Genomic DNA, 72,089 nt, shown 5'->3' with positions numbered 1-72,089 from the left:
GTTAATTTTTAAAAATCATCAAAGTTTTATATTTTTGAAAAATCGAACCCGATTTCTAAAATCCAAAAAATTTCAAATAATTTTCCAAAATTTAAATAAAATAAAGTATTAATATTTACCCATAAAATAATAAATTCAAAAATTAGGAGTGTTACATTCTTCCCCCCTTACAGAAAATTCGTCTTCGAATTTTACACAAGGCAGAATAAAGTACATAATTACAAATTGAATAGATAAGGGTGCATGCTACGCATGTCCCACTCTGACTCCCATGTGCACTCTTCCACTGACTGGCTCCTCCACAAAACCTTAACTATAGGGATCTGTTTTGATCTTAGCTGCCTCACTTGGTAGTCCACTATGGCTACAGGTTGCTCCTCAAATGTCAGGTTTTCTTTCAGCTCTACCACATCGGGCTATAATACATGAGAAGGATCAGGTATGTATTTCCTGAGCATGAAGATGTGAAATATGGGATGAACATGAGAAAGGTTGGGTGATAACTCCAACCAGTAGGCAACTGCTCCAACTCTATCAGTAACCTCAAAAAGTCCAATATACCGAGGTACCAACTTGCCCTTATTCCCAAATCTCATGACTCCTTTCATTGGAAAAACCTTCAGGAATACGTAATTGCCTACTGCAAACTCTACATCCCTCCGTCTAGGATCTGCATAACTCTTCTGCCTACTGAAAGCTGTTTTCAATCATTCCCTGATTAAAGGAACTATCTCTAAAGTGTACTGCACTAGGTCTACATCATGCACTTTTGCTTCTCCCATTTCCGTCCAACACAGAGGAGACCTACACTTTCTGCCATAAAGTGCCTCATAGGGTGCTATCCCTATGCTGGAATGATAACTATTGTTATAGGCGAACTCCACCAAGGATAGCTGATCATCCCATTGACCTCCAAAATCCAAAACACATATGCAAAGCATTTCTTCCAGTGTTTGGATTGTCCTTTCGGACTGCCCATCTGTCTGAGGGTGGAAAGCGGTACTAAAGTTCAACTGTGTGCCAAGTGCCTCCTGCAACTTCCGCCAAAATCGAGAAGTGAACTGGGGCTCTCTGTCAGATATTATGGAAGCAGGAACTCCATGCAATCTGACTTTTTCTCGAATATAGAGTCGAGCGTACTATGCAACAGAATATGTGTTCTTCACAGGCAAGAAATGAGCTGATTTAGTCAGACGGTCTACAATTACCCATATCGAATCATATCCCCGCGTGGTACGAGGCAACCCAGTCACAAAATCCATAGTAATCATTTCCCACTTCCATTTAGGGATAGGGAGCTCTTGCAGCTTCCCTGACGGCCTCTGGTGTTTAAATTTCACCTTCTGACAAGTCAAGCACTTGGACACAAAGTCTGCTATTTCTCTCTTCATACCATTCCACCAATAGATATCTTTCACTTCATGGTACATCTTGGTGGAGCCTAGGTGGACATTGTACAGTGCATAGTGTGTCTCTCGCATGATTTCATTTCTGAGATTGTCCACGTTGAGCACACATATCCTGGAACCTTACATAAGGGCTCCATCATTGGCAAATCCAAACTCACCACCTTCACCCTGCTGTACTCTTTCTATGATCTTCATTAATTGCTAGTCTCTGTTCTGGGAAACTCTGACTCTATCTCGTAGGTCTGGTCTTACCAAAAAAATGGGCCAACAATACCCCCTCATCTGAAAGATCTAAGATCAGACCTTGATCTATCAACTCATAATGACCATATCTTGTCTTGAATGCTTTTTTGGACACATCCTCATTCCTGATTCTCAATTGATGGTAGCCTGATCGTAGGTCTATCTTGGAAAAGAATCTAGCCCCTTGGAGCTGATCAAACAGATCATCGATCCGAGGAAGTGGATACTTATTCTTCACAGTTACCTTGTTCAGCTGTCTATGATCAATACACAACCTTAAGGACCCATCTTTCTTTCTCACAAATAGAACAAGAGCGCCCCAAGGTGAAGTTCTCGGACGTATGAAACCTTTGTCCAAAAGCTCCTATAGTTGCTCCTTTAACTCTTTCAATTCTGCTGGTGCCATCCTATATGGCGACATTGATATAGGGTGTGTACCCGGCACAACATCAATGCAGAACTCTATTTCTCTTCCTGGTGGCAACTCTGGAAGCTCCTCAGGAAAGACATCCATGAATTCTCTGACAATGGGAACATTTTCCATGTTAACACCTTCTACAGATGTATCTCTCACCAATGCCAAAAACCCTTGGCATCCACGCCTCAATATTTTTCTAGCACTAATTGCTGACAATAAATTATATGGAGCCATGCTCCTATCACCATCAAAGCTAAACTCTTCCACACCAGGTATGTGGAAATATACCTTTTTGTTCCTGCAGTCTAAAGTGGCATAATGAGTTGCCAACCAATCCATTCCCAAAATTACATCAAAATCCATTACTGGTAGAGGAACCAAGTCTGCTGAGAGGATCTTTCCATCCACTACTACTGAGCTACCTGAAAAAACCATGTTTATATCTATGTTGTCACTAAGCAGGGTAGCTACAGACAAAGGGCATTCTAAAGTTATAGGGTTCCTACCCAATCTCATGGCAAATACTAGGGAGACATAGCACTTGGATCTATCAAAACACGAGCCTCATAGGAACATACTAGAAGAATACCTGCCACAACTGCATTGGAAGCCTGAGCATCCTGGCAGGTCAGGGTGAAAACAGAGCTTGACCCCTACCCTAGGTTGCAGAACCCTGATATTAACTCCTACCTCCTGATCTGCCTCCAAATCCATGTCCTCTTTGTCCTCGGCCTTGTTAACCACTGAACTGATAGCCTGCCATGCTGGAAGCACCAAGATACAACTGATGAGGAACATTTACAACAGAACCCTGTGATCCCATCTATGGCTCGCTAAACACTAGACATTCTCTAGCAAAGTGACCCTACTGGCCACATCGGAAACATACTCCTGAACCCATCATACAAGGTCCTGAATGTCCTCTTCCACACTGTGCGCAAGGTGCAAAGGAGGATCCTGAACCAGATCCTGAACTGCTATATCCCAAACTGTAACCACTGCTGGATCCGTGCCTTGGTCTGAATCCCTGAGATTTGTGTCTAAAATCACTCTTCTTATTCCTACTTCTTCCTCTGTAATTACTTTGGCTTCCGTTATCTGTAGTACTCATGTGGGGAACACCTGAAGAACCCTCTGCTCTATTTTTATTTGCCCTTCCACTGTTATCCCCTGTATAGCTAATCTCAATCTGTTGGGCTCGATCTACTACCATATTAAAAGACTGATCCGACATCATGGCTAGGTTTGCATACCTCCTGTCCAGCCCCTTTAGGAACCTTTTTACCTTCATACTTTCCGTAGCCACCGCTGTAGGGGCATACTTGCTCAGTTCTAGAAATTCTATAGCATACTCATCTACAGATCTGCCATTCTGTCTTAAGGCCTCAAAGGCCCACTGCTTTTGATCTCTGAAACTTTCTGGCACAAACCTATTGATGAACAGTTCCACAAACTGGGTTAATGATAAACCTTTCATCCGAGGTAATATATAGTCATTCATCCATTGTCTAGGCATAGGCCTCATGACATGCTACACATACTCTATAAGTCTCCGATCAGTCAACTGTAACTCCATCCCTGCCTGCCTGCAGGAATCCAAAAACCGATAAGCATCATCTAACACATCATAAGTACCAGGCACTAACTTCTTGAAATTTATTATTTGTTTGTAAGGTTCCCCTCTTAGTGCAGTGGACTGCTGCTGTTGGGGAAGATGGACCATATACTGTGCCATCATATCGATGGTTCTCTACAAATCAGCTAGAGTAGCTGCCATTGGGTCCATAGGACCCAGGGCCACAAAAGACTAATCCTGAATTGGTGGCAGTTGCTCTTCTACTTGAGCAGCTCTAGGCCTCCTACCTTGCCTCCTTGGGGCAGGCGCCTCATCATGTGCCAACACCTCGTCAGGCACATTTGGTTCTGGTGCAGTGGCAACTCTCCTGCTTCTACGCATTTTCCAAAAATTCAGCAGCATTAGCCCACAAAATTTCGAAACAGCATATTACACAACTCTATGGACTCATATTTACACACAATTATACAAAGCAGAAACTAGAAGCAAAGATGACAATGCAAGATGAATGTGGACCTTATTTTTCGCATGTGACTCCTATTAGACTCTTTCCAACACATTAGACAATTTTTTCCTATGAATCTGGAGTCTAAGCTCTAATACCACATTTGTCACGAACCAACCTATGGGCCGGACCGGCACTAGAACCTAGGCCAGCCTAAAGCCCCCAAGGCCCGTAGTAAGCCTAACTATTTCTCAACCCAACTCTAAGGCCCATTTGGGCCCAATTTCAAGAATTTAACCGGACAGAGTCCAGCCATAAAATGGACCATTTAACGAGAAGTTTCTGACTCGCTCGACCTGCAAACATAATATATAATCAATTGGGGAGCTCAGCTCACCCTCCACATACTCATAATAACATAAAGTCCAATGGGAGCTCAGCTCTCTCATCCAGTCCAACATACATGCTTTTAATAAGTTTATAGGTCCAACATGGCAATTATATTATAGACCCAAATCAAATAAATATTTCTAACACATGCGAAAATTCTAGGAGTTAACAGAATTATACAAACATTAATAAACGACTTGCGAAGAAGAAAAGCAGGTTAACCACAATAATAATCCTCCTGTAGCTTGGAAAAAAATAATAAACAGGAGTGAGCATTCGACTTAGAGAGTAAAATATCAATTTTAACCATAATCTCTATAACTATCTAAAGCTAATGCACCTTGTAGAGTGAAATGCAGCACCGTCATAAATTTCATACAAATCATATCAAAAAGGCAATTTGGAGCACTCACACACTCGATAATGTCAAACAATACGTATACGGGAGTTGATCCCCTATACAACCCTCTTAATCCAACCTCTACCAGCGAAGATCTCAAGTCGGATTTTCGCTTAATAAACCAAATACGGGGTCCCGGAGAAGAACTCAAGCCGTGTCTACCCCGAAGGACCGGGTCCCAGCGAAGATCTCAAGCCGTGTCTACCCGTCCTGTCCATATCCAACACCATACCACACGCACACCAACGCACGCACACTGCTCCAAATTACCACAAACAACATTCATGGCACTTTAACAGCTGTGAATGTAATATAAAACATGCCTAGAGTTTAACTACATAGATACATATTTATAAGTGATGCATATTTATAAGTGATGCATGGGCATGCTTGAACATATAATAATATCGAAATTACAATTAAAATTAATATTTTACTCACAGACTCAATCAAAGTCACTGTGGCGGCTGGGCGAAGGAGGAAGGTTGTCCCGGCTCACCTGAAAATTTTATTATAATTATTTAATACATTTGACTGAATACAAATTAAGAAAAAAAAGACCAAATATGTCCTAAGTCGTGTCGAAAATCCGGCAGAGTCTCCCCTATACCTAGGACCTACCCAACCTGCAAAATGGCTTAAAACACACTTCTATATCCACAAACCATACACCCACAACTCCATCACATCACACAACCCCTCCTGGGCCCATCTAAACAGTCATCAATCACAACATGTAAAATTACAGTTTAGTCCTCATAATTGACCCTTTTGCAAAAACTACCCAAATGAGCTCTAAAAATTCTAAAATTTTGCCCCGCGGTCCTTAGCAATATTACTAAGCTAATGCAAAAGGAATCATAATTTTATAGATTTCTAATCCAATTCAAGCACTAGACAATTAAGAAAAAGTAAGGTTCGGGTTTACCTATGCCGATTCCGACCTTTGGAACGCGCTCGGGATGTCTGACAACGATGGGGTAGCCAAAATCTCGACCCAATTCCCAGACTTTTTCGGTAGCATGTTTGTCTAGCCAAAAATTCACAGACCCGGGCAGCTGTCGAATTTCCGTGAATTGAAAGTACCTACACGAAGCCAACAACACGGAGGTTAATATATAATTTTTATGGAATTTTTTAAGCTCATTTAATACTTAGAAAAACACTATAAAGTTTCATGGGACCCACCGAAAAACAGTGTTAGAAAATTTTGAAATTTATATTACCGCGAAGCTCTCGACTAGTGGAGCGCTCTGGTACTCTCGGTTTTCTCGTGGGTTCACGGTTTGCGAGAAATCTAGCCAAAAAGTCAAAATGGGCTAAAATTTCCTGGATAAAAATTAGGCAAATCGCTCAATGGATTTTGGTGTTCTTGGTATCTATGGAAAGCTCTCGAGGTGTAGAAGAGGTTTGACACAAGATCCGGTCCAATTCGTGGCCGGATCGGCCCGATTTTAGCCGGAAAGGTGAGGCGTCGCGCGCGCAGGGGAGGACTTCACGCGCGTTTTTCGGCCGTTTGAAGGGCCAGCCGGCGGTGGGAAAAGGCTGGGGCGGCGTGCCGGCGAGGTGGAGAGGCGACGACGCGGCGTGGGGAGGAGGGAGGAGAGAGAAAACGGGAGAGAGAGGAAGAGGGACAGGAACGCACGGGGAAGGGAAGAAGAAGAAAAGAAAAGGCCGGTCCGATTTGATCGGTCCGATCTAGTCTGGTTCGATTCGTTCGGTCCGATTCAAAATATAAAATTTTAAATTTTTACACTGCCTTGGGATCGAAAATGAGGCCCAAAAATTTCGAAAAAATTTCTGGAAAACTCAGAAAAATTTATAGAGTTCAAATATATTTTTAGTTTTGCCACTTGGTCTTTAAATTAATTTTTAAAAATTATCAAAGTTTTATATTTTCAAAAAATCGAACCCGATTTCTAAAATTCAAATAATTTCAAATAATTTTTCAAAATTTAAATAAAATGAAATATTAATATTTACTCATAAAATAATAAATTTAAAAATTAATGGTGTTACAAAAGACTTTTCAATCTACAATTAGATATACTATCAACCTTATTGAATGGATTACAACAAAATTTATAAATCATCCATTAAAAGAGATGACTAATAAAATTTAAACTCTGAACTTAATAAAAGTTATCAATAAATTTTATCAATTGAAATATTATAGGTTTCACTTTTAAATTTATTAATAAAAAATTTATTTATAATATTAAAAATTAAATATTTTATCTATAATTTAATATAAAAAAATATGCATATGCATTTTTTATTAATATAATTATTTCCCACAAAACCTCCACCTTCATCCAATCCCAACCTGTCATGAAGCGATAATCATTGGCTGATGAACAGACAAAAAAAATTTAAATAACAGATAGGGTAAGCTATTGATGTCATTCTATTTTCTTTCTCTATACTTTATTGCTAATTGCTGTACGAAGAAAGCTCTTAACATAAGAATTAAGAAAAATGTAAATACAAAAAATACAAGGGATTAATAATAAATTAACTTTGATTTCCAGTTGGGAAAAAAAACTTTGTATTACATTTATGCAAATTATAATGTTATAATTAATTCATTAATTAATTAAGTATAACATAATTTTGAGTGTATATAATATAAATTCAAATTTATATGAGAATGAATGTAATATTTACTAAATTAAATATTTATATTAAAAAGTATTTTATATAAAATATATAAATCTCTATAATAAGTCAAAACTTGTAGCCTAATTTCATGGCTCCAGATACTTCACCTTGAGAGAACAAGATTTGCAATTAATAATTAATATTTTTTTATTTATTATAATAATATATTAATTCTCTTTTTAAAACGTTAAAAAAGAATGAAATAATATAATAAAAAAAATGTGATTACAAATAGTTCAAACTCATATGAAAATAAGCTCATTAATCGTTAAATCAAATATTTGTATATAAATTTATGTACTCCATATATAAGTTTTAATTAATTTTATAAATATTTAATCTAATAATTATTAAAGTGGTTTTCATATGAATTAAAACTTTTATTATAATTTGAAATGAATTCTAAACTGGCTACACTAATCGTAAACTTAATTTTATATAAACCATTTTAGTATTTATTAAATTAAAAATTTATAATAAAATTTTTATATTTATTTATTTCAATTATATATTTTATTAATAAATATAAATTTATAATTTAAAAAATAATTATTTAATTTTATAACTATTAAAATTTCTTTCTTAATTAGAAATAATTATATAATATACCAGTGATTTCATATAAGATATTTTACTTAAAATAACAAACAAATAAAGATTAGTCATATGTAAATAAATAGACCTTATAAAATTATAACTACTTGAAAACTATCAAATAGTTTTTACTTTTTTAAATTTAATAAATAAAATTAATTACGTATTTAATTTTTATTGATTTATCATTTTATATAATAAGTTTGTATGAAATTACAATTTCATAATATAATTTTTCATTAATTAGGCAAATGTCACTTGTAAAAGTTATATCTCACCTTGGACTGTCTGCACTGATTTTATTTGATTTTCTAGTTGTTGACTTCATGAGCTCAAAGGAACATGAATTTTGATAATAGTAAAACTCAATTAGAATCAAACTAATATTGCTTTAAGTGTTGTATTTTTCTAAGAATAAAGTAAAAGATTCATGAAGTTGATGGACAAAGACAACTAATATTGCTTTGTCTTTGTCTTTAAGTGTTGTATTTTAAGATCATATTTTAAGATAACACAAGAAGAATCAAAGACAAAGAAGACAAAGAGAGAAAAAGCTACATTCCAAGCTACATTGAAGATCAAATTAAAGGTACATATAGTTTGAGTATAGCTTAAAGATTTTAGGAATATTTGTAAAAAGAAATGAGGAGTAGAGTCAATAAAACCATTTTTTATTTTCTCAATTTTTTATCCTAAGTTTTTAGAACTTGTTTTTAATCATTGAATGACCTAAAAGTATTTTATTTTAGCTTGGTGCAAAGTTTTAATTTTTCAAAGTTAAGCAGAAAAGTTTTTCTAGTATACTAACTAGTTTGCTACTTCTCCTGGTGTCGCAAGGAGTTTTGCGGTCGCCTGAACGAACCCTCACCGAAGTGGGAAAAAGTGAGGAGTCGCCACCTTAGTTTTGAGGTAAACTAAAGAAAACCATTTGTGAAAATAGATTGAAATGAAAGCACTTCAAGACAGAGATTCTAGGTTCGGGGTCCGTAAATGGGTGGGGAAGGTGTTAGGCACCCCACCTCGTCCCTCAATAAGGGCAAGTAGATTTAACTTCGCGTTTTTCATAAATTAGTTAGGAGGGCTCGGATGGAGATGTTAATCCTTTTGTCAAAAGGAAATTTTAATTTTTCACTAAATTCGGATCACCCAGATACATAAGTAAATGAGACAACCTTAGTGAGTTACTGTTGTATGTTAATTTTATTTGAAAGGAATATTTTATTAAAATTTAATTTAAGAATTGGATAAGAACTCTTCTCCGAACTCTTTAATATTTATTAAAATTTTGAGTTGAGACCGGATAAGAACTCTCCCCGGATCTCTATTAAATATTTATTAAAATTCTGAGTTGAGACCGGATAAGAACTCTCCCCCGATCTCTATTTAATATTTATTAAAATTTTGAGTTGAGACCGGATAAGAACTCTCCTCCGATCTCTATTTAATATTTATTAAAATTTTGAGTTGAGACCGGATAAGAATTCTCCTCCGATACTCGTTAGATTAAAATTGAATTGAGACAGGATAAGAACTCTCCTCCGATCTCTATTAAGTATTTATTAAAATTTTGAATTGAGACCGGATAAGAACTCTCCTCCGATCTCTTCGAAATTTGATCACAGCTATATATCTTAAGAGCCTAAGTTTAAGAGTTCTAGTATTTAAAGATGCCAAGGATCGTAATAAGGCTTCCTTTAACTTATTGGTATTTTGTGACTAAATAAGGGATGCCGGACTGAATTTTACCGACCTCCCATGTGGTCGCCTTACCAGTATTCCCTCTGTTCCATTTTACTCATCTGAGATTTGATCTTTATTCCGTCTTATGGTGTTATGCCGGCCTATCTTCTACGTTAGCCTAGCGATTCAATTTAGCTATTTCCCCTGACGTGTTATTTAGACCCTCTTTTTTCATAGAGACCCCTAAAATACAATTACCTATTTTTATCCTAACCACTTATATATTATTCAGGACTAGATGACTTGCGTTCCAAAATAATAAAGATCAACAAAAATATGATTTGGCCGACGTAGAAGCCAACTGAAGCACGACCTACCTTTGCATTTTCAAGTGTGATATGACCTTAAAGAAAATAACATGCATGAAAAAGAAAAAAGGAAATACGCAAAACAAGAACTAAATAAAATAGCAATATGAACACTGACCTGTAAGAAGTCGGATTTAGTGAGCTAACTACAGAATCACAGAACGTAATAAAATCGCAAGTTGGTAGCCAGGAGACTAAGGTCCGCCTTGGAACAAAGAGTACTTCACTAAATGCAATCGAGTCAGAATTATACCCGAGTTTAAATGAGATTGAACATGGACGACGGAAATAAAAATACAGATAACCAGGAACTGAAAAATGGGAATGCTACTGGATAATGAACGAGCTGAAAATGAAAAGTTCCAGTGTTCAAAATCTTTTAAGAAAACACTTCAGGAAACTGGTTCCAAAAGCTCTTCTTATGAAAGCAGAGTAATAATCTGAATTAAATTTCAGAGTTCTTCCACTATAGTAACAACCTTCTTTCTTTTTTTCGTCCCCCTTGAACAGTTTTCATGCAGGTATTTATAGGAACCGGGTGCTCCCCATGAAGGGTCAGGATCTATTTTGAGGGAGATGGAGGGTCAGGATTTCGAAGGACATGATCTGAGGCTCAGGAATTAAAGAGGATCAGAACGGACGGCTGAGATCCTCTTTAGAAAATTTGTCATTTTCTTCTTCTAATCTGACGGTCCCAAATTCTCTTGTCCGGGGGGATCTGAGGGCTAGGAGTGAAAGGCGCTGGTTTTGTCGTCTTCTTCTTTGATCCAAGGGCTCTGAGCTCGTCCTTACAAGTTGGATCAACGGTGGAGATTAGGATGTACAGCGCATGTCAGAAACGTGGGCGATTCTGGGGCGTGCGGTTGAGATTTTACCTGGCAATGCTTTAACTACCTCGGCTCTGATTATGGTGACGGCAGTAGGCGCCCTTTCGTTTTCTGTTCTCTCTTCCTTTCTGATCTTCTTAACATAGTCCTTCTCCGATCTTTCATGCCGATCTTCCCTCTTCCGATCTCTATTATTCCAATACTTCCCTTAACCAGGCCCGGTCCGGTTCCCTTTGGATGACTTCTTTAAGGAGGTCCTAAAATATCACCGATTGCTCAAGTTCACCCTAACTCATGGCGGATCTTAGTAGCCTTCCGAGGCCTGTGCAGAGCTAAGGGAATCAGTCCTACGGCTAAGGTGTTCGCCGAACTGCACAGGCTAACTAGCCGAAAGGACGATGAGCACTGGTTTTTTCAAGCGAAGCCTCATTGTGGGCTCTTTACCGATCTGCCCTCCTCCCTTAAGAATTGGAAGAACCGCTTCTTCATTCTGAGGAGCAAAAATCCGACCTGCTTTGAGGACTTCCCCAAAGAAAGAGCGGTTTCCAAACCTAAGAAAGTTGAAATTACAGCCAAGGTGTGATGGTCCATTCAAAGTGCTAGAAAGGATCAACAACAATGCATACAAGATTGATTTACCTGGTGAGTATGGTGTTAGCAATTCTTTTAACATTACTGATCTTTCCCCTTGCATTGATGCAGGACCAAATTCGAGGACGAATTCTTTCAAAGGAGGAGGGGATGATGAAGAAGCACCAGTGCCTATGCCATTATTTAGAGGACCCATCACCAGAGCCAGAGCTAGAGAGCTGCAAGCATTGGTGTTGGAGCATTGTGAGCACAAGGGGGATCAAAATTGCCATGATGGACTTTCTTGCATATTGTTGGAATCTAGGTGGATCGTTCTCACACAAGTTGGCATGGGAGAGTTGACAAGTGGCGCCACATCAGCATGACTTTGCCACATCAGCATGACTTGGCACAAGACCATTCGGCCAAGTGGATTGGAGGAGCTTTTTATGCTTATTTGGATTTGCCATGTGCTGACACCTTTTATTGGTCCCCACTACATTAAAAAGAGGCTGCTACCACCTAAAGTATTGCTGCCACCTTATGGTCCCCACTATATAAAGGGCTGCCATAAAGCAAGTGGTCCCAAATGGTCCCCCCCCCTATGGAAACGCCCCATCTGATTGAGGAGCCTTGTATTTTTGTCTTTTTAGCCATGTTGGCACACTTTTAGGGTTTTGGCACACTTTTAGGGTTTTAGAGATGCTATATATAACCCAAGATATTTAGATTGTATTGGTAGCCTTCATTTTTTCTAGTTTAAGTGTGAGCATTAGGGAGAGAACTCCATTGCTGGAGCTTGAGTTTCTTCTATGTTTCTTCCATGTTTCTTGAAAGAACTTGGATTCTAGCAGCATGAACCCCCTTGCTAGTCTTATTTTGATGATCAATATGCTTTAGCTTGTTACTATTTGTGTATTGACACTTGGGTTTTCAATATGAAATTCTGCCTTGTTTGGATGATTAAAGATCTTGGTTCCAATATTTAGATGTTGTGTTTCTTGGCATCCTAGGAGTGCTCATCATTTTGGTATCAGAGCCTTGGCATCTAACAAGGTATTTATCCATTAAAACTACTTTTCTTTTCTGTTTGGTTAACTATAATAGTTAGCCATTGTAGGACCTTTAGATATCTATTAGTTTCTTCATCTAGTACCTTGTTCTTGGTAGCCAAATCAAATTTGCATTGTAGGGTACTGATTTTTCTTCTTTTTTTTTTTTTTTTGTTTGAACTCTTGCTGGCTGAAACTTGGCAGTGTTATTTTTAGTGTAGGATTTTGCTTAATCTTAGATTAAATCTCTTGTTCATCTTGTTTTCCTTGAGTTTGTCTGTAGGATTAGAGTTAATCAAGCTGAAACCTATCTTTGACACTAGCTATTTGCCTCTTGAGTTATATGATATCAAGTCTGAGTATGTTAAATTGGGTAGACCTTGATTTGGATTGCCAAAGTACTTGAGTGGTATCGGTAGTTGATTATGCAATTTTTATCCTTTGCATCAGTATAAAAGGAAAAAAAAAAAAAAAGGGAGATTGGATTGTAAGTCGAGTTGTGTTGTCTTTGAAAAATTGGCAAGCTGACATAAGCGATGAAATTGTGAATTGTGAAGTTAAACATTGAATTTAAGCCTGATAATCTACCAATATCTTTGGGTATTACTAGACACCTCACATGCCATATTTGATGTGAAAATTTCACTATTTGCATATCGAACCAAATTTTGTGGCAAACCCGATCAACTTTAGTTAACATACAAAACCAACCTAAAACTCCCAAACTTTACAGGTGACTATACTCCATTTCAGAGCTTTCGTGTCAATTTTCGTGGTGTTGTGACATTGTTTGCCTACCAACCAAAAATTTTCATGCAGACTAGTCAAATTTTGTTCACCTTGTAAACCCATCCAAACTCCTGAAATTTGACCAGAGTTAGTCAAGATTGGGATGCCTATGTCTACCAAATTTCAGATTAAAATATATTCGTTTGTGTGGTGAACCAAAATTGTTGCATATTTTTGGTTAATTGTGTGAATCCGTATTTGTGCAAAGTTGGCTACGAAATTGGAAGTTTGAGTTTGATATCATTCTGTTGGGTTGTCTCTCATACAGTTTTCAAAAAAATCATACCATTTCGTTCACATTTGCTTCTACTTTGACGTCTTCCATTTCTTTGGCTCTAGTGTCACACTCTCTGGTTATTGCAATTTCGTTTCTTCCAGTTTCGTTTGTTGATTATTTTGACAAAATTAGCAAGTATTTGTGCTTGTTTGTGAATTTTAGTTCCCAAAGGAACAAGGGAAGCAAACTCCTGAGTGGTAAAAGGCAAGAGTGTGTGAGTGCCAAAAGAGGGTAAGAGCTTGAAATTTGTGCGAAAACACTTGAGCTAAACACTTGAGAGGGTGAGCCATTTCTACTAACTTCGTTTTCTTGCAGCCAAATCATGTCTCAATTACAAGAGACAAGTGGTAGTAGTGGAGGTAATGAAGAAAAAAGGGAGTTTCCTGATGATCGAATTTTTAAAGAATCAGAGCACAAAGCTTTGAAAGGATGAATGTGCAAATGAATGACTTTAGAGATGAATTGGATGTATTGAGGGGAATGAGAAATGAAATGACCAGGTTTATGGAAGAGATGAGAAGGGACAGAGAAGATAGAAATAGGAGGAATGATGGGGGCGCAAATGTGGGAAATCAGAATAGAAATGAAGGTAGATTTCAAGTAACATAGGAATGAAGGGTATGAAGAAGTGAATGGAATGATGATGAGTATGATGAAGCTTATGACTATGGCAACTACCATTATGGTGGAAGAGGGTATAGACCACCTAGGGGTAGAGGCCTAGGGAAGAAGGGGTGGCAGAAATTTTAGGTTTGGTGATCATTGGGATAGAGATGGGAATGAGGAGAGAGTTGATGGGAATTTAGCTAGTATAAAAATGCAAATTCCACCTTTTCATGGGAAGGATAATCCAGATGTTTATTTGGAGTGGGAAAGACAGGTGGAGTTGATTTTTGAGTGCCACCATTATTCTGAAGAGAAGAAAGTAAAGTTAGCAACAGTAGAATTCAAAGAGTATGCAATTGTATGGGGATCGGTTGTTGAGTAGGGGAGGAGAAATGGGCAACGAACCGTGGAGACATGGGACTAAATGAAGGGAATCTTAAGAAACAGGTTTGTGCCACCTTACTACCACAGAGAGTCGCTCAAAGGTTACAAAACTCACTCAAGGTACTAAAAGTGTCGAAGAATACTACAAGGCCATGGAGATAGCTTTGATTAGAGCCGATGTTGAGGAGGATCGGGAAGCTACAATGGTTCGCTTTTGAATGGGTTAAATCTGAAATTGCTAATATTGTGGAGCTGCAACCTTGTGTGGAGGTGGAGGATATGCTACAAATGGCACTTAAAGTGGAGAAGCAACTAAAAAGGAAGAATGTGGCTAGATATGCACCAGCCAACCATTCGGCTCCTAGGAGTAATTGGAAGTCGAATTGGTCTGCTCCTTCAAGGGTGGAGAAAGAAGTTCCCAAATTCAAGAAAGAAGAATGGAAAGGAAAGGAGAAAGTAAAGGAGAAGAACAAGGGAGTTCCTACTAGGACTAGAGAATTGAAGTGTTTTAAGTGCTTGGGAAATGGACATTATGCCTCACAATGTCCAAATAAAAGAGTGATGGTTGTTAGGGAAAATGGAGAGTTAGAAAGTGAAGAGGAAAGGGAGGAAGAATCTCATAATGTTGATGAGCATGAGGATGATTGCTACGATGAGGGAGATCAGCCACCTATGGATGGCAATATCCTTGTCACCATGCGCACACTTAGTGCACAAGTGAGTATGGAGTGTGGTGATGAAATGCAAAGGGAGAACATCTTCCATACTAGGTGCTTGGTGAATGACAAGTTGTGTAGTGTGATTGTAGATGATGGGAGTTGCTGTAATGTGGCTAGTTCACTCTTGGTGGACAAGTTGGGTTTGCCTACTACTACACATCCAAAACCATATGGCTTGCAATGGTTGAATGATTGTGGGAAGTTGAGGGTTACAAAACAGGTGGTTGTGCCATTCATCATTGGCAAGTATAATGATGAGGTACTTTGTGATGTTGTGCCTATGGTTGCTACGCATCTTTTGTTGGGCCGTCCATGGCAGTATGATAGAAGTGTTGTGCATGATGGTAGGAAGAACAGGTACACGGTCACTAAGGAAGGTCGAACATACTCATTGCTTCCTATGACACTGTGTCAAGTGCATTTAGATCAAATGAGTTTTCTTAGATCCATTGAAGAAAAGAAAGAAACTTGGAGAGAAAAACTTAGAGAGGCCGAGCTGGATGAGAGTGAAAAGAAAGAGAAGAGAGAAGAAAAAGAGAGAAAAAGAGAAACAAAAGAAAAGAGAATGAGAACAAATAAGAAAAAGGAAAGCTCGGGGCAAAAGGAGAGTGGAGAGAAAAGAATGAGTTTGTATGTGAAGGAAAGAGAAGTTAGAGAGGCTTTACATTCAGGAAGACCTCTTTGTGTACTTATGTACAAGGAGGTTAATTTATGTGTTATGACCTTGATTCACATTTGCCTAGTGATGCTTTGTCTCTTATACAGGAATATGAGGCTGTCTTCCCGGATGAGTTGCCACCAGGATTGCCACCTATCAGAGGGATTGAGCACCAGATTGACTTAATACCTGGAGCACAAATACCGAATAAACCAGCATACAGAACAAATCCTAAAGAAACAAAGGAGTTACAAAGGCAAGTGGAGGAGCTTATGGAGAAGGGCTATGTTAGGGAGAGCATGAGCCCATGTGTTGTACCTGTGTTGCTAGTGCCTAAGAAGGATGGGAGTTATCGCATGTGTGTGGATTGCAGAGCCATCAATAAAATCATCAGAAAGTATAGACACCCAATCCCTCGCCTTGATGATATGCTTGATGAGTTGCATGGTGCAAGTGTGTTTTCTAAGATAGATTTGAAAAGTGGTTACCACCAAATAAGAATGAAAATTGGTGATGAGTGGAAAACTGCTTTCAAAACTAAATATGGGTTGTATGAATGGATGGTGATGCCATTTGGGCTCACAAATGCTCCTAGCACTTTTATGCGTTTGATGAATCATGTGTTGAGGAATTTCATTGGAAAATTTGTTGTTGTGTATTTTGATGACATTTTGATTTACAAAGAAGTAACATAGACGAGCATTTGCATCACTTGAGACTTGTTTTTGATGTGTTGAGAAATGAGAGATTGTATGTGAATGCGAAAAAGTATTCATTTTGCTTGGATAAGGTTGTTTTTCTTGGTTTTGTTGTAAGTAGTAAAGGTGTACAGGTTGATGAAGAGAAAATCAAAGCCATTAGAGATTGGCCAAATCCTAAGAATGTGTCTGAGGTTAGGAGTTTCCATGGATTGGCTAGTTTCTATAGGCGATTTGTGCCTAATTTTAGTACAATTGCTGCTCCTTTGAATGAATTAGTGAAAAAGAATGTTGCATTTGAGTGGAAAAAGAAACAAGAACATGCATTTTCCAAACTTAAAGATAGATTGTGTTCTGCACCCTTGTTGAGTTTGCCAGATGTTGATAAGACTTTTGAGATTGAATGTGAAGCAAGTGGTGTAGGAATTGGTGCGGTTCTCATGCAAGAGAAACAACCAATAGCATATTTTAGTGAGAAATTGCATGGAGCTGCCTTGAATTACTCTACTTATGATAAGGAGATGTATGCATTAGTTAGGGCCTTGGAAACTTGGCAACATTATTTGTGGCCTAAAGAGTTTGTCATACATTCAGATCATGAATCATTGAAGCATATTAAGAGTCAAAATAAGTTGAGTAGAAGGCATGCTAAATGGATTGAATTTTTGGAGTCATTTCCATATGTGATTAAATACAAGCAAGGAAAAGAGAATGTTGTAGCTGACGCACTTTCTAGGAGACATGCACTTTTGTCTACACTTGATGCTAAATTGCTTGGTTTTGAGTTCATGAAAGAATTGTATGTTGATGATGCTGATTTTTGTAATGTATATGCTGCTTGTGAGAAAAGTGCATTTCAGAAATTTTATAGGCATGATGGATACTTGTTTAAGGAGAATAAATTATGTGTGCCTAAATGCTCTATGCGAGACTTGCTTGTTTTGGAGTCACATAGTGGTGGTTTGATGGGACATTTTGGTGTTGCTAAGACTTTAAACATATTGCAAAAACACTTCTTTTGGCCACATATGAGGAAAGATGTTGATCGAATGTGTTCTAGGTGTGTTGAATGTAAGAAAGCAAAGTCTAGAGTAATGCCAAATGGTCTTTACACACCCTTGCCTGTTCCTAAGGAACCTTGGACTGATATTTCTATGGATTTTATTTTGGATTTGCCTAGGTCTAGGAGAGGTCATGATTCTATATTTGTGGTTGTTGATAGATTTTCTAAGATGGCACACTTCATACCGTGTCACAAAACAGATGATGCCACATACATAGCCAATTTGTTCTTTAAGGAGATAGTCAAAGTTACATGGTATACCTAGGACTATAGTGAGTGATAGAGATGTTAAGTTCCTAAGTCACTTTTGGAGGGTGTTGTGGGGTAAGTTAGGTACTAAATCGTTGTTCTCAACTACTTGTCATCCCTGCATCGATGGACAAACAAAAGTAGTGAATAGAAGCTTAACTACTTTATTGCGTGTGATGGTTAAACAAAATTTGAAATCTTGGGAAGATTGCATTCCTTTTGTTGAGTTTGCTTATAAGAGTAGTGCATTCTTCTCTGGATTTTCACCATTTCAGATTGTGTATGGATTTAATCCATTGACACCATTAGACTTGTTGCCTTTACCTGTTGATCATATTAATAGTCTTGATGGTGAAAAGAAAGCAGATTTGGTTAGGAAATTGCATGAGCAAGCTAGGTTACAAATTGAAAAGAAAAATGCACAATATGCTACTCATGCTAATAAAGGCCGAAAGCCTCTTGTGTTTGAACCAGGTGACTTTGTTTGGGTGCATTTAAGGAAAGAGCGGTTTCCAAACCTAAGAAAGTCGAAATTACAGCCAAGGTGTGATGGTCCATTCAAAGTGCTAGAAAGGATCAACAACAATGCATACAAGATTGATTTACCTGGTGAGTATGGTGTTAGCAATTCTTTTAACATTACTGATCTTTCCCCTTGCATTGATGCAGGACCAAATTCGAGGACGAATTCTTTCAAAGGAGGAGGGGATGATGAAGAAGCACCAGTGCCTATGCCATTATTTAGAGGACCCATCACCAGAGCCAGAGCTAGAGAGCTGCAAGCATTGGTGTTGGAGCATTGTGAGCATAAGGGGGATCAAAATTGCCATGATGGACTTTCTTGCATATTGTTGGAATCTAGGTGGATCGTTCTCACACAAGTTGGCGTGGGAGAGTTGACAAGTGGAGCCACATCAGCATGACTTTGCCACATCAGCATGACTTGGCACAAGACCATTCGGCCAAGTGGATTGGAGTAGCTTTTTATGCTTATTTGGATTTGCCATGTGCTGACACCTTTTATTGGTCCCCACTACATTAAAAAGAGGCTGCTACCACCTAAAGTATTGCTGCCACCTTATGGTCCCCACTATATAAAGGGCTGCCATAAAGCAAGTGGTCCCAAATGGTCCTCCCCCCCCTATGGAAACGCCCCATCTGATTGAGGAGCCTTGTATTTTTGTCTTTTTAGCCATGTTGGCACACTTTTAGGGTTTTGGCACACTTTTAGGGTTTTAGAGATGCTATATATAACCCAAGATATTCAGATTGTATTGGTAGCCTTCATTTTTTCTAGTTTAAGTGTGAGCATTAGGGAGAGAACTCCATTGCTGGAGCTTGAGTTTCTTCTATGTTTCTTCCATGTTTCTTGAAAGAACTTGGATTCTAGCAGCATGAACCCCCTTGCTAGTCTTATTTTGATGATCAATATGCTTTAGCTTGTTACTATTTGTGTATTGACACTTGGGTTTTCAATATGAAATTCTGCCTTGTTTGGATGATTAAAGATCTTGGTTCCAATATTTAGATGTTGTGTTTCTTGGCATCCTAGGAGTGCTCATCATGTCCAATTAGTTAAGTATAAACAAGAAAAACAGAACATAAGAAGTTAAACGAGCCGAGAGTCACAGCGATGGGTGACCTTCTCGGGAACGACTGTGAAGTCATTTTAAACTCAAATTTCGAACTGTAAAAAGTGACGTTGCGGTCCTTAGGACCCTTATAAACACAGTGGAAAAGAGAAAATCATGAAAAATAACTGTTAAGCCAGTCAAATAATTAGGTCAGGAAGCAGGAAGAAATATGGAATTAATTGCAAACCGGGATGAACCGGCAAGGGGCAATTTGGTCAATTAACCCCGAGAGCTGACTCCTGACCTAACTGTCAAATAAAATCGGAGAAAAGAAAATTTCGGAATCGAGAATTAAATTAAAGAACTAATAGAAAAATAAATAAAAAAAGGAAAATAAAAAAGTAAAAAGATAGTGACATCATCATGTGTGACATCAAGGATGATGTCATAATAAAAAAATTCTTTTCCTACCAAATTTGACTAAGTTAAATATCTTTTAAATAAGATAAAAACAACATAAAAAAAAAAAGAAATTATTCTCATCTTCTTCCCCAAAACCAACCGTCCACTTTCCCTCTCCCAAAGCTCACTCTCAAACCTCCATTAGAGCTCTTAGCTCAAGCTTTATACACTCTAAATTAACCATAAGTTCCCCTAAAATTCTTCACTAAACCTCATCCTTGTATCTTGAAAAGTATAGAAGAGCAAGAAAAAGAAAGAAAATTGGAGAAAAGGGGAGTTAGAAGTTGCTACACAAAGGTGAGTGATTTAAGGTGCAAGATTAGTTTACTTGTTGTGTTTTTAGCTTGAATTAGCCTGTAATATGCTTAAAATGAAAAAAAAATATGTATGAGGGACTAAACTAAAATTCGTCCAGCAGGGAGGGGAGAGTGATTTGCATGAGTTTGAGTGAGTAAAACATGTTAAAATGCTTGAATGAGTTGAAAGATTGTATTTATATGCTTTAAATTAGTTAATTACAATGAATTAGTGTGGTTAGGGTTTGAAACCTAGGGTTTTGAGGCAAAAATTTGGAGAAATTGGTAAATGATATATTTTGCCTAATGTGAAGTGAAAAATGGTCATTTGTGACCAAATGAGGTGTGTTAGAAGTGTTGGAATTAAAAGCCAATTCGGATTGGATAAAGTCATGTGCTGGCAACATGACCAAAACCTCCTTTGAGGGACCAAAAATGAAAATTTACAAGTCCAATGGATATGGGACCAATTGGGGATGAAAATTGGTACTAAATGACATAATTTTCATTTAGGAAGCCTGCCCAAAAAGTGACTAAAACCTAGTGAACAAAGTAGCCGAAGTCGAAAAATCGCAGGCTGCCTCTGCACAAACTAACCAAATGAACAGTGTTTGTTCATTTGGTCATAACTCAAGCTAGGCAGGTTAAAATGACCTGAAATTTTACCAGGGGTTAGATAAGATATAGATCTAAAACTTTTATGAAGAACACCAACCCAAATTATGCCATTAACCCAATCAAAATACTGAGCAAAGTTGGTGACCTGAATCTGCAGAACTGCAGATTGCCATATGAACAGTAAAGTTTCAATGGCTATAACTCTCTCTAGAAAACTCTGATTTAGGCGATTCTTGAACCGATGGAAACCTAAGACATAGTAGAACATTTCATATGAAGAAAATTAGACCAAATTATGGACCTAACTTGATCAAATTGCTGAATGAAGTTGGAATCAATAATCTGCCAGAATAAAATTCTGTAGCATAAACAGTAAATATTATTTGCTTATAACTTGAGCTACAAAACTCCAATTGGGGTGATTAAAAAAGAAGAATAAACTTAAGACAATAAGGAACATTTTCTATGAAGAAAGTTTTGCCAAATTCCAACAGTAAACTGACCAATGAAACAGTACAATTAGGGACACCAAAATTGAAAATTGGCAATTTTGCCTAAAAGACCTAAGTTTTGAGAAAATAACCAAAACCAACAAGTTTAGTGACCAAAATGTGGTATGTGGGTGAAGTTGGAATTCTCATACCTATTAAGCCTTAGAAAGTCAATAATTTGACTTGAATAGTGCAGTGAATAGTAACCCGAAACACAAAATTTCAAAAACGTCGAATTTAGCACGTTAGAGCTAGGTAAAAGTGAAGTTACATTTATTATTGGATTTATGCTAAGTTATGGTACTAAAACACTGTGAAATTGTGTGTTTCAGTGAAAAAAAATACCGGGACAGAACCCGAGGAGTCGAGTCAAGGCCAACAGGCGACTCGTTTGAGGTTTGTGCACAACGTATACTTTTTATAATCATCTTTTTCATACTGTTTTGAATAATGTGAAATATTGAATTATGGCATTCTTGTGATGTTTTGATTTAAATTGTTGAAAGTTATTATGTATATTGAAATGACAATGTTTAGCAAATTGTTAAGATAAGTTTTGAAACCACAGTGTCATGACCATATATTTGAACACCTCACTAGCACGACTAGTGGAGGTAATTAGTTTCGAATTTTGATTCCTTCTCTGGAGAAGTGTTGAGGTGTACCAGTAGAAGAGGATGTGAATGGATATCCATATATTTGAGCTAGCTAGCCTTGTGATGTGATTTCTCTTTAGCCTCTGGCTATTGAGATTCTATTTGTTTCGAATGGCATGATCTAACTGTAGATTTTATGAAATGTGTTTTAATTCTTCGAAATGAACTTGGTTTGCATTAAAATTTCATAATTCGTGTTTTGTGTTTAATGCTCATATTTAGTTAAATTTTTGAATAAATGTGATTTATATTCTGCATAAAGATTATTTTAGTATGATGTGCACCACTGAGTCCTAGTACTCAGCGATAGCTTTTATTGCTGTCGCAGATTTAGAGACTAGAGGAGTAGCAGACTGAGCTGCTGAAGATTGAGGATCATTCAGCTTGAAGTCTTCGGGTATAATTTATACCCTTACTGTAAATATTTCTTTTGATGTATATATATTGCACATAAATGTATGGACATGTAAAAATGGGTCTTGAGCAGTTTGTATAAAATTTGTATAAAGTTGTAATATATATTGTAGTTTGAAACTCTCTTAATGTAAATTTTGTAAGAATGTATATAAATTGTTTTGTCTCTAATGAAATATGAGTACAACTATTTTATTTAATTTAAATGAAATGTGTTGCTAGTATGCTAAGGATTATTGAATTTTGAACTTGAGAAATTTATTGAAATGATTGTGAAATTGATTGAGTTTGATTGTGAAATTGAAGTAGTAGTTGAGAAAAATTTTTAGAAGTGCTTTTTACAGGTATTTGAAGAACTGGTTTCTCAAAATACAGATAGAACTCTATCAAAATTTTTATAAAATTTGCGGAAAAATAAAATGGGCCAAAATTTCCAATTAACCTTCCACTTAATTACATGTTTTAAGTACTTATTAGAAAATGCTCACCACTTATCAAAAGTAAGAAATTTGTTTTAAAATCTCTTGTAGGGTGCTTAATGAGTTATCGGTAGGTGAAGTTCGGTAGTTCATTAAGTATTCTACGGGATCATGTTATGCCTTACAGAGGGGTAAGGTGTGACATTTTTTAATGGTATCAGAGCAAGTTTTTGAAGTATGTTTTAAATTGTGAATTTGTGTCTTTTCTTTGTTAAGTATAACTGCTCAATGTCCATAATTGTTACATACAGTGCATTACATCATGAATATGAACTAACGGAGGGAAATCTCCATGTGTTACTTGTTCAGGAGATACCCTAACTTCAGCCTGAAATGGAAGAAGGATCGCTCGATTGAGCAAATTGCTGAAGCCGAGGCACAAGGAAGCCCCACTTTCATCAATGTCGATGGGTCAAGAGCACCACCCGCAAATGCAAAGAGTTTCTGCCATTTGCAGTACAGATGACGGCAATGTTTCAACAAATGGCTGGGGGTTTGCCTGTTCAAGCTCCACCCCAACCACCTGTGACACAACCACGCCTCGGCCCAGCATAAAGATGATAAGTTATTGAAGTATGGGTCATAGAATTTAAGGGTACAGTGGACCCTTTGGAGGCAGAGCAATGGCTTAAAAGAATGGACAGAGTATTTAAGAAGTCAGACCGCCAAGATGAATGTAAGTTTGAATACTCGTGTCGCTCTGCAAGGGGATGCATATGATTGGTGGAAGACCATCCCCACGGCTTGGTTGAACCACCGGTCTTGACAGGATGACTTCATCGAGAGTTCGCATAAATACATCCCGGATGCATATGTTGATCGAAGCGCAAGAATTTTTGAGTTTGAAACAAGGAAATCGATCGGTGGCGAGTATGAGAGGAGTTCTCACTTTGAGTCACTATGCGGGGAGTCTCCTTACTACCAGCAAGGCAAGGTGTAAGAGATTTGAGACGGGTTTGAAGCCCAGCATAAGGATGCAAGTTGTGGGATTTTGACACAGCAACTTCTCAGAGCTTATGTCTCAAGCACTTGAACTGGAGAGAATTGAATCAGAAGCAACCCCAGTGAAAGAAAAATCAGAAAAAGCTGAGAAATCAGAAAAAGACAAGGGGGAAAAATCAATTGAACAGAGTTATGGTGCTACCTCTGGAAAGAGAAAGAAGTTTAGTGGACCCAGCAGGGGTCAAGGTGGAAGATTTGGTAGGGGCCGATTCTCCGAACAGAGACCCCCTAGGTCTGGTCAGCAGTCGAGTAGGGGTTCACATTCTGCTCGCCCCTGTGAGACTTGTGCCAAGATTCATGGGAGGGAGTGTTATTGGGCCACTGGAGCCTGCTTTAACTGTGGAGGCAAGGGTCATTTAGTAAGAGACTGCACTAGTGCTCCGTCTTTGAGATTTGGTCCAGCTCCTACTACTGCCGAGAGATCTATTCAAAGTCCTGCTCCCAGAGGTTCACAGTCAGTTGGCAGAGAAAGAGGCAGAGGTAAAGCCACTGCTTCAGGCAGTCAGGGCACAGTTGGTCAGTCAGGACAAGGAAGTGCTTAAACTAGAATCTACACAATGAGACAGCGAGAAGAGGCTAAGACTTCTGATGTGGTAGCTGGAACATTTTCTATCTCTGATCAAGAAGTATTTGTATTGTTTGATCCGGGTTCAACCCATTCATATGTTAGTGCTAGCATAGTCAGTTCACTTGCTGTTCCATGTGTGCAAATGGGTTTTGAAGTGCTAGTAACTAGTCCGTTAGGACAGGAGGTCCGGGTCAACAGAATTTATAGAGACTGTCCTTTGGTGATCCAAGGACATGTTTTCCTGTCAGACTTGATTAAATGCCCTTCAGAGAGTATGATATCATCTTGGGCATGGATTGGTTAGCCAGGCATCATGCCATGATTGACTGTAGATTGAAGACAGTCACTTTTGGTCTCCCTTTGTACGGTGATGTGGTAATACATGGGGAGAGGCATTTACTGCCATCAAACATCATTTCAGCTGCACTGGCCAGAAAAATGATTAGGAAAGGGTGTGAGACGTACTTGGCACATGTGATAGACACCCAAGTGGGTAGTCTAGCATTGAGGGACATCCCTACTGTATGTGACTTTCCGGATGTGTTTCCTGATGAATTGCTAGGATTACCTCCAGAAAGAGAGGTGCAGTTTGAGATTAATGTTATGCCTGGTGTGGACCCAATCTCCATAACGCCATATAGAATAGCACCTGCAGAATTAAAAGAGTTGAAAGTACAATTGCAAGAGTTACTTGACAAGGGCTTTATCCACCCTAGTGTGTCACCTTGGGGAGCGCCAGTGTTGTTTGTAAAGAAGAAAGATGGCACTCTCCATTTGTGCATTGATTATCGGCAGTTGAATAATGTGACAATAAAGAATAGATATCCATTACCCCGCATTGATGACTTGTTTGATCAGTTGAGGGGTGCAGCTGTGTTCTCCAAAATTGACTTGAGATCAGGTTATTATCAGTTGAAAGTACAAGAGCAGAGTATTGCTAAAACTGCCTTCAGAACCCGTTATGGCCATTATGAGTTTTTGATTATGCCATTCGGGTTAACTAATGCTCCGGCTGCTTTTATGGATCTGATGAACACTATCTTCAGACCATACATCGACCAATTTTTGTGGTATTCATAGATGATATATTGGTCTATTCGAGGAATGCAGAAGAGCATGATAGACATCTGCGGATTGTACTGCAGACTTTGAGGGAGAAACAGCTATATGCCAAATTGTCGAAGTGTGAATTTTGGCTGAAGGAAATATCTTTCTTGGGGCATGTAGTATCAGAAGAGGGCATTAAGGTAGATCCAAGTAAGATAAAAGCTGTCCTTAATTGGAGGCCACCCAGAAATGTCACAGAAATTCGCAGTTTTCTGGGTTTAGCTGGATACTACCGTAGATTTGTAAAGGGATTCTCCATGTTGGCATCTCCATTGACCAAGCTGCTTAGAAAAGATGTAAAATTTCAGTGGACGGATAAATGCCAACAGAGTTTTGATGAATTGAAGAGATATTTGACTGAAGCTCCAGTCCTGACTTTACCTACTCCGACTAAAGAATATATAGTATATAGTGATGCTTCTCACAGTGGTTTAGGCTGTGTATTGATGCAAGATCAAAATGTCATTGCCTATGCATCACGCCAGATAAAACCGCATGAGAGGAATTATCCAACACATGATTTGGAGCTTGCAGCTATTGTGTTTGCTCTTAAGATCTGGAGGCACTATTTGTATGGGGAAAAGTGTTACATCTACACAGATCATAAGAGTTTAAAGTATTTGGGCACCCAGAAAGAGCTGAATTTGAGACAGAGGAGATGGTTAGAGTTGATAAAAGACTATGATTTTTTGATAGACTATCAGCCAGGGAAAGCTAATGTTGTGGCTGACACTTTAAGTCGCAAGACTATGGCAAGTCTACGGGTTACTCCTTTGTCTTTGGTACATGAGTTGAGATCATTAAATGCCAGCTTAGAGATTAATGATGATGGGCAGACAGCAGTTGCATGGCATGTATAGCCAGTGTTGATTGATCAGATTAGAATAGCCGCTCAGAATGATCAGAAGTATCAGAAGCTATTGGAAGAAGTTCGGCAGGGTAAGAAACCAGAATTCTCAATCAGAGATGATGGTTTCTTTGCTACACGAGCGTAATGTGTGTTCCTAATGATGTTGATTTGAGGCAGATCATTTTGAAGGAAGCACATGAGTCTCCTTTTGCCATGCATCCTGGTGGCACAAAAATGTATAGAGGGCTAAAGGAGCATTACTGGTGGATGGATATGAAAAGAGATGTGGCAGAGTTTGTATCCAAATGCCTAACTTGTCAGCAAGTAAAGGCAGAGCATCAAGTACCCACTGGGTTGTTACATCCACTACCAGTACCAGAATGGAAATGGAAGAGAATAACAATGGATTTTGTGATGGGACTTCCGAGGACACGGAAGAGTCATGATGCAGTTTGGGTCATTATTGACAGACTGACTAAATCTGCTCATTTTACGCCGGATTTGGATGGACTCTGACGCTTTAGAAAGATTGGCCAAGTTATACATCGATGAGATTGTGAGACTGCATGGAGTGCAAGTATCCATCGTGTCAGACAGAGATCCTAGGTTCACTTCTAGATTCTGGGATAGTCTTTAGAGAGCCCTAGAAACTAGATTGAACTTCAGTACTACATTCCACCCACAGACAGATGGTCAGTCTGAGAGGGTAATTCAAATCTTGGAGGACATGCTACGGGCTTGTGTGATTGAATTTGAGGGCAGTTGGGACACACACTTGCCTTTGATTGAGTTTGCTTACAACAACAGCTACCAATCAAGCATTGGGATGCCTCCATATGAAGTTTTGTATGGCAGAAAATGTAGAACCCCATTGTGTTGGGATGACATGGGTGAAAGAAAGATGATTGGACCCGAAATTGTTGACAAACTGAAGAGAAAATGAGGGTGATTCGAGATCGACTTAAGACTGCATCAGACTGTCAGAAGTCCTACATTGATATGAAAAGAATGGATATTGAGTATGCAGTGGGTGAAAAAGTTTTCCTCAAGGTTTCTCCTTGGAAGAGAATTATGAGATTCGACAGAAAGGGGAAACTAAGTCCTCGTTTCATTGGGCCATATGAGGTTCTGAAAAGAGTGGGTCCTTTGGCATATCGTTTGGCACTACCTCCAGAGTTGGAGAAGATACATAATGTCTTCCATGTGTCTATGTTGAGGAGGTATCGATCAGACCCATCTCATGTACTACCAGTAGAAAAAATTGAAGTGAATCCAAACCTCACCTATGAAGAAGAACCAATAGAGATTCTGGCTTATGAGATGAAGCAGCTACGAAACAAGCAAATACCATTGGTAAAAGTACTGTGGAACCATCATTCGGGCCAGGAGGCTACTTGGGAACAAGAAGAGGACATGAGAAGACAGCACCCACAGCTGTTCAGAGATTGATACCAAGTAAAATTTCGAGACAAAATTTATTTAAGGGGGGGAGAATTGTAACACCCCTATTTGTATAGCCTGGTATATTTTACTATTCTGGTGACCGGTGTCGGTCCGGACAATTAAGGGGATTAGAATCACACTTAAGACAACAAAAGGAGCTATAAATACAAATAATTAGTAATGTCCAATTAGTTAAGTATAAACAAGAAAAACAAAACATAAGAAGTTAAATGAGCCGAGAGTCACAGCGATGGGTGACCTTCTCGGGAACGACAACGAAGTCATTTTAAACTCAAATTTCGAACCGTAAAAAATGACGTTACGGTCCTTAGGACCCTTATAAACACAGTGGAAAAGAGAAAATCACGAAAAATAACTATTAAGCCAGTCAAATAATTAGGTCAGGAAGCAGGAAGAAATATGGAATTAATTGCAAACCGGGATGAACCGGCGAGGGGCAATTTGGTCCTTTAAAAATAAAATGGGCCAAAATTTCCAACTAACCTTCCACTTAATTACATGTTTTAAGTACTTATTAGAAAATGCTCACCACTTATCAAAAGTAAGAAATTTGTTTTAAAATCCCTTGTAGGGTGCTTAATGAGTTATCGGTAGGTAAAGTTCGGTAGTTCATTAAGTATTCTACGGGATCATGTTATGCCTTACAGAGGGATAAGGTGTGACATAAAGGGACCTTTAAGGCAAAGAAAGTTTGGGTGCCTAAAGGAACCTTACCTAATATTACTAACACTCAAGGACCCAAAGTTACTTGGGTACCTAAAAACAGTTAGCTAATTAGAGGTCTGCCTAAGAAGTATGCTAGAAACAGAACTTTGGTACATACATAGTGGCTGCTCTAGGCATATAACTGGAAACAAAAGCAAATTCTCCTCACTCATCTTAAAAGAAGAAGGATATGTCAAATTTGCTAACAAAAGTAAAGATAAAATCATTGGATGTAGAACTAATAGTAAGAATCCTTGTATTGAGAAAGTTGCATTAGTAAAAAGTTTGAAATATAATCTTTTGAGTGTTAGTCAACTTTGTGACAATTGTTTTAAAGTTATCTTTTCTCCTACACATTGTGAAATTCATGGAAATAATATTATGTTTATTGGTGTTAGAGTAAATAACATTTACCTACTTGATTTAAAGAGTCTTGAAGAAAATTGTGAAACTTATTTTATGACTTTTGATGATAGTGTATAGTTATGGCATAGAAAATTAGGACATGCTAACATGAACACACATGCTAAACTTTCTAGAAGAAATCTTGTTAAAGGGCTTCCAAAGCTAAATTTTGAAAAACAATTTCGATGCAAAGCATATGCACTTGGTAAGCATACAAAATCATCTTTTAAATCTAAGAATATTGTCACTACCACTAGACCATTGGACTTGATGGCATCTTGATCTTTTTGGTATAATCACACCTAGTAGTCTAGGAGGCAAAACATATATATTTGTGATTGTTGATAATTTTTCAAGATTTACATAGGCTTTCTTTCTTATTCATAAGATGAAACTTTTAGCGTGTTTGAATCTTTTTGTAAAAGAGTTCAAAATGAAAAATGATATTGTATTACTTTCTTGAAAAGTGACCATGGAAAGGAATTTGAAAATAATTTGTTTGAAAATTTTTGTTCTCAAAATGACATTTATCATACTTTTTCAGTTCCTAAAACTCTACAACAAAATGGAGTAGTAGAAAGAAAAAATTGATCTTTACAAGAAATGGCAAGAATAATGCTTAATGAAAACAGTTTACCTAAATACTTTTGGGTAGAAGCTGTGAATACAGAATGTTATATTTTGAATAGATTTTCCATAAGAGCAATTTTAAAAAAACTCCTTATGAGCTTTGGAAAGAAAGACAACCTAACACTGCATATTTTCATATTTTTTGTTGTAAATGTTACATCTTGAATAACAAAGATAGTAATCTCAAGAAATTTGATGTTAAATCTTGTGAAGGAATATTTCTTGGTTATTCTATAAATAGTAAAGCATATAGAACTTTTAATAGGAAAACATTGACCATGGAAGAATCAATGCATGTACTTTTTGATGATGCTAACTCATCCTTGCAAAGGAAAGATTCTTGTGATGATGAAAATGAGCAGATACTTAACATCAAAAATAAAAATGAAGATGAGCTTAATCCAAAATAATTAGTAGAGAATGATCAAAATGACAAAGAAAAAGAACTTTCTTATTCTACAAATGATGAAATTCAAGAAGAGTCTCTACCAAATGTGGAAGAACTACAAATTGAGGAACCTCAATAGCAAGACATTCCACAAGAATGGAGATGCCATAGGAATCATCCCAAAGATGACATCCTTGATAGTCCATCACAAAAGATGATAATAAGAGCTCAACTTAGAAGATATTTTGGTAATATTGCTTTTGTCTCTCAATTTGAACCCAAAATATATGATGATACACAAAATGATGAAAGTTGACTTCTTGCTATGCAAGAAGAACTTAATTAATTTGAGAGAAATAAAGTTTGGACACTTGTTCCTAGACCTAAAAAGCATTCTATCATTAGAACTAAATGGGTGTTTCGGAATAAAATAGATGAAAAAGGGTATATAATTAGAAATAAAGCTAGACTAGTAGCCCAATGATACAACTAAGAGGAAGGAATTGATTTTGATGAAACATTTGCTTCGGTTGCTATATTTGAAGCTATTAAAATGTTATGTGCATTTACATGTTTTAAAATTTTATGTTTTATCAGATGGATGTTAAAAGTGCATTCTTGAATGGTTATATTAATGAAAAAGCTTATATTGCACAAGCCCCTGGCTTTGAAGGTCCACATTTTTCAAATCATGTTTATAAACTTACTAAAGCTCTCTATGGTTTAAAGCAAGCTCTTAAAGCATGGTATGAGAGACTTAGTAAATTTTTGCTTAAAAATGATTTTAAAAGAGGAAAAATAGATATTACTCTTTTTATCATGAAACAAGGGAAAGACATGCTTATTGTGTAAATTTATGTAGATGACATTATTTTTGGTGCAACTAATCATTTTCTTTGTAAGAAATTTTCAAACATAATGAGAAGTGAATTTGAAATGAGCATAATGGGTGAACTCACCTTTTTCCTTGGATTGCAAATTAAACAAATGAAAGATGGAATTTTTATAAATCAATCCAAGTACATAAAAGATATGCTAAAGAAATTCAAAATGGAAGATATGAAAAGTATTGGACCCATGAGCTCAACAATCAAATTAGAGAGAGATGAAAAAGGTAAAGAGGTAAATTAAAAACTTTATAGAGGTATGATTGGTTCTTTACTCTATTAACTACATCTAAACTGAATATTCATTTTAGTGTTTGCTTATGTATAAGATTTCAATCATGTCCAAAAGAATCTCATTTTGTAGTTGTGAAAAGAATATTTAAATACCTCATTGGCGCACATAACATTGGCTTATGGTATCCAAAATGTGAATCATTTGACCTTGTTGGTTATAGTGATTTAGATTTTATTGGTAATAGATTAAATAGAAAAAGTACATCTAGAACTTGTCAATTTCTAGGGCATGCATTAGTTTATAGCATAATAAAAAGCAAACCTTTGTTGCTCTTTCTAGAGCACAAGCTGAATATATTGCAGTTAGAAGTTGTGTTGCATAGATTTTATGGATGAAACAATAGTTTGAAGATTTTGAAATCAAATTTGAACACATCCCATAAAATGTGACAACACTAGTGCTATAAATCTGACAAAAAATCCTATCCAACACTCTAGAAGCAAGCATATTGAGATAAGACATTATTTCATAAGGGATCATGTTCAAAATGGTGATATACAAATTGAATTTGTCCCTTCAGAAAAACAGCTTGGTGATATCTTTACAAAGCCACTCAATGAGGAAGCTTTTTGTAGATTAAGAAAAGAAATATGAATGGCTGATGCTTTTGCTTGATATTTAATGCTTTCATATGAGTTTAAATAATCAATTGGGTAATATGTATTGATTTGTTTTGCTGATAATGCATTTTCAAGGTTCTAGTGCAATTTGAAATTTCTGAGTCTGAACTGATGTGAACAATGTTCTGTAGAATTTAATCACAGTGGCATACTAATTTGTTTGCTAAGTGCTTTACCACTACTCCTAATTTTACGTTGGCAAACTGGTACTCAGGTCTAATTGTACTAAAATTTTGGACTTATTTTTCTTGAGCGCATCCTCTATATTTTTAAGAGTCATATTACTAAAATGCCCTTTTTGTTTAAAACTATGCTTCATTATTTGTTTAAAGGGCAAAATAGTCTTTTTGTATATTAATGAACATAATCTCTGGTGTAGGACTCAAAAAAACTTGCAGAACCATAAACCTTTTCTGCTTCTCCACTGATACACATGATCTATCTCTCTGCAAAGCCTCCATTTCTATCTTTTCAAGTTTAAATTTTAATTTTTTTAAAAACCGACGCATCTCTCTCTGAAGGTCGTTTAAAAGGATCAAAACCAAAACCCTAGTCTGTTTCTCTCTCACTTAACCCGATCCATTTACAACTCTCTCAACCATCACCACTCTTCATCTTCTTTAAAATGACTGAAATCCATTTCTTTTGCAACAAATCCATATTTTTGAATCCTACAAAAGCAAAATCCCTGAATCTCTCTAGCTTGTGTATCGATTCTTATTCTTTGGCAAACGAAACCTCTCAAGTGAAGTTTTTTTTACTCAAGATTCTTGTCGCTCTCTCTATTTTCTTCAATTCATAAGTTACAGGTATTTTGTTTTGTGAAATTGTTGTGGCTTTTATATTTTTTTTTAATTTACATGATATATTTTCAATTCTTCTTGAAATTAGTTTATGGGTTTTCTTATATTGAGTGATCTCATGACAACAATATCTGCCATATGTCAAAATTCGAATTTGTTATCAACAACTTTCAAAAACCCTAATTTTTCTTTATTGGTTGTCTTGCAAATTTGAATGATCCATGACAATATTTCAAAAAGTTTGTTAAATACATGTTGCTTTTCTGATTTCCAAATGGCTATATGATTTTTAACCTATATTATATATGATTTTCTTCATATCTTTGTTGGGTGTTCACATTGTATACTTTGTTATCCTAGAAGTATCCATCCCTGTTTCCCAACAATTCTTAGTTTGGTTGGTCATGGATAAATCAAAAGGAAAAGCAAAAATTTCTCACTATTATTCATCTTAAGATTTTGACAATAAGGATGCTCCTCCATCTCCACCTCCTGCACAGAAAGAAAAACCTCTAGTCATTGGAAAAGTACTAGAAAAAGTCCAAGAAAAGGGTCAGTGAACCTCTTCAGGAGAAGAGTGCTAAACAGATAAAAACTTCCAAAGCCCTTGTTGTGCGGACGGAAAGAGCCTTTCATGAACCGAGGTACATCCACTGACCTGCTTTCAGTGATGTTTCAATTACTTTACAGTCTTTGTTTCAATATCAAAAATGAGATAAGTTGTGTTCAAATACTGAAGAAATTTAGGTGGATTTAGTTCAAGAGTTCTATAAAAATTTAAGTGTTAAAGACACTGAAAATGATGACTCATTTAAAGTGAAGTTGAAAGGAAAGGTTTATGAAGTAACCGCGAAAATGTTAGCTAGAGCCTTAGGAATCCCAAATAGTGGTAACAGAATTTGTTCCCACAGAGAAGTGTTTGCTGTAGGAGGTTTCAATAAAAGAGACTTTGAGGATGAAGTGTTTAAAGGGGAAGTCAAAGACAAAACTAGCATCACACATGCTCACCAACACATCAAGATTCTGTACAGTTTTGTCATTTATGTGATTAAACCTATAACAGGCAGTCCCAATTATCTGAGCACACTTGATCTCTGCATAATATTGCATATTGTAAATGAAATTGAGTTTAACCTTGCCTACTTTATATTGAAACAAATCATGAAGAGAAAACCACCTTATAAACTATCCTATGCCATCTTCTCAATGGTTTGCCTAAGGATTTTGGGATACCCTTGGAAAATGAAAAACTTAGAACAAATATGATCCCTATCACAAGCTTACAAAAAGATGATGATGGTAGGAAGATGAGATTTGAGAAAGGTGTTAGTTTTAAGAAGAGTGCAAGTGTTGCCTATAATATGGAAGAAATTTTGGAAGAAGTTAATAATTTAAGGCAATTTTTTGAACTCCAATGTGAAGAACTAAGGTAATTTTGCTCATTCCAAGGTACTCTTATGAATGCACTTGATTCTAAAATAGATGGTGCTCTGATAATAATGTATAAAATTGTGGATGAGTTAACAAAAATCAAAATCCATTTGGTTCTTATAAGTACTGAAGGTTGGGAAATCAATAAGGCTGCTACTACTGGTCCTGTCCAAGAAAAAGGAGAAGAAGAAAATGAAGAAGAGGAAGAAGACAAAGAAGAGGAAGCTGATAGTGAAGAAGAGGAAGAAAAAGAAGAGGAATATGAGGAAGAAGTAAAAACAAAAGAAGAAGAAGAAGAAGAAGAAAAAGAAAAAGAAGAAAATGAGGAAGAAGAAATGGAAACAGAAACTGAAGAAGAAGAGGAAGAAGATGAATCTAAAAAAGAAGAAGAAGAATCAGCTGAAGAAAAATCCAGCAATGACAGTGATGAAAGTGGTTCTCAAGGTAGTAGCAAAGAAAAAAGTAGAGATGCCATGAGCGAATCTGGTTCTAATGGTGAAAAAGAACCAAAGACTCCAGCCCCTATTGCACCTGCTTAAGGAAAAGCAAAATCAGCTAGAAAGGAACAGAGAAATAAGGCAAAAGCAGAAACTGGTAAATCATCTAGCACTAAGGCCAAAACTAGCAAAAAGTATTCTGCAGAATCTTCTGCTGTTCCACAAGTGACTGAATTAGCTTCCAGCATCATTGTTCCTTCAACTCCTAGTGCCACTATGGCTACAGAAATTCTTCAAACTCTAAGTAATGAGCCTACTAAACCCAAAAGGAAGAAAATGGCTACCAACAAACTTAAGCCAACCAAACGAAGTTCTAGGCTGAAGGGTCAGGATTAATCTGCTGGGATATTATGCTGACTTTAGTTTATTCCATTTAACAGTCTATTTTTAGTCTGCTACTTTGTTTGCTAATTTTAGTATCTGAACCTTACTTGATTTGCTATCCTATTTATTTTTATTGCACTTGAACAACATTTTATTCTATCCTTATTTATATGTATTTTTTCTGCCATATTATTTTGATGCTGACAAAAAAGGGGAGAAGTGGATGAATTTGTCTATTTAATGGGAGAAATGGTTGATATTGACTTTTTGTGGATTATAATACTTGGATGAATATGCTTATTTGAAAATTTGATATTTTATGGATATTTGGTTGACATTATTGTGGATATTATGCACATAAGTATTGATGTTTTGTTTGAAACCCTTTGTGGCTAAAGTGCTTATGAATATTTCATTAAGGGGGATTTATAGTATATAATCTTGCATATTTGTTAATATGTGTTGATATAAGTGCACACACTTAGGGGGAGTTATTCCCATATATATACAGATATACTAACAATTTTTAATTCTTATTTGATGATTCAATTGAGTCTTGTCATCATAAAAAATGGAGAGATTATTGACCCCATGAGCTCAAAGGAGCATGAATTTTGATAATAGTAAAACTCAACTAGAATCAAACTAACCATGCTTTAAGTGTTGTATTTTTCTAAGGATAAAGTAAAAGATTCATGAAGTTGATTGTAACACCCCAAAAATTTTAAATTTTATTATTTTATGAGTATTATTGATATTTTAATTTTATTTAAATTTTAATAAATTATTTGAGATTTTTAAGATTTTAAAAATCGGGTTCGATTTTCCGAAAATATAAATTTAGATGATTTTTAAAAATTAATTTAAAAACCACGTGGCAAAACTAAAAATATATTTGGAGTCTACGAATTTTTCTGAGTTTTCTGAAATTTTTTCGAAATTTTTGGACCTCGTTTTCGGTCCCGAGGCAGAGTAAAAATTCAAAATTTTGTATCCTAAATCGAACCGGCCGAATCGAACTGGATCGGATTGGACCGATTGAATCGGACCGACCTTTTCTTTTTCTTCTTTCCCCTTCCCTGCGCGCGTCCGACCTCCCTCCCTTTCTCTCTCTTTTTCTCTCTCCTCCCTCCTTCCCTTGCCGCGCCGCCGCCTCCCCTGCCACCCCAACTCGCCGGCGCCCACCCCCAGCCGTCCCAGCCCACCAGCCTCCGCCACAAACAGTCGAAAAACTCGCGCGAACTCCCCTCCCTTGCTCGTGCGACTTTTCGACTTCCCGACCAAAATCCGGCCGATCCGGCCACCAATCGGACCGGGTCTTGTGTCTAAATTCATCTACTCGTCGAGAGCTTTCCATAGACACCAAGAACACCGAAATCCATAGAGCAGTTTGTCTAATTTTTGCCCAGGAAGTTTTAGCCCATTTTGAATTTCGAGCTAGATTTCTCGCAAACCGTGAACCCCACGAGAAAACTGAGAGTACCAAAGCGCTCCACTCGTCGAGAGCTTCGCGGGGATATAAATTTCAAAATTTTTCGACACCGTTTTTCGGTGGGTCCCACGGAACTTCGCAGTGTTTTTCCGAGCATTAAATGAGCTTAGAAAATTCTGAAAAATTTATTTACTAACCCCCGTGTTGTGGGCTTCGTGTAGGTATCCTCAATTCAATGAAATTCGACAGTTGTCCGGGTCTGTAAATTTCGGCCAGACAGACTCGTTACCGGAAAAGTCTCCGAATTGGACCGAGGTTTTGGCTACCCCCCCATTGTCAGATGTCCCGAACGCGTCCCAGGAGTTGGAATCGGCAAAGGTCAACCCGAACCTTGCTTTTTCGTAATTTTCTAGTGCTCAAATAGGATTAAAAAACCATAAAATATTTGTGATAGCCCAAAAAATTATGATTCTTTTTGCAATAGCCTAGTAATATTGCTAAGGACCGCGGGGCAAAGTTTTAGAATTTTTAGAGCTTGTTTGGGTAGTTTTTGCAAAAATGATCAATTATAAGGACTAAATTAAAATTTTACATATTGTGATGGATGATTGATTTGATGGGCCCAGGAGGGGCTGTGTGATGAGATTGAGTTGTGAATATATGGGTTGTGAATATAGAAGTGTGTTTTGAGCCCTTTTGCAGGTTGGATAGGTCCTAGGTATAGGGGAGACTCTGCCGAATTTTCGGCACGACTTAGGACGTATTTGGTCTTTTCTTGATTTGTATTGAGTCATTTGTATTAAATAATTATAATATAATTATTAGGTGAGCCGGGACAGCCTTCTTCTTCTGCCCAGCCGCCCCAGTAACCGTTGTCAAGTCTGTGAGTAAAATATTAATTTTAATTGTAATTTCACTATTATTATATGTTCAAGCATGTTCATGCATCACTTATATGTATGTATCTATGTAGATAAACTCTAGGCACATTTTATGTTGCATTTATAACTGTTAAAGTGCCATGGATGTTGTTGTGGTAATTTGGAGCAGTGTGCGTGCGTTGGTATGCGTGTGATGTGGTGTGGACTATGGATAGGATGGGTAGACACGGCTTGAAATCTTCGCTGGGACCCGGTCCTTCGGGGTAGACACGGCTTGAGTTCTTCGCTGGGACCCCGATTTGGTTTATTAAGCGAAAGTCCGGCTTGAGTTCTTCGCTGGCACCAGGTTGGATTTAAGAGAGCTGTATAAGGGATCAGCTCCCATAGATTATGATTGATACTACTGGGTGTGTGAGTGCTCTAAATTACCTTTTTGCTGTTATGATGTGAATTTATTGCTGATGTTGCATTTCACTCTACAGGGTGCATTAGTTTCAGATAGTTATAGAGATTATGGTTAAAATTGATATTTTACTCTCTGAGTCGAACGCTCACTCCTGTTCAATATTTTTCCAGGCCACAGGAGGATATTTTTGAGGTTAACCTGCTTTCTCCCTCGCAGGTTATTTATTCATGTTTGTGTAATTCTATAAATTTCTAGAATTTCAGCATGTGTTAGGAATGTTTATTTGATATGGGTCTGTAAACTAAATTATTATTTTGGACCTGTAAACTTAATATTCTATGCATGTTTGATGGATTGGATGAGGGAGCTGAGCTCCCATTTATTTTTATGCTGATGAGTATGTGGAGGGTGAGCTGAGCTCCCCAATTGAGTATTTACTGTGTTTACAAGTCGGGTGAGTCAAAAACTCCTCGTTGGTAGGTCCATTTTATGGCCGGACTCTGTCCGGTTGATTTCTTGAAATTGGGCCCAAATGGGCCTTAGAGTTGGGTTAAGTGAATAGTTAAACTTACTACGGGCCTCGGGGGCTTTAGGCTGGCTCAGGTCCTAGTACCGGTCTGGCCCATAGGTTGGGTCGTGACATTGATGTACTTGTGCTTTAAAGAAAATATGACATTCTAAGATAACACAAGATGAATTAAAGACAAAGAAGACAAGGAGAGAAAAGGCAACCTTCCAAGCTATATTGAAGATCAAATTGAAGGTACATATAGTTTGAGTATAGCTTAAGGATTTTAGGAATATTTGTGAAACCATTTTTTATTTCCTCAAATTTTTATCTTAAGTTTTTAAAACTTGTTTTTAATCATTGAATGACTTAAAAGTATTTTATTTTGGTTTGGTGCAAAGTTTTAATTTTTTAAAGTTAAGTAGAAAAGTTTTCCTAGTATGCTAATTGGTTTGCTACTTCTCCTGGTAAACAAATTAGCTTGCTAACTGGCTCAACTCAGCAACATCGCAGAAAATGATAAAATAACGACTATTTTCTTGAAATTTAAATTTGTAACATTTAAATGAGTTCTCAAACGGTCAAAAATGATTCAAGACTATAAAAACACTTACTCTTGGTTATTTTGCACTTAATGAAAGTTGCTCTATTATTCCTAATCTCTTAAAGTCATTAAGCTTTCATTCCAAGTGTTCTAATTGCTTTTATTGCTCATCATTGACTTATTTACTCATATTTTCTTTATAGATTTTGTTTTAATAAGTGAGAGTGAGTTTTTAAACATCTTGTTATCATGTATGAGAGGTCTTTTACCTATTGAAGCTTAAAGGTATTAAGTGTTTGGGATAACACTTAGTAAAAGTGTGAAGCTACTTGTAAAAATTTTGGTGTGAAGATTTGTAAAGGGCTTTTGTTTCTTGCCTTTAAAAGAGAAGAATAATGAAGTGAATACTCAAAATGGGATCTTTGAGAGAGTGGATGTAGGCTAGTTAAGCCGAATCACTATAAAAATTCAGTGTTCAATTCTCTCAACCCTTGCTCTTTAAATTCTTGTATTTTATTTTCTGGTTGAGCTGAGATTGCTGAGCTGAGAACTGATATAGTTTACTATTATATTTGCTGAAAACTAACATAATCTGTTACTGTTGTATATGTTGAAAAACTAGTATAACTTACTTGCTGCTGTATCTGTTGAGAACTGATATAACCTGTTTTCTATTCTGTTTGCTGTGCTGAGACTTAATTTAGTTTACTACTTCATTTACTGAGTACTGATATATTCTGCTATAATAGTATACTGAACTTGCTTATTTTCAATATGCATAAATTGTTTGTTTAGTTATTTACATACACACTTTGTATTATAAAACTTAAGTGAACCAAGCCATAATTTTTCAAAAAATTTTGAGCAAAAATTGAAAAATTATATTAGTATAATTCACTCCCCTCTTAGGTATTTTTGAGACATCACTAGTTAAAATTATTAATTTTTTAATCTCAGAATTTAAATTATTAATTTCGAGACAATTTTAATATAATTTAGTTTGATTTATAATAAATTTTTAAATATTGTTATTTAATTTATAATATAAAAGATTAAAATAACCTATATTTAACTCAAAGCAATTTTTTTTTTAAATAAAGAAAACAATAATTTTGAATTGGACGGATTTGGATAATTGACCTCCTTGACCGTGGTTCAAGACTTGAAACAATTAACTCGAGCCGATCTCAAATTTGATCTGGGTCGATCTCGAACTAATTTATAAACCGAATGGATCAATGGACCTTCGGCCGGGTCTAGCAAAAGTAAATCATTTTGGAAAACGTTTCAAAAAAAATTGACAAGCTCAATCTTGTCATTGTGAAGTACTAACGTGGCAGTAATGCGTGTCACCCTAAAACGCACGAGTCACTCGTGACATTATGTAGAAGATTGCCGAGACGACAAATGTCGACCATGGACTTAAGAAGTGGAAACAAGGCGTGCTCCATTATTTTCTTTTTGGAAAATTTTTTAATTAAAAAAATAAAATTACAATTTATATATATAATAAATATATATAAATTAATATTTATATATTTATATATTAAATTTATAATAAATATATTTTAATTTTTTTTTCTAAATTAAATATTTAAATAATTTTATCATTTTCACATTAAAAACTTATAAAATAAAAAGTACCAATTAATTTCTCAACGAACCACATCAAAAGAAATTGGTCTAAATTTGAGAAATTCAAGTTCACTTCACTTCACTTGATTTCTCTACCACCTTCTCCAATCTCTCTCCATTATTGAAGGATGGACGGTGGACTCTATTCATCAACATCATTATAAATACTATCATGTGGCCAACCTTATGCCAACTATGAAACACACTATATAATACCATGTCGTTTTCACCAAACATTTCCTAGGGCATTTTCGTCCTTACATAAATATTACCCACAAAAATGATTGGTCGGCAACAATTTTCAATTAAATACGATCACTAGGCCCCACCTCTTCCTCTATAAAACAATCACTGCGTACTCAACTCTCCACTGATAAAAAATCAACGGTAACTAACAAGCCTTTGATCAAGTTTCAGTATCTTGGTGTTTCTTGAGCTTAAACAGCTATGGAGGGCAAGGAAGAAGATGTTAGATTGGGAGCTAACAAATATAGGGAGACGCAGCCCATTGGTACGGCGGCTCAGAGCCAAGATGACAAGGATTATACTGAGCCGCCACCGGCGCCGCTGTTTGAGCCGACTGAGCTCACTTCTTGGTCCTTTTACAGGGCTGGTATTGCAGAGTTCATCGCCACTTTCTTGTTCTTGTACATCTCTATTTTAACTGTGATGGGTGTGGTTAAGGCACCCACGAAGTGTTCAACTGTTGGGATTCAAGGGATCGCTTGGGCCTTTGGTGGCATGATCTTCGCTCTTGTATACTGTACTGCTGGCATTTCAGGTTCGGATATTTTACTAAAACATCTCTAAAGTCGAATATATATATATTTTTTTTCTTTCATTCCTGATGCTAATAGTTAGATACTACGGTGGCTGTGGTGATGCAGGAGGTCACATAAACCCGGCGGTGACGTTTGGGCTGTTTTTGGCAAGGAAACTGTCCTTGACGAGGGCTTTGTACTACATGGTGATGCAGTGCCTTGGAGCCATATGTGGTGCTGGTGTGGTGAAAGGATTTGAAGGACGTCACCAGTATACTTTGTTGGGTGGTGGTGCCAATAGTGTGAACCCAGGTTACACCAAAGGTGATGGGCTTGGTGCTGAAATTGTTGGCACCTTTGTTCTTGTCTACACTGTCTTCTCCGCCACTGATGCCAAACGTAATGCTAGAGACTCCCATGTTCCTGTAAGCTATAGCCTATAGCCCTTCTTCTTTAATTAATGGCTCTCTCAACTAAATTGTTAAACAAGAATTATTTAATGATCATGGTGGAAATTTATGGTCAGATTTTGGCACCTTTGCCAATTGGGTTCGCTGTGTTCTTGGTGCACTTGGCTACAATCCCAATTACAGGAACTGGTATCAACCCAGCTCGCAGTCTTGGTGCAGCAATCATCTTCAACAAGGACAAGGGCTGGGATGATCATGTAAGTCTTTTAAACTACCCAACTTTCTTTCTCAAAGTCCTACTAGAATTGACTTTACTTCTACATTCGGTGTGCTGTGTGCAGTGGATTTTCTGGGTGGGTCCATTCATTGGAGCAGCACTTGCAGCTCTGTACCACCAAGTTGTGATCAGAGCCATTCCTTTCAAGAAGTGATCATATGATGCATATATGTGGATTATGTTTTCCCGATCAAGATCAAGATCAAGATCAAGATAAAGCTCAGTTTGTTTGCATTTTCTATGTTATATTACTTTGTATTTGTACCTATATGAGCACATATAATAATAGTATTATGTTTCCTACCAAGGGCCTTCTTCTACCTTCTTCCTTCTTTTTTATTTGTGGAAGGGAAGACGTGGGTGACGAGTGCTGGGCCCATGTTAAGTAGGTGGGCTGTATGTATTCATATGATAATGTTTATGTGAATAGTTCTGAATTGTGAAATGTCATTTTCTTGTCAGCCGACCGAAAACCTACTCTCTTACCTCATGCTCTAAAATTATATTAATCGACCATTGCCAATTTGTAATTTTCTTTTCTCCCTCATCTGGTATGAGTTGGGATTAGGTGGCCTTTGGTGATAAGGTCTTGCTTCCTTCCATTGTGTCCTTTTCCTACCTAATTTCTAGCCTCGAGGTAAACCTCTTTTATTCAACTAATATTAATGAAATCACTATCTTTAAGCACCAATGTAATTATAAGATTTATTATACTCGCAAAGAAAAAATAGTCACAAATTCTAAAAAAATTTATTGATAGTAAAATCGAGATAGAGGATATCCTTATCTACTGAAAAAAAAAAATCACTATCGTTTAAGTGCCAGCAATAACATAATGTAAGGCACTCATATTAATTGATAGTGCGAGTTTTGTCTCGTTGTCAAGTAAGGGTTTTCCTCTTTTCATTGCTTACAGAACCAGAGGAGCACGTAAGTGGTCGTCCTTGGCCCTCGATGATAGGGGACGACATCCTTTCCTTGTCGGATGAAAGTCCCTTTCCTTTTTTCGATTAGGATGTATATAGATTTTGTTCGGGTGTTAGTTTTTTTGTTTTAGATTTGTGTTCTTTGTCGATTTTTTGTACATTTGGTCTGTGCTTGCTTGTTTTGGTGGATTCTGTGCTTCAGTGAGAGGACTCCTGCTGATCTACTAGCTTCCTTTCTGTTTCATCCAGTTCAGCTTGAAGCCTTGGCCTAGTTTTCCTTGGCAAGGTTTATGTTTCGGTAAGGTTGCTTGGTTGTTGTTATTTGGATTGCGATCCTCCAGCGCACTTTGGAGCTATTGTGCTTTCTGGAGTCCTTGTGAATGGTGGAGCGTAGTCTCCTCCATCTTCGAGCTTTCGGTAGGAGGGTGCAAAATCCTTTAAGCCGTGAGGTCGGGCACCTCTGAGGTTGCAAAGTTGGTATCTTCACATTTGACCTTCATGACTCTCTTGCTATTTGGAGCTCTGCCAAGCAACCCTACCTACCTCTCTCCTTCGATCCGACGATGCTTCATCTTCATTAGTCCTCTATGGTCCGCTTTGGAGATGTGGTTTGGCTCTGTGTTGTTTGCAGTGTTGAGTTGAAATTGAGCCTGCTTCCTCTTTTTATTGTTCATGGTTGTTGATGAGCAGTGACTACGTAGCTCTCCTCCTTCAACTATAACGATTAGGCCTAGGGTTTGAGTTTGTATTGTGTTATTTATTAGGTTTCTCCCTGTGAGGGTTTTGTTTAATTAGACTGATGTCTAGTATGGGCCAGATTTTTTTGTACTCAATTTGCTAGTTTAATGAATTTCTTTTTTCTAATTAAAAAAAGAAGGCACCTATATTAATATACCTGGTGCAAATCTCCAGCTCAATGGGTAAGTTAAGCAACTTTGTCAACATTGTAACCATTATCATCCCAACCTTTCTCATTATAAGTTCCTTGAAGAGTTGCAAACAACTTAGATTTGAAATAGTAGATGAAAGTTAATCAAAGAATGAATTCTTTGAGTCTTGGAATACTAAGATGTGAGAGACCATGTCCAATCCACAAAGGTATTCTACCATTCAATCTGTTGTATCCGAGTGTTATATTTTCCAAACTTGACAAATTCTGGACACACATCATTAGTTCTCCTCCAACAATCATGTTGTTGCTTAGGTGCCATGATTGAAGAAATTATAGTTCAACTAGAGAACTAGGAATAAACCCAGTTAATAGGTTGTTGTTGTACATTGCGAAAGTGTGTAAACTGTAAAGAAACAAAGTAAATACACAAAATACCAATATTTACGTGGTTCACCCTCTTAACATAGGGCTACATCCACGGGCATGCCATCTTCCACTATTAATAGTAATAAATCATCATTACAAGCTCAAAACTACACTACTTATAAATCTAATTACACCCAAGAGAAATCATACAACATCAAACTGCTTATAGTAAATATATTAGTTAGTCCCTCTCAGTCTTTTCTATACATAACCCAATATATATACTATTATAATATTATACTACAAAGGGTGCCTTCAACTATATAGGCTAGAGTCCTCTCATTAATGGTCAAGAATCCCTTCCTCTTGAATTCTATGTCATTTCTCCACCTTAGGCCGAATTCTCTCTTCACTACAATGGGCAAGCGCCCCTCATCAATGGGCATAACAAAATAATGGGCGATGAAGCCAAATAACCTTTTTCACTATTCTCCTATTTATAGTGTTAATTCTCTCAGTCCTAATCTAATTAGGAGTTCCACTCAATTTAGGAATAAACACTAACAGTTGTTTTGAAGGTCTCGAACATGCAGGTAATAACAATTCCCTATGCTTGAGGGAATGCTTACTGATAAGTTGTTCTTGGAACAGTCAGTGATCAACAACGGAACTCTTCCAGCAGATCCTGGAACTTCACCTGAAATAGTAGCATTTGGGATTCAATCCAAGCTGAAATTTACCTGTAATGGAGGAATCCAATTAGAGCTAACATTTTCTCAGAATGAAAGAGTTGGAGGAAAATAAACAGCAATATAATTAGAAGAGACATGCTTTAGGCCTTGTCAGAAGGCTGATTTGGTCCAATTTCGAGTTAGAATTGTTGTGTTCAGTCCATTAAATTGAGGCTCCAAAATCAAACTGCAGAATTTCTTTGATTCTGATTCAATTCTATTTTTGTCAATCCAACTATTGAAATTTATGTTAAAGAAAAATTTCAGTTTGAATTAGAACAAATAATTCGATTATAGCATAGTTAAAAAAAAAGAGAATGTTTAGATTTCAATTCGAATCTCGCAAAGTTTCAGTGTGATTTCGGTATGAGTTAGATCGATTTACCAAAACCAGATTGAGCCGGTCTAACATACAATAATCTCATAATTTTTTTTGAAAAAAAATAATTTTTTTTAAATTAATTTTAAAATTTAGTTTCTGATTAAATTGTCAGGCAAAAGGCCAGATTTTTTTTAAAAAAAGCCCAGTTTGGGTTAATTTGGCCCACTATTCATTATTCGTAGCTAGTAACAATAAAACAAAAACAACTGAAGCTTTCCCAAAACCCTAGTGCTGTGTCTCTCTTGCGGCTCGATCGAGATCGGAGAATGGCGGCGAGCGAGCACACTGTCCTTCAATTCACGCCAACGCAATCGTCGACGAGCCTTTCGGCGAAAGTGCACCCTTTGGTGATCTTCAACATCTGCGATTGCTACGTGAGGCGGCCTGACCAAGCCGAACGTGTCATTGGCACACTTCTCGGATCCGTCCTACCCGATGGTACCGTCGACATTCGAAATTCATACGCCGTCCCTCATAATGAATCCTCCGATCAGGTTTTCGCTGTATTATTTTTGGATATTTATGGAATTATAACGAGTTAAAATGGACTTGTAACAATGATTTCCTATTGAATGAATATACTTTTTTTGGGGTTTCCGTCATTGCTAATGATTGTTGAACGCTAGTTGAGACGGTTAGATTTACGATTGAATCCACAAAGGTGTTGTATGCTTAGCACGGGAAACCAGAAGAATTGCTAGTTTAGTAAGTAATTAAAAGATTTCCCATTTAAGGAATTTTAGTTGTGTAATTGGTCACTAAAACGACATTTGGAATTTTGGATGAGACGTTCTAGAGTTTAGCGTTTGATTGTGAAAAAGAAAAGGAGAACTTTAAATTTCTGACCAATCAGTTATGGCCACTAGGCCAAAACTACCTTTACGAGTGAAAACAACATTTTAGATGTTGTCAAAAAAAAAAAAAAAAACCAGTTAGCGAAAAAGTTATTTTATTATTTTATTATCACGGCAAACTTATCAAATTTAATTTTAAATTATTTTTTAATATTCGCTCATTGCAATATTTAAAAATGTAATTTTTTCAATAGCTGGTCTAACAGCAATGCCAAACAGGCCTACATTTTAATTCCCAGTTAGAAAGGATTGGAGCTGTATGAGCTTGAGCTTCTCTTAAGCTTTTACTCTTTTACTTATCTTTCAATATGCAGTAGTTAAATTTTATGTTCCTTTTGTGCTGCAGGTTGCTCTAGATATTGATTACCATCATAATATGTTGTTGTCTCTCCAAAAAGTGAATCCAAAGGAAGTTATTGTTGGATGGTAAATTCAATCTTATTAATTTCGTTTTTGTTTGGTTTATATATTCGTTGTTAATAAACTGCAGTAGAAGGTTCTTTTTGCCTTGTTGACTGTAGTAATGAAATGTCTATTATTTTCTTCAATTTTGGCCTTGCTGTACTAGATTTTGTTTGAACATCGGCACTTGATGACGTTATAAAGCCCTCCACCAAGCTCCCAAACTATTGCTGTGCAGCTTTCATGAAATGTGATTTTTTTAATAGAATTTTATGTTTTTAGAAGTAATTTTGTAAACAGATGCTCCTTTCTCATGTTTTAATATTTGGGTTCAGGTATTCGACTGGGTTAGGGGTCACTGGCGGAAGTGCATTGATCCATGAATTCTATTCTAGGGAAGTTCCCAATCCCATTCATCTAACAGTGGATACAGGGTTCAGGAATGGAGAGGGTACCATTAAAGCTTATGTATCGGTTAATTTGTCTCTTGGAGACCGTCAGCTTGCTGCACAATTTCAAGAAATTCCTGTTGATCTTCGCATGGTTGAAGCTGAGCGAGTTGGATGTATGTATATTCTGAAAATTTCTTTGTTCTAATAAAATTTTCACTCATCAATGTTATCCTTGTTCTACTTTCACTAGGAGACATAGTCTTTCTGGTCTTGCATTGTTTTCCCCCTTACTTTCTTTTGCAGTTACTTTTTGCTTTTTGTTTCTGTTGGTGTTGGGGGAAGGGTTTGTGGTTAGGCCAGGCTGCTGATGCCAGTAGGTTTTCTTGTGGAAGCAACTGTTGCAGGAAGTAACCTTAAAATTATGAAAGCTCATATGTAGGCCTAGTTGATAATGGCTGGTGAAATTAGAATATCTGTACTATTTAAAAGAAAAAAAATCTGCGTTTCCCTGGGCTGCAGGCTTTTTTGTTGATTAAAAGACAAAAATTAATCATTGTCCCTGATTTTGTTGCTTTTCAATGAGAAACATTCGTCTTTCTTGATGTTAAGATATTATTCTAATGCAATAGTTACTGAACTCTCAATTGATTGTGATGAAGTTAGTGTTGGATAGAAAACTTGAAGCTCAATGATGTGAATTTAAGTTTTTAGTCCAATTATACAACTGTAGACTTAAAATTATACCTTGTTTATAGGTGTATGCCTCATCCACAAACAAGCTTTATCCATCTTGATTCGAGCCAAACAAACCTTTCAAGTAATTTAAAATTAAATATCAAGTTCATGTATCTCCATTTCTATTCCTTCTGTCCCAAACTTACCTGTATGTATTTTTTTTCTTGTGTGTCTAAATTAGGTTTGCCTTGCTATATATTTTTGCCATTTCATTTTCTTTCCATCAGTGTTTGTTTTCATATCCTTTATTAGATGTTTGGGGTTATGTGCACTTGAATGTTGATTAGCCAAAGATTTTATGTTCCATGTATTAGATTGCATTGAGTGTCAGATGCAATGTGATTGTAACCTCCTCCTCCTCTTTTTTTATTTTTATTTTTTTTATTTTTTATAATAACTGTAGTTGACATCCTTAAGACACCAATGGTTGACAAAATCCCGAGTGATTTGGAAGGAATGGAAGCCTCAATGCAGCGTCTACTAGCCCTAATTGATGATGTGTACAAATATGTTGACGATGTTGTGGTAAGAGGGTGCTGCTTCATTTGATTAATTCTTACCTTTTTTCCATATGGGATAATATGATTGTTTTCCACAGGAAGGGCATGTTGCATCAGATAGTAGCATAGGGCGGTTTATATCTGAAACTGTTGCCTCCCTTCCTAAACTTTCGCCATCAGCCTTTGATAAGCTAGTAAATGACAGTCTTCAGGTAATGTTTAAGTTGCTCCCAAAGCATCTGGAAATGAAGTTTATAACTATAATTATGCAATGATGGACGTAGTATTATTTAATCAACTACTTAGATCTACAGAAATTTCTTCATTGGCCAAATCTTTTGATTTTAATTGTTGAGAGCTGATTCCATCATATTCTTGAATTTCTTGTTGTAGCTTTAATGGCTTTGTATCTGACTCTTCTGGATTTTGCTTTCTCATGGTTCCTGTAGGACCATTTACTCTTGCTATATTTGTCAAGCATCACAAGGACACAGCTGAGCTTAGCAGAAAAGTTGAACACCGCAGCTCAAATCCTCTAATTTCTATCCATTGGTTGAATTTGTTGGTCAAAACATTTTTAGTTTTGACCGTTTGTAATCCATCCATCACTAAAGCTCGAGGAATTGGCCATTTATTCTTTGGGAGGGTTGTATTAATTTTGAGTGGGTAGGTTGTGCACACTTTTATTGAAGATTTGTTTTGCAATGTTTAAGTTACTGTCTGGAAACGTTACTCACTTTGGAAAGTTAAAGGTTAAATGCCCCCTTGTTTGGAATGTAGATATATATATACTATGTAAACTCAATTATTATTACTAAATATTTATGTAAATCCATTAAATTATATATACATATATTATTGATACTTTATATTTTAAAAATTTAATAATTTTATAAAATGTTTAAATTGTATTTATTTAACATATAATATTTTATATGATTTATATATATTTTCATTTAATTAATTATTTATATAAATAAACAAATTTTAATAACATACTCAAATACATAAAATGAAGCTATCAACAGTATTAGTACTAAATTTAAATAAGTTTCAAATATAATTATATATTATTTAAATTTTAATAGAATCAAATTAAATTATCTAAAATTAGTATTCATATTGATATGCTAGTAGTTATTTCACAACATTACTTCAAAGGAAAAAGTAGTCTAAAGAAAAAAGTAGTTTATTAAAAAACTGCTGTCATTCTTGAACAATTTTAGAATATAATAAATATTATATAACGTTTATATTATAAATTCTTGCTCATTTAGACCTGTAATTATTCATAAAAAATTTTAGAATATAATAATTGATAGGTTAAGAAGGTAAAACTTCCTAGAAAGTGCAGAGAATAATATTGTTTGATTTGATTATTATCAAATCAACCTTCTCAAAAAGAGAACTAAACAAAATTTAGAAAGTTGCACATTCCTAAATAAATATAATAAGTTTATTAGTTTATCTTTTAATTTATTACACTTTAAATTATTTTATAAATATTATTATCTTTTGTAATTTAAAAATAAATTATTTTTTGAGAAATTAATTTATATAATAAATATATTTATATTATACTTATTAAATAAGTTCTTTAGAAGTGTAATTAAAATAAAAAATAGAGTATTTTGATCGATCATAAACAATTATGATGGGGCAAGTGTCCCTCAATAACCTCCACTACCACAACTACACGAGCAGCAGCAGGTCCCACAATTTGTTCCAGTGATTGCAACTGTGATTTGCTTAGGAGACCTCCCATGATTGGGCATTAAGAATGTTTTCTGTTCTTGTCCTGCCATGAATTGGTTCTTTCTCCCACCATCTCCGGGCTGTGTTTGCCATCTTCCGCTATAAATTTACATTAACAAAGTAAAGACAAGTGGTGGAAGACAGGAGAAAATTCAATCCCTCCTTTCTCACTTTATTACCATTTTTCTGTTCTTGTTTGTCAGAACCGTCTCTCTCTCTCTCTCTCTCTCTCTCTCTCTCTCTTTCCTACACAAAACGAAAGTGATTGTTCTTGCCCCCATTTTCTAATCTTTCAATAGTCTCACTACTTATTGTTTGTGCTAATTACTTACTTCTATCTTAATTACTTATGTTTTGAGAGCAAAATGTTTAGGGCAAACTCACAATAACATATACAAATAAGAAAAAGAGAGAAAATTTAAAACACTCAATATTATTTTTCTTGTAAAAATTTATTCTTTTATCACGATTCTTTAAAATCTTGTTTAATAATATTAATTATTATAATAATAATTAATTATTTTAATAGTTATTTTATTAATTATTAATTAATAAATATTAATTATTAATTAATAAATATTAATTATTAATAATTAACCGTTGGTATTAGATAATGTAGGGATTAGGGGAAGGATTAATTAATTTGAAAATGGTTGATATAAACAAGAGAAGACAAGAAATGCCTAGGAGTTAGAACAGCGCAGCCCCTGTAGAGCCAAAATGGTAAGAGACAAAAATTCATATATAAATATATCGTTGATAGAACCACCTCGGGAATTGAAGGTAGCGGCTTCATTTCTGAGGTGGAACTTAGCCTAAATTTTAAACCTTTATTTCTATTTCTATTATACACTTTATAACAGAAAATGAATGAAAACAAGATAGTGAAAGGTCTTTTCAGGATTTCACATAAAGTGTAAAAATGTGTGTATATAATACTTATATGAGATCAGAGGTCTTGATAAAATTATTATAATTGTAACACTCTAAAAATTTTAAATTTATGAGTATTTTTGGTATTTTAATTTTATTTGAATTTTAGGAATTTTTTTGAAATTTTTTTTCGGATTTTAAAAATCGGGTTCGATTTTCCGAAAATATAAACTTTGATGATTTTTAAAAATTAATTTAAAGACCACATGGCAAAACTAAAAATATATTTGGAGTCTAAGTATTTTTCTGAGTTTTACGAAATTTTTTCGGAATTTTTGGACCTCGTTTTCGGTCCCGAGGCAGAGTAAAAATTCAAAATTTTGTATTTCGAATCGAATCGAATCGACCGGACCGGATCGGACCGGTCGAATCGGACCGCCCTTTTCCTTCTTCCTTTTTCTTTCCGCGTCCCTCTCCCCTTCTCTCTCTCTCTTTTCTCTCTCCTCCCCTCGCCACGGCCACCGCCTCCTGCGTCATCCCTTCACGGCGCCGCCTCCCGCCCGCCCAAATCACCGCCCAGAACGGCCGGAAAACGCGCGCGATTCCCCCCCTGCGCGCGCCGCGCCGCTTCGACTTCCTCGGCCAAATCCGGCCGATCCGGCCACCAATTGGACCGGGTCTTGTGTCCAAAATCATCTACTCGGCGAGAGCTTTCCATAGACACCAAGAACGCCGAAATCCATCGAGCGGATTGTCCGATTTTTGCTCGGGAAGATTTTAGCCCATTTCGACTTTTGGGCTAGATTTCTCGAAAACCGTGAATCCCACGAGACACCGAGGCCACCAGACGCTCCATTCGCCGAGAGCTTCGCAACGACATAAATTTCGAATTTTTCTCGACACCGCTTTGGTGGGTCCCACTAACCGCAGATATTTTCGAGCATTAAATGAGCTTAGAAAATTCTGAAAAATTTATGTACTAACCCCGTGTTATGGGCTTCGTAGGTATCCTCGATTCGCGGAAATTCGACGATTGACCGGTTCGCAAATTTCGCCGCATGCACTGCACGGAAAAGTCCCCGAATTGGACCGAGGTTTTGGCTAGCCCCCCATTGTCAGACGTCCCGAGCGCGTTCCCGAAGTCGGAATCGGCAAAGGTAAACCCGAACCTTGTTTTTACGTAATTTTCTAGTGCTTAAATAGGATTAAAAATCCATAAAATATTCGTGGTAGCTTAGAAAATTACGATTCTTTTTGCAATAGCTTAGTAATATTGCTAAGGACCGCGGGGCAAAGTTTTATAATTTTTAGAGCTTGTTTGGGCAGTTTTTGCAAAAATGATCAATAATAAGGACTAAATTGAAATTTTGCGTATTGTGATGGATGACTGATTTGATGGGCCCAGGAGGGGCTGTGTGATATGATTGAACTGTTGATATATGGATTGTGAGTATAGAAGTGTGTTTTGAACCCTTTTGCAGGTTGGGTAGGTCCTAGGTATAGGGGAGACTCTGCCGGATTTTCGGCACGACTTAGGACGTAATTGATCTTTTTCTTTGTTTGTATTGAGTCAGATTGTATTAAATAAATGTAATATGATTGTCAGGTGAGCCGATGCCTTTCTTCCTCCGCCCACCGCCACAGGAATTTGTCGTCAAGTCTGTGAGTAAAATATTAATTTTAATTATAATTTCGATATTATTATATGTTCAGTATGCCCATGCATCACTTATATGCATATATTTATTTAGTTAAACTCTAGGCACAATTTATGTTGCATTCATAACTGTTAATATGCTGTGGATGTTGTTGTGGTAATTTGGAGCAGTGTGCGTGCGTTGGCGTGCGTGTGATGTGGTGTGGACTATGGATAGGACGGGGTAGTCACGGCTTGAGTAATTGGGACCGTTCCTTCGAGGGGTAGTCACGGCTTGAGTAATTCGCTGGGACCCTCGATTTGGTTATTAAGTGGAAGTCCGAGCTTGAGTAATTCGCTGGCACCAGGTTGGATTTAAGAGAGCTGTATAGGGGATCAGCTCCCATATGTTATGATTGATACTACAGGGTGTGTGAGTGCTCCAAATTACCTTTTTGATGCTATGATGTGAATTTATTGCTGATGTTGCATTTCATTCCACAGGTTGCATTAGTTTTAGATAGTTATAGAGATTATGGTTAAAATTGATATTTTACTCTCTGAGTCGAACGCTCACTCCTGTTCAAAAATTTTTACAGGCCACAGGAGGATATTTATTCTGGGTTAACCTGCTTTTATACTTCGCAGGTTGTTTATTGATATTTGTGTAATTTTATTTACTCCTAGAATTTCCGCATGTGTTAGCAGTAATTATTTGAATTTGGTCTGTAATATTATATTCATGTTGGACCTGTAAACTTAATATTTTAAGTCTGTTTTGATGGATTGGATGAGGGAGCTGAGCTCCCATTTATTATTATGTTGATGAGTATGTGGAGGGTGAGCTGAGCTCCCCAATGGATGGTTTATTGTGTTTACAGGTCGGGTGAGTCGAAAACTCCCCGTTGGAAAGTCCATTTTATGGCGGACTGTCCGTTTGTTTTCTTGAATTTGGGCCCAATGGGCCTTAGAGTTGGGTAAATGAATAGTTAAGGCTTACTACGGGCCTCGGGGGCTTTAGGCTGGCCCAGGTCCTAGTGCCGGTCCGGCCCATAGGTTGGGTCGTGACAAATGTGGTATCAGAGCTTAGGCTCCAGATTCTTAGGGAATGTTGTCTAAAGTGTTGGGAAGAGTCTACTAGGGTCACATGCGGAAAAATAGGGTCCATATTCGTCTTGCATTGTCATCTTTGCTTCTAGTTTCTGCTTCATATATTGTGTGTAAATATGAGTCTATAGAGCTGTGCAATGTGCAGTTTTGAATTTTGTGGGCTAATGCTGCTGAATTTCAGGAAAATGCGTAGAAGCAGGAGAGCTGCCATCGCACGAGCGGATGTGCCTGACGAGGTGTCGGCCAAGACAGATGAGGCGCCGCCAGGAGGCGGGGTAGGAGGCCTAGAGGCTGCTCAAGTAGAAGAGCGGCTACCCACGATTCAGAACGATCTTTCATGGCACAGGGTCCCATGGACCCCATGGCAGCTACTCTAGCTGGTCTGCAGAGAACCATCGACATGATGGCGCAGTATATGGTCCACCCTCCACAGCAGCAGCAGTCCACCGCACCAAGAGGAGAACCTTACAAACAGATCATAAATTTTAAGAAGTTGGTGCCTGGTACTTATGATGTGTCAGATGATGCATATCGGTTTCTGGATTCCTGCATGCGAGAGAATTACTGATTGGCTGACAGAGGCGATAGAGTGTATGCGACATGTCATGGGGCCTATGCCTAGACAATGGATGAATGACTACGTGTTACCCGGATGGAGGGTTTGACATGGGCTCGGTTGTGGAACTTTTATCAACCGGTTTGTGCGAAAGCTTGAGAGATCGAAGCGGTGGGCCTTTGAGGCCTTAAGGCGAATGGCAGTGCAGTAGATGAATATGCTGCAAATTTCGGAATTGAGCAGATATGCCCCTACGGCGGTGGCTACGAAACTATGAAGGTGAAGAGGTTCCTAAAGGGACTTGACAGAGATATGCAACCAGCCATGATGTCCGATCGTCTTTTGATGTGGTGGTTGATCGAGCTAGACAGATTGAGATCGATTATCTTTGTAGATGACAATGGAAGAGCAAAGAAAACAGAGCAGAGGGTCCTCGTGTGTCCCTTCCATGGGTACTCCGACGGTGGTGGTGGTAATTACAGAGGAAAGGGTAGGAGCAAGAGAAGTGGTTTGCATACGGCACCACGAGGATTGCACTGTGGTACGGATCCAGCAGGGTCACGATTGGGTACAGCAGCCTGGTGCAGTTCAGATCCTCCTTGGCACCTTGTGCACAGTGTGGAAGAGGACATTCAGGACCTTGTTTGATGGGATCAGGAGTATGCTTCAGTTGTGGCCAACAGGGTCACTTTGCTAGAGAATGCCCCATGTTCAGCGAGCCACAGATGGAGTCACAGGGTTCTGTTGCGAATGTTCCTCGACAGTTGTATCCGGGCGCTTCCAACATGGCAGGCAGTCAGTTCAGTGGCCAACAGGGCCGAGGACAAGGGGGACGTGGATTTGGAGGCAGATCAGGAGGTAGAAGTCGATCGTGGTTCGCCACTCAGGGTAGGGGTCAAGCTCGGGTTTTCACCCTGACCCACCAGGATGCTCAAGCTTCAAATGCAGTTGTGGCAGGTATTCTTCTGGTCTGTTCTTATGAGGCTCGTGTTTTAATAGATCCGGGTGCTACGCACTCATTTGTCTCCCCTGTGTTTGCCATGAGGTTGGGTAGAAATCCTACAACTTTAGAATGCCCTTTGTCAGTAGCTACCCCACTTAGTGACAACATAGATGTAGATATGGTTTTTCCGGGTAGCCCAGTGGTAGTGGATGGAAAGATCAGCAGACTTGGTTCCTCTACCAGTAATGGATTTCATGTAATCACGGGATGGACTGGTTGGCAACTCATTATGCCACCTTAGACTGCAGGAACAAAGGTATACTTCCACATACCGTGTGGAAGAGTTTAGCTTTGATGGTGACAGGAGCGTGGCTCCATATAATTTGGTGTCAGCAATTAGTGCCAGAAAAATGTTGAGGCGTGGATGCCAAGGGTATTTGGCATTAGTGAGAGATACATCTGTAGAAGGTGTCAGCATGGAAAACGTTCCTGTTGTCAGAGAATTCATGGATGTCTTCCCTGAGGAGCTTCCAGGGTTGCCACCAGAAAGGGGAATAGAGTTCTGCATTGATGTTATTCCGGTACAAACCCCATATCCATGCCACCTTACAGATGGCACCAAAGAATTGAAAGAGTTGAAGGAGCAACTACAGGAGCTTTTGGACAAGGGTTTCATACGTCCGAGCACTTCACCCTGGGGTGCTCCTGTTTTATTTGTGAGAAAGAAGGATGGGTCATTGAGGTTGTGTATCGACTACGCAATTTGAACAAGGTGACTGTGAAGAACAAGTATCCACTTCCTCGGATCGAAGATTTGTTTGATCAGCTCCAAGGAGCTAGATTCTTTTCCAAGATAGACCTGCGATCAGGCTACCACCAGTTGAGAATCAGGAATGAGGACGTGTCCAAAACGGCTTTCAGGACAAGATATGGTCATTATGAGTTCTTGGTGATGTCTTTTGGACTCACTAATGCACCAGCAGCCTTCATGGACTTGATGAACAGGGTGTTCAAGCCATTTTTGGACCGTTTTGTCATCGTATTCATAGATGACATTTTGGTGTACTCTCGGACTGAGGAAGAACACGTGTGGCACTTGAGGATGGTGTTACAGACTTTGAGGGAGCACCAGCTATATGCCAAATTTTCAAAATGTGAATTTTGGCTAGGAAGCATCTCATTCTTGGGACACGTGGTTTCTAGTGACGGCATTCAAGTGGATCCCAAGAAAATTGAAGTCAGAATCGATTGGCTTAGGCCTACAACGATCGAGGTGCGAAGTTTTCTGGTTTAGTGGCTACTACAAAGCGTTTTGTACAAGATTTCTCCAGGATAGCGGCTCCCCTAACTAAGTTGACCAGGAAGAATGTTCCATTCATTTGGACAGATGACTGTGAGGTGAGTTTCCAGAAGCTTAAGGAGTGTCTAACCACTGCCCCTGTGTTGACACTACCTGTGAGTGGTGAAGGATACATCGTGTATTGTGACGCCTCCAGAGTTGGCCTAGGGTGTGTGTTGATGCAGAATGGAAAGGTAGTGGCTTATGCTTCAAGACAGCTGAAGAGGCATGAGCAGAACTACCCCACCCATGATTTGGAAATGGCGGCTGTAATCTTTGCACTAAATATCTGGAGACACTATCTGTATGGTGAAGTGTGCGAGATATACACCGACCACAAAAGTTTGAAGTACATCTTCCAGCAGAGGGATTTAAACTTAAGACAGAGGAGATGGATGGAGCTTCTGAAAGACTATGATTGCACCAACCAGTACCACCCTGGGAAGGCCAATGTTGTGGCGATGCTCCGAAAGAAAATCTTCCAGCGCTTTGGCGCACATTTCAGTAGAGAAGAGACCGTTGATTCGGGAGGTACATGAGTTGATGGATCAAGGTTTAATCCTAGATCTTTCAGATGAGGGGATATTGTTGGCTCACTTTTCAGTGAGGCCAGACTTAAGGGACAGAGTTAGAGTTTCCCAGCACAGAGACCAACAATTGATGAAGATCATAGAAAGAGTACAGCAAGGTGAAGGTAGTGAGTTTGGATTTGCCAATGATGGTGCCCTAGTACAAGGTTCTAGGATATGTGTGCCCGATGTAGACAATCTCAGAAATGAAATCATGCGAGAGGCACACTACACATGCATGTGTCCACCTGTGTTCCACCAAGATGTACCATGATGTGAAAGATAGCTATTGGTGGAATGGCATGAAGAGAGACATAGCGGACTTTGTGTCCAAGTGCTTGACGTGTCAGAAGGTGAAGTTTGAACACCAGAGACCGTCGTGAAGCCGCAAGAGCTCCCTATCCCAGAATGGAAGTGGGAAATGATCACTATGGATTTTGTGACTGGGTTGCCTCGTACCACGCGAGGATATGATTCCATATGGGTAATTGTAGACCGCTTGACCAAATCAGCTCACTTCTTACCAGTAAAGACTACATACTCTGTGGCACAGTATGCCGGGCTCTACATTCGAGAAATAGTCAGATTGCATGGAGTTCAAGCTTCCATAATATCCGAGAGGGCTGATTCACTTCTCGGTTTTGGAGAAAGTTGCAGGAGGCACTTGGCACACAATTGAACTTCAGATGACCTTCCACCCTCGCATAGACGGACAGTCGAAAGGACAATCCAAACATCAAGACATGCTTCGCATGAGTGTCTTGGATTTTGGAGGTCAATGGGATGAGCACTAGCTTTGGTGGAGTTTGCCTACAACAACGATTACCACTCCAAAGATAGGGATGGCACCCTATGAGGCATTATATGGAAGAAAGTGTAGGTCTCCTCTGTGTTGGACAGAAATGGGGGAAGCAAAGGTGCATGATGTAGACCTGGTGCAGTACACTTCAGAGATGGTTCCTTTAATCGAGAACGATCAAAACTTTTCAAGAGGCGTAAGAGTTATGCACTCCAGACGGAGGGATGTGGAGTTTGCAGTGGGCGACTATGTATTCCTGAAGGTTTCTCCAATGAAGGGAGTCATGAGATTTGGAAAGAAGGGCAAGTTAGCACCTCGGTATATTGGACCTTTTGAGGTTACGGATAGAGTTGGAGCAGTTGCTTACCGGTTGGAGCTACCACCTAACCTTTCTCACGTTCATCCCGTGTTTCACATCTCCATGCTCAGGAAATACATTCCCGATCCTTCTCATGTACTGCAGCCGGATGTGATAGAGCTAAAAGAGAACTTGACATTTGAGGAGCAGCCTGTAGCCATAGTGGACTACCAAGTGAGACAGCTGAGATCAAAACAGATCCCTATGGTTAAGGTTTTGTGGAGGAGTCAGTCAGTGGAAGAGTGCACCTGGGAGTCAGAACGGGACATGCGTAGCAAGTACCCTTATCTGTTCAATGTATAATCATGTGCTTTATTCTGCCTTGTGTAAAAATTCGAGGACGAATTTTCTGTAAGGGGGGAAGAATGTAACACCCCAAAAATTTTAAATTTATGAGTATTTTTGGTATTTTAATTTTATTTGAATTTTAGGAATTTTTTTGAGATTTTTTTTCGGATTTTAAAAATCGGGTTCGATTTTCCGAAAATATAAACTTTGATGATTTTTAAAAATTAATTTAAAGACCACGTGGCAAAACTAAAAATATATTTGGAGTCTACGTATTTTTCTGAGTTTTACGAAATTTTTTCGGAATTTTTGGACCTCGCTTTTCCCCGAGGCGTAGTAAAATTCAAAATTTTGTATTTCGAATCGAACCGGCGAATCGAGCCGGACGGATCGGGCCGGTCGAATCAGGCCCTTTTCCTTCTTCCTTTTTCTTTCTCGCGCGTCCCTCTCCCCTCTCGCTCTCGGTTCTCTCTCCTCCCCTCCCCTGGCCGCCTCCTGCGTCCTCCCTTCGCCGGCGCGCCTCGGCCCCGGCCACCGGCACGCCGTAACGGCCGGAACGCGCGATTCCCTCTGCGCGTCGCGCCGCCGACTTCCCCGGCCAAATCCGGCCGATCCGCCACCAATTGGACCGGTCTTGTGTCCAAAATCATCTACTCGGCGAGAGCTTTCCATAGACACCAAGAACGCCGAAATCCATAGAGCGGATTGTCCGATTTTTGCTCGGAAAGATTTTAGCCTATTTCGACTTTTGGGCTAGATTTCTCAAAAATCGTGAATCCCACGAGAAAACCGAGGCCACCAGCACGCTCCATTCGTCGAGAGCTTCGCAACGACATAAATTTCGAATTTTTTCGACACCGTTTTTCGGTGGGTCCCACTAACCGCGGTGTATTTTCGAGCATTAAATGAGCTTAGAAAATTCTGAAAAATTTATGTACTAACCCCGTGTTATGGGCTTCGTAGGTATCCTCGATTCACGGAAATTCGGCTTGACCGGTTCGCAAATTTCGCCGCATGCACTGCACGGAAAAGTCTCCGAATTGGATCGAGGTTTTGGCTAGCCCCCCATTGTCAGACGTCCCGAGCGCGTTCCCGAAGTCGGAATCGGCAAAGGTAAACCCGAACCTTGTTTTTACGTAATTTTCTAGTGCTTAAATAGGATTAAAAATCCATAAAATATTCGTGGTAGCTTAGAAAATTACGATTCTTTTAGCAATAGCTTAGTAATATTGCTAAGGACCGCGGGGCAAAGTTTTATAATTTTTAGAGCGTGTTTGGGCAGTTTTTGCAAAAATGATCAATAATAAGGACTAAATTGAAATTTTGCGTATTGTGATGGATGATCGATTTGATGGGCCCGGGAGGGGTGTGTGATATGATTGAACTGTTGATATATGGATTGTGAGTATAGAAGTGTGTTTTGAACCCTTTGCAGTTGGGTAGGTCCTAGGTATAGGGAGACTCACGATTTTCTACACGACTTAGGACGTAATTGGTCTTTTTCTTTGTTTGTATTGAGTCGATTGTATTAAATAAATGTAATATGATTGTCGGGTGAGCCGATGCCTTCTTCCTCCACCCACCGCCACGTAATTTGTCGTCAAGTCTGTGAGTAAAATATTAATTTTAATTGTAATTTCGATATTATTATATGTTCGGATGCCCATGCATCACTTATATGCATATATTTATTTAGTTAAACTCTAGGCACGATTTATGTTGCATTCATAACTGTTAATATGCTGTGGATGTAGTTGTGGTAATTTTGAGTAGTGTGCGTGAGTTGGCGAGCGTGAGATGTGGTGTGGACTATTGATAGACGGGGTAGTCACGCTTGAGTAATTCAGGGACCTGCCTTCGAGGGGTAGTCACGCTTGAGTAATTCGGGACCCTCGATTTGGTTATTAAGTGGAAGTCCGAGCTTGAGTAATTCGGCACCAAAGTTGGATTTAAGAGAGTCAGATAGGATCACTCCCATATGTTATGATTGATACTACAGGGTGTGTGAGTGCTCCAAATTACCTTTTTGATGCTATGATGTGAATTTATTGCTGATGTTGCATTTCATTCCACAGGTTGCATGAGTTTTAGATAGTTATAGAGATTATGGTTAAAATTGATATTTTACTCTCTGAGTCGAACGCTCACTCCTGTTCAAAAATTTTTACAGGCCACAGGAGGATATTTATTCTGGGTTAACCTACTTTTATACTTCGCAGGTTGTTTATTGATATTTGTGTAATTTTATTTACTCCTAGAATTTCCGCATGTGTTAGCAGTAATTATTTGAATTTGGTCTGTAATATTATATTCATGTTGGACCTGTAAACTTAATATTTTAAGTCTGTTTTGATGGATTGGATGAGGGAGCTGAGCTCCCATTTATTATTATGTTGATGAGTATGTGGAGGGTGAGCTGAGCTCCCCAATGGATGGTTTATTGTGTTTACAGGTCGGGTGAGTCGAAAACTCCCCGTTGGAAAGTCCATTTTATGGCCGGACTCTGTCCGTTTGTTTTCTTGAATTTGGGCCCAATGGGCCTTAGAGTTGGGTAAATGAATAGTTAAGGCTTACTACGGGCCTCGGGGGCTTTAGGCTGGCCCAGGTCCTAGTGCCGGTCCGGCCCATAGGTTGGGTCGTGACAATAATTTTATCAAGATGTCAAATTTTATTTTTGAACACTGTGTGCGTGTGTTCTAATTTAAGATAAAAGAAAGTAAATTTTGTGAAGGGTGAGTCGAACTGAGTCATTAGTATCCTATGCCATGGTTAAATTACGTATTTATATAGACATGCCTAGAGGCTAGTTCTTCAGGATCCCACATCTAGTGTAGAGTATGAGTGCATAGTACTTATATGGGATGAGTAATCTTGATAAAATTATCATGGTTTTACCAAGATACCAAGTCTTATATCTCTGAGCACTGTGTGTATATATTCTAACTTAAGATAAAAAAAAAAAAAAAAACAAGATAGTTAAACAAAAAACAATCAATGACAAATGCTGATGTATCTATATCTATATTGATACATATAGATCCGTAAAACAATTAAGAATATTGAGCAAGTTAATTAATCATCATTCTGATGTATAAGTCAATATTGAGACTAGAGAATGGAAATAGAGAATGAGAGAATATAATTAGGTTGTGTATACTTAACAGTTCTTGTATACATAGATATTAGTTAGACTTTCACTAAGATTAAGAGTATGAGTTATGATAGAAATTGACCTCCGGATACTTTAGTTATTTGTCATCATAGTCCTGTTGGTTTACTAATCCACTTTGGACTAAGATTCTATTTGGGAGAAGGAGATCTCCCATTAAGCATTTTAATGTTGAGACACCGATTTAACACTTGAACAGGTCGACCATGTGGGTGAGCAGCTCCTAAGCGAGTTTTGTAGGGCAAGTAGCATCAATATTAATGTTTGATTAGTTTAAATTTACTTTAAGATCCAGTAAAATTAAAATCAAAATCTTATGTCATTCTTGAAAATTTCAATCTCTAATTTAAAATTATACTTGTTAGGATCAGCAGTATTGCTTTAAAAAAAGAAATACAAAACTCAAGAATTGGCTTAATTGATTGATATTTTTATTTTTTATTTTATTAGTTAGGGTTTAAATTTTGAGGCCAAATTCAATTGCCAATTAATAATTAATTTGGTTCATTTTTTATTTTATTAGTTATGATTTTATCTGTCTTATATTTTCTTGCAAGAGAGGAAAAGAACCCATTTTTTTATTATGTTATAATTTAAATTATAAAAAAAAAAATTCTTTATTTATAAATTTCTTAATTTTTATGTGAATAATTTAGCTTTAATCAAATAAAAAAAATAAATTTAATATAATGTACAAAAAATAATTCATAATATCAATTTATTGCAATAATAAAAAATAAATAAAATAAAAAGAATCCATATAATATTAATCGCTCCCTATAATATTAACAAGGATTTAATTTTTATGGAGTCACAATAAGAAATCTTCCTTGCAATCTTTAGTATTTGTCTACAAATGACCCAATTTTGACTAAATGAAAATATGAATTCAAACTATACTGTATAAAACTGATTCATGATACCATTTAATTAAGATTTTTAATTATATAAAATAGAAATTTATAATTTAGTATCTTAATTTTATCTTATATTATACTTTAATCTCTAAATTTTAAAAAATTAATTATTTAGTCCTTGAATTTTACACTATATTACACTTTAGTCCTTATATTTTAAAAATTATTTATTATTCTATGGATTTTATACTATATCATACTTTGGTCTCTCTAATTTTATATAGGACAATTTAGTTCCCTTGTTAATTAATAAAATTGTTATAAATATTAAAATTAAAAGGAACTAAATTATTCTATATATTAAAATTAAATGAACTAAATAATTCATTTTTTAAAATCTTAAAATTAAAGTATAATATAGTGTAAAATATAGAAATTAAAGTGTAATATGGAACAAAATTCGAGGGCCAAATTGTAATTTCCTTATAAAAAATAATTTATTCAAATTCAAATTTTGGCTACATCTAGAAGTGAAATGAAAGCTTTTATGAAATCTACTAAATTATACTAAATTAGACAATGCAAAAGATAAAGAACATTATTGATCCTTTCTATTGTCAAAATTTCTGATACATTTTAAAAAAGAATCCACTAGATTATCATAATTGCTTAAGTTTCTATTTTGAAAAATATCCATTTCATTAATGATTTTGGCATTTCTATGATAAATTTCAATTTCTAATTAATTGCTTCTCAAACATTAGAATTGCCAGTTGAAGAACAAGTCTAAAAGTATAATATTTACTCTTACTTTTCATATAAATCCGCTCTTTAATTTAACAATGATGTGCCAACTTGATAGTTAACACTAATGTCCCATGAAGAAAACATTCAGATTCGAGTTTAGCGAATGTCAAGCATGCTATTAGATTCAGAGGTTGATATCTCACTATCAATCTCTTCAAATTTTTCGAAGAATTAATTCGATTCATTTGAAATGTACTTTGATAAAAAAAAAAAAAAAACTCTCTCTAAGTTTTGAAAAAGCCAAGAGAAAGCCGATGACTATAAAAAGAACATGTGGTTGGCAAAGACAGGAGCCACATGACATAAGAAAATACAATACAAGCTGCATCTCTTTTTGCTGGTCATGAGTTCTCTGTCTCTCTCTTCCAAATCTAAATTTGGTGGCTTTATTGTCTTCTAGTTTCTGTTCCCATGTCCTTAAAAGCAGCTATTACCCAACTTTATGTCACTCACCTCCATCAATAGTCAACTAACTCAGTATCTTTGTCTCTACTTCAGATCACAACCCTCCAACCCTAATCAGACAATGTGAACTTTGACTTTCACTCGTATCAATCTTCTCTTTACCATTAATTTTGAACTATTCCCATGTTCTTTTAGTAGGGTTTCCCCACTAGTTTAAAAACAATGCTTGGATTATTCACTCTGTCCTAATTGTTTTGGACTTATTATAGGCAACTCTACTACTAAACCCATAATCATCACAAACCCTATATGCTAATTACTTGTATTATTTACATATATTATCACCAAAATTACCCTTTAAAATCTATATAATATTGCTAAACTTGTAAACAAAATTATTCTTGGATTTACTCTCATTGTGATTGGACTTAATAGGTTAATTTTTTCAAAAATTGTTATTAGGAGTTGCTCATATTGAAATTAGATTTCAAGATTTCTTCGCACTAAAGCATTTGTTTTGAGGTATTAAACTGCTAAGCTGATAGCTAGATTTTTATTCATTAGCTTAATTAGTCTACAAGAACAAGAACAAAACCTTGCTTAATATATATATTTATAGGCATTAATAGTGGCAATTGCATACTTTATAGAAATGCTCAAAACAAAACCCTATCTATGCATATGTGTATCCAAGTAGATCAACTCAAAGAAATAAAAATTTCAATACCAAGATTCATATAACATTACAATAATCAAGTAGTGAAACTTAATTACTTCTTGTCTGCTCGCCAACCCATACGTTGAACAGTGGCAGCTTTTACGCATGTCTCTCTCTCTCTCTCTCTCTCTTGATGCACAAAAATCCGGGCACGATCAAATGCTAACAAAAATTAATATTCAATCTCTTCATTATCCCTAAAATCAAAGCAGATTGTAATTAACAAAGTGCTGATTCTGTAATCCTTTGATCAACCATTTCAACAAAACAAAAGATAAGAGCTCAAGGCAAAATAAATTAAAAAATAAAAGAAATCAAAGGAAAGAGGCTTGTATTCTATTATATATGCACACGGGTTCTTATCTTTTGAGTTCAGAAGCTCAGAAATAAAGTTCAGAGACTTCTACACATCAAAGAGAATAGCATTTTGAAGCTGAGAGATACTATGGAAGAGAGAATGTCAGGCTTTTGTATTACAAAAGCAAGAAATGTTCGTGGCAGTGGTGGTGGTGGTGATAGTGGTAATAAATGCAGCACTGGAGCTAAGTGCGGACGTTGGAATCCTACTTCTGAACAAGTTAAAGTTCTGACTGATTTGTTCAGGTCCGGTCTCCGAACTCCGAGCACTGATCAAATCCAGAAGATCTCTTCTCAGCTTAGTTTCTATGGAAAGATTGAGAGCAAGAACGTATTTTACTGGTTTCAAAACCACAAAGCTAGGGAAAGGCAGAAGCGGCGGAGGGTCTCTGTCGATGATAAGGACATGATGATTCGTCGAGAAGACAATCTTTCGTCCTCTGCAAGATGTAAGGCCATAGCTAGAATATATGTACAGCTTCCTTTGATTTCTTTTCTTTTTTGTCTCCTTCCGAAAACGAAGTTTTGAACCCTTTTATTTTCTGCAGATTTTTCTGAGATAAGTCAGTTTACTGAGCCAGAACGAGTGATCGAAACTCTCCAGCTATTCCCATTAAACTCATTCAGTGAAGGGGAATCAGAGAAGCTTATATTTCAATCAAATGAATGTAAGGAACCCACATCTTTTTCCTACACATGTGGCACGGAAATGGATCATCCACCATTGGATCTGCGATTAAGCTTCCTGTAAAAAAATCTTGGTTGGAGGAATGTTTTTGCCAGGGTTTAGCATGAAGGGTAGTAATTAACGGGGATTGTAAGATCAAAAATGGTGACCAGTTAGTTGTGATTGTTTAATTAATTGTTGGTATTAAATATTAGAAATGCTTCAACATTCCCCTCTGCATGCTCATAAAGACATTGTTTTATCTCTCTGTGTTTACTCTGTTGGATTTTTGCATTTCTATGAGTGCTTGGAAATTGGAATTCACTTCCTCTCATGAGAAATGTCTTCTTGAAAATAATGCATATAAAATTAAAGAAATAAGTATATTTAATTTTATATATAGTTTTTGATGCCTAGGGTCTGCTTCCATCTTTGAAATCCATGTTCCGATCCCTTCACACTCCTTAGTCAAGAAAGAAAATCAAACTATTTCAATGTCGGTAATATTTAAAAGATTAAAATAAGATCATCTATGAATATATAATGGGCAGCATCTTTTCATTTCGTTTTCCTTGTTTTTACTGTGGCAGTGATGGCTTTTCTGGTCATTAATTTTCCACTACATTTCTTTCTTTCCTATTTTGTTATGACAAAAACTTAGGGCTTGTTTGATGCAAATAACCTGCTTCCTATGAAGTTCAGTTCTCAAAAGAAATAACTTGATTAGGTTGGGGTAAGTAATAAGTTATTAGCCTGTTCTGGTTTGGTCCAATGATTAAAATTATATCATTCACCTAATAGGAGTATCAGGTTTGAATTTTGGCTCTTTTAATTCTCTATAAATAAAAATATTACTTAGTAAGAAGTGAAAGAATTGAGAACTTTAATTTCTAAGAAGCCATATATTATGGCCGACCAAACAATTAGTTAAATTTTAGCACATTCAAAGAATTTAAAAGTTCTTGAGTTGAGTTACCTCAACCAAATAAAACCTTAATCAATTAAGTCATTATTCATGGCAATAAAAGAAATCTAGATTGATTGAATTAATGAAGAAAAACAGGACTCATATCCGAACAATTTTTTCTCATAAAAAATAAAAACAGAAATTATAATTTACATTTTTAAAAACTGCGCATGACAAGAAATTATTGGGAGAGATTCAAATATTATGAAATTGTCTAGAACACATATATGAAATTATATGGTACATTTTATGATAAATTTAATAATTATATTGAAGCAATTTAAATATATTTAAACATAAATCCAATTATTGAGAATTTGAACCACTGTTGGGAGTAGTCTACTTTGTGTAGAAGTCTGTGAAATGCTCAAACTTTTCTTCTACCTATCCTCTTCAACCTCAAAAAAATATTTAAAAAAGAAGGCAATCCGACACATAATGGTGGCAAGCCTAACATAGTAGCAATATAATCCTTTTGTTATTACACTAATTAATGTCCTAGTCCTTTTCTTAATTAATTAATAAGCATGTTTAGTTCCCTGAAGCATGGTCACCTTTCTCCTGCATATTTAGCACCCTCGAATTAAAATATATATGGAATTGCTCACCTTTTTAAGTATGAAAGAGTGCAGAAAGTTCAAAAATGGTGGCTGAAAAGTTCAGTTGCAGGCTTGCAGCATGCAGCAGTAGCATGTGTTTGTTTGGTTTTTGGACTGAAATAACAATAACATTCTTCCTCATCACATGACAATTTCACTTTTCTTTTCCTATTAATTACCAACATAATTAAAAAAAAAAAAAGGATACTTGCATCATTTTCTTCCCTTCACTCTCTCCTTCTGTCTCTCTCTTTCTTGTGACATAGTTATGATTATTCATGTATAATTTCACCATGTATGGAAGGATTAAGGAATTTTTTTCCCACTTATGCGTGTATATTTACTTTATTTTTGTTAATTTATTTGGCTCTAATTGTCATTCAAATTTGAACTCTTATAGTCCAATACTATTAAATAAAAATTCATTAGTTTTAGCCTTTAAGAGGTTGATCCAGGTGGCAAAGAAGGTTCATTCAGTTTAAGAAGAAGGTTCAAACCCCGCAATTGGCATATGTGGAAGTATCTAAATTTTGGCTTTGACATAGGTGCAGTGAGAATGCTTGTATATGGGTGTGAAAGGCGCAATATTCCTTACCTGAAATGCTTCCAGATATGTGTGTGTGAAAGAGGCAATGTTTTTTGTCAGGTGTATGATCAATCTATCTATACGCCTTTTTTTTAAAAAAGAAAAAAAACTGATTGGCTCTATCCTATTGGCTTTGAATTATACTTTATACATTGGGAGCATTGAGACCCATTTCCTTCCCTAAATTAATCTCATGATCCCATCTAGATCAACTTAAACAACTCTTCTCATACATAATAAAGTAGTTTTAACCTTGAAATTTGATCTAAACACTTAGTTTTTAGGAGTTGAACTTCCAAGCCAGTGGCTGAGATAGGGTTGATGAATTCGATCCATGTGATATTGTTACATAAATGGATATGGTTGAGCTTTCATCATTTATGTTTGGGTTTTACATGTTTAGTTAGATTATTCTATGAACTCTTTCATCTTCTTGTAAGCTTAATTATCTAAGTCTTTCATCAGTACCTATCTAGTTTTTCGTTGTAATATATCTTTCCCTTGCAAATTGCAATTTCATCTTACCTCCACAAACAAAATTTCCTAAACAAAGCCCACCAAGGGCCCAATGTTTGAAATGGGCTTAATATCGGCCCAAACATCTCCACAATTTCCTGAAATTGGGCTGGATCCAAAAAATCCCAGTTCATGAAAACTTGGGCCCAAGCAACCATAAATGACCAACAGCCGAATCACAGAAAAGAAGAGGAGCGCGCAAGAGCTGAAAATCACATATAAAGGCGATTTCCTGGGGAAGAAGCAACCAAATTCAGGAAACCCATAACCAGAAATCCAAAGAATTGGTAGCAGAAAGAAAAGGGTATTGAAATGCTGAATTTGGCAAGTTGAATCAGCGAGCGAGAAGTAGGAATGGATGTGATAAAGACGCAGCAAATATCAGCGGGACCGATAGAGAAGGTGATAATGCACCACTGGTTCTCCTGAATGTCGTCGATAACTACAACAGAGTCGCTAAGGACGCTCGCAAACTCGTTTTTGGTGTCTTGTTTGGTTCTTCTTTCAAAAGCACTGTTGATGTCACCAACAGCTATGAAGGTACAACTCTTGTTTTTCTCTCCGTACAGTTTCTAGATCTCTTTTGCTTTTGATCCTTCAATCGTTCAATTTGTGTTTGAAAATTCTTTTGTGGGTTATACTGATTTATAGATCATTATATGTTAATAATGGAATTTGGTTTGGTAGTGAGTGTTAGATATTGAGAATCATGGCCATGCTGATGCGTTTTTTTATCCCATTTGGGATATGGACCAAATAAAAGCTCATATTGTAATTTCTCAGTGCCATTTGAAGAAGATGATAAGGACCCAAGCATCTGGTTTCTTGACCACAATTATCATGAGTCTGTGTTCTCTTAATAGAAGCTATTTCCTATATATTGCGGTTCTTTCTCAAGAGATTTTGATGCTATTAAGATAACAAATTGCTTTTTCAGCCAAGGAGAATGTGTTGGGTTGCTAGTGGTACAGCACAGGTCCAAAACTGAGGGAAAATGACCTGGACATTTATGGACTATTTAATGAGTAACATCATCACCTGTGTTTTATAAAGTTATTTGTTCTGTTTCTTGATGGAAATAGACATCTCTCACTTGGACTATCTGCCTCTTGGCAAAATATATCTATTTTTTTCTTTGATCTTTTCTCCTCAGGTTTGCTTTAGTATTAATTTTTCTGCTTTATTAATAATTTTTTGTTTGCCATTGCAATTATGTTCCAAATCCTGTCTTGGTCATAATTGATGTCCAACCGGTAGAGCTGGGAATTCCCACAAAAGCTTACTGTGCAGTTGAAGAGGTGAAAGAGTTAAAGATATCAGTTCTGAAAACCAAAGCTGAAATATGTAATTGTTCTGTTGTGTTAAATGAGTTATTATAAGTAGAATATGAGACAGTGAAAAGGATTCTGTGGCTAGTCTTTCTTTATAACAATGCCTCCATGTGTCATGTGTGCTTGGAGGTAAACTGATGGTGTGCATTCCTGGACATTAGCTGATGGTTATGTATGGTTGCAGAATGCAACCCAGAAATGTCAGAAGGTGGTTGTGCAAGTGCCATCAGAAATTGCCGCTCATGAAGTTGACGAAATTGGTATGCCATATGAAAGCAATCATTTTTTCTTGTTTGCAAAATAGAACGAAAATAGCCTTCTATTTGCAAAAGCTTCTCTGCCAACCAAAGAGAGTATAATGATTCCTGGTGAACTCAATGTGTGCCATTATTTGGTCCGGCTAGCTCTTTAGCAAGTTTAGTTGGACTGATTTGTTAAATTGTTCATGACTGTTACTCCTTGTGAATCCACCAACATGTGTTATATGAACATTCGTCGTATGATTTACTATTCTTCTAAACAATGAAGATATGAATTTGCAATCTGATTTCAGGTGATCAACAAAGAACATGAGAAAGCAGAAGACTGAAAGTCAGTTGTTGTACTTGCTGCTGCTGGTAGGTAGAGCTCCTTCTCTTCTGCTGTCCTTTCCTTGTGCAATCCACAAGATTTGCACAGATTATGAATACCCATAAAACCACAAAATTTTGATATAAATTAAATTTAAAGCAACATCATGGTAAATCCAAATTAAACATTGGGCCCAGACCCTGGAGGCCTTAATGACTCATGGAAATGCTGCCCCTAAACGTATTAGATTAAGTCCAATGGCTATCCAATCTTGTTTTTGGGATGTCTAAATTTGGAAAATTTTCCTTTGATGCTATACTTGAAGTCTAGGGGTACTTGAAGTCTAGTGGTGAGCATTCGGTTCGAACTGAATCAAATCAAATTAAATTATCAAAATCGAATTATTATATTTTAGAATCGAATCAAACCGAATTGAATCGAAATAAATGAAAAATTGAATCGAATCGAATTATTTTATTTTGGTTTGATTCTATTCAAACCGATTAGTTCTGAATTTTGCTTATTTTTTAATTTAGACTTAATTTTCAAGTTATTTGATTTAATTTTAACCTTAGTTTGAACCTAATAACCATTAATCAATGAAATTAAGCAATATATATATATATATATATATATATATATATATATATATAATTCATAAATTTCTCATAAAAATAAATTAATTTAAAAATAAAAAATATTGTTTGGTTCGGTTCGGTTCAAACGGATTTTTTTTTTCAAAACTGAATCGAATTGAAATAATCGAAATTTTTAAAATACAAAATCGAACTGAATTAAATTGGATTATATCAAAAATCAAATTGAATTACTAAATTAAGGCTGTTTAGTTTGATTTTTCGATTTAAACCGAACAGTATTCACTCTTACTTGAAGTTGAAGATATGAGTTCAATGCTTACACTTTCCTTTTCATGAACCCAAAAAAGAGAATAGCAAAATTATTGATTTCTAGTATAGATAATTTGTTTCAATGTATAAATCTTACATCCCTTGTTATATAAATAAGAATTTCATTCAATAAATTTTTTTTTTTACAAAAATAGCGAAATACTTTTTAAATTATTAAATTGAATTTAAAAAAAAAAAAAAAGAAATCATCCATTAGCCTATTCTCTATGAAATAAACTACAACATTTGGCTTCTTTTGTGAAGTTATTCTAAGCTTTAATATTGATATTGTTAAATATACAAATGCGATGAATTTCTTTTTTTTATGATTAGAAACATTTTTCAATCAAATTATGCGTTAATTGAGAGATTTAATTATTTTTTGGAACGAATTTGAAAATATATTTTCACATTTATCTTTTATATTTAAAAATTATTTCATAGATACTTATATGCTTTATTTATAATAAATTACTTAAAAAAATAATTCATTGAATTCTCACGTAATTATACTTAATTTTTATTTTTTTAAAAACATTTTTTAAGTTAAAATAATTAAAATTTTTCATTGTAAATATAAGAATTGACTAAAATAAATTTAATTAAATTAAATTCTTATAAAATTCTATATTATAAACAGAGATTATAGGTGTAAAATCATTTAGAACAATTTTAAAATCATAACCATCAAGTAATAAGTTTGAACAAACTAATCCAAGTGATCTTACTAGTTATTAAGTGAAAGCTCTTGTCTCTATGCAATGTAACTTGCCTCCACCCAAAATTATAATATTTACAAATTGAGACTTCCTCCAATATTTAAGATAGTGATGTACTAGTTGAGTATATGTCCACAATCCTATATTAGATTATTAATTTTGTGTCACTTTCACAAGTGGAATTAATAAGTTTTTTCATGCCAAAATTGCGTTTATTGGTTGCATTTCTTATTCATAGTATCTAAGGCAAGTGGGTATTTTTTTTTTTTATTAATATTTCATTGCCACAAATTGAAGTTTTTGGAATAAGGAATTCATTTTTAATTAAGCCTTTTGTTCATTTCTTTTCAATTTCCAATTTGGTATGCAAAAAGCATCCACTCCTTTTTTTTTTAATTTTTAATTAATCCTGTTCAAGTCCATCCACCAAGTTTCATAAATATAAATTTTGTTTAAAAAATGATCATTAATTTATTTTATTTTGCATGCATTATAATTTTTAATTTTTCATTAGCCAACATTGTGGAATAATTATTTTAAATTACCTTATTCTACACACCACTAATCTCATTATTACACATTAAGAACATATTTATGTATAATTTGTTCTT

General features: G+C 36.6%; 3 protein-coding genes and 1 long non-coding RNA gene across 4 annotated transcripts; all 4 read left to right on the top strand.

The window, feature by feature from the left end:
• Nucleotides 1-40,808: 40,808 nt before the first annotated feature.
• Nucleotides 40,809-42,341, top strand: LOC110653571 (aquaporin PIP1-2). The gene is made up of 4 exons (XM_021809272.2): nucleotides 40,809-41,229; nucleotides 41,336-41,634; nucleotides 41,736-41,876; nucleotides 41,961-42,341. The coding sequence occupies exons 1-4, from the start codon at nucleotides 40,896-40,898 to the stop codon at nucleotides 42,048-42,050; spliced, it is 864 nt and encodes a 287-aa protein (XP_021664964.2). The 5' UTR covers nucleotides 40,809-40,895; the 3' UTR covers nucleotides 42,051-42,341.
• Nucleotides 42,342-45,368: 3,027 nt separating this feature from the next.
• On the top strand, nucleotides 45,369-48,835 carry LOC110653570 (eukaryotic translation initiation factor 3 subunit F). Its single transcript, XM_021809271.2, has 6 exons — nucleotides 45,369-45,687; nucleotides 46,394-46,473; nucleotides 46,785-47,014; nucleotides 47,980-48,101; nucleotides 48,175-48,288; nucleotides 48,526-48,835. Exons 1-6 carry the CDS (start codon nucleotides 45,460-45,462, stop codon nucleotides 48,613-48,615), a joined length of 864 nt encoding a protein of 287 aa, XP_021664963.2. The 5' UTR covers nucleotides 45,369-45,459; the 3' UTR covers nucleotides 48,616-48,835.
• Nucleotides 48,836-64,645: 15,810 nt separating this feature from the next.
• On the top strand, nucleotides 64,646-65,510 carry LOC110653501 (WUSCHEL-related homeobox 7-like). The gene is made up of 2 exons (XM_021809176.2): nucleotides 64,646-65,064; nucleotides 65,164-65,510. The coding sequence occupies exons 1-2, from the start codon at nucleotides 64,704-64,706 to the stop codon at nucleotides 65,364-65,366; spliced, it is 564 nt and encodes a 187-aa protein (XP_021664868.2). The 5' UTR covers nucleotides 64,646-64,703; the 3' UTR covers nucleotides 65,367-65,510.
• Nucleotides 65,511-68,142: 2,632 nt separating this feature from the next.
• Nucleotides 68,143-69,788, top strand: LOC131182380 (uncharacterized). The gene is made up of 2 exons (XR_009150723.1): nucleotides 68,143-68,794; nucleotides 68,888-69,788. It is a non-coding gene; the product is annotated as an uncharacterized LOC131182380 (long non-coding RNA).
• The last annotated feature ends 2,301 nt before the right edge of the window (nucleotides 69,789-72,089 follow it).

Source organism: Hevea brasiliensis, chromosome 8 (genome assembly GCF_030052815.1).
Source record: "Hevea brasiliensis isolate MT/VB/25A 57/8 chromosome 8, ASM3005281v1, whole genome shotgun sequence".
NCBI classification, from domain to species: domain Eukaryota; kingdom Viridiplantae; phylum Streptophyta; class Magnoliopsida; order Malpighiales; family Euphorbiaceae; genus Hevea; species Hevea brasiliensis.
Note: the sequence above shows the minus strand (reverse complement) of the source record. Positions and strands in the feature narration are given on the sequence as shown.

Excerpts from the sequence above, each read along its gene's own strand:
- LOC110653571 (XM_021809272.2), top strand. The coding sequence starts at position 40,896 with ATGGAGGGCAAGGAAGAAGATGTTAGATTGGGAGCTAACAAATATAGG. Across the intron at positions 41,230-41,335 it reads CTGTACTGCTGGCATTTCAG|GAGGTCACATAAACCCGGCG; the intron begins GTTCGGATATTT and ends GTGGTGATGCAG. Across the intron at positions 41,877-41,960 it reads ACAAGGGCTGGGATGATCAT|TGGATTTTCTGGGTGGGTCC; the intron begins GTAAGTCTTTTA and ends TGCTGTGTGCAG.
- LOC110653570 (XM_021809271.2), top strand. The coding sequence starts at position 45,460 with ATGGCGGCGAGCGAGCACACTGTCCTTCAATTCACGCCAACGCAATCG. Across the intron at positions 45,688-46,393 it reads ATAATGAATCCTCCGATCAG|GTTGCTCTAGATATTGATTA; the intron begins GTTTTCGCTGTA and ends TTTGTGCTGCAG. Across the intron at positions 48,102-48,174 it reads AATATGTTGACGATGTTGTG|GAAGGGCATGTTGCATCAGA; the intron begins GTAAGAGGGTGC and ends TGTTTTCCACAG.
- LOC110653501 (XM_021809176.2), top strand. The coding sequence starts at position 64,704 with ATGGAAGAGAGAATGTCAGGCTTTTGTATTACAAAAGCAAGAAATGTT. Across the intron at positions 65,065-65,163 it reads TCTTTCGTCCTCTGCAAGAT|ATTTTTCTGAGATAAGTCAG; the intron begins GTAAGGCCATAG and ends TATTTTCTGCAG.